A 72,089-nucleotide genomic window follows, 5' to 3' on the forward strand; every position below is an offset into this window, starting at 1 on the left:
ATAACAGACATACGATCATTGGATTACTTGAGACAAAGGTTAGTCATATATGTACTGTACATGACAAAACTGTCTTCTGCAGCTTCCTATATTGTTATGTTCTTAACAATATTAGATGTGCAAAAATCATTGGAGCAATCCGGGGATTTGAACGATTTTTGTATAATGTATTTCATGCCATTGTGATTTCTTAGTGTGTAATATTATATGTATTATTGTTAATGCCTCTTGATATGAATCCCAGTGTTCTTCTTTCTCTATTTAAAATATTAGACTCAAGATTACTACTAATTAAGATTCCTTGATATATTTTTAGATTTCAACATTAATCAGCTGATACTGCATCTCTATTAACATAACCCAATATTTCTCAGCATTACACTGCATCTGCCAGTCTTTCATCCTTTTAAAAGGCTATCTAAATAGTCTTGTACCAGTTTTCAGTCCTTTTATGCCCAATATTTGTCCCATCTGCAAATTTGCTAATGTTGCTGTTCATTGTGGAAGGAACGACCATTGGTAACGAGAGGTGCTGTCACCTGGTGTCTGTAGGCTGGGCTTGGTGACCAGTAGGGGGTGACCTTCTCCATTGGTCACTAGAGTGACCAATGGAGTGTGATTGTGTGACAATGGAGTGTGGTGGAGTATGACATCACACATGAGTGTGATGTCACTAGAAATCTGTAACTCATGAGTTGCTGAATACACCTTTGGACCTCTTTTTTTTATTCTTGGTGTTTGGACCTTTGCCTATATGGACACTTCTCAAAATGCTTGTTACGGACCCTGATCCAGCGTCCAATCTCGAAACAGTGACGGCCGCGCCATCTGTGGGTCAGCTCCCGAAACCCCCTCCAAACCGACGACGTGTACTAGCTACGAGGGCCAGTTTCCAGCCCCGTTCAGCGCTCAACACCGCCGCCGCTGACCTCTGGTGAGGTGGTGCTCAGACTACAACGCCATCTATGGAGTGGATATGTCGGGCGTTTGTGTCTGAGCCTGTAAGTGTGGTGTTTTAGTGTCCCTGTTATTGATGACGTGTCTGCTTACAGAGCCGACCTGGGACCACTGTGATGGAAGTGGAGTCAGTCTACCCGAGGCAGCCAGTCTCCATACTGTGAAGTTTGCTGCAGCTGTTGTGACGTCGTCCCCCCGGAAGAACACTGTGGTGTGTTAGCCTGCCAGTGGAGTGGCAGTGAAAGGATTTACCCGGGACCGACTGTTGGAGACGATCATCCACTGGGGTATTGAGGACAGGAGGGTGATTTGTGATATCACACGAGACTCCTGTCTAGGGCGTACCCCTTATATCGTTCGTGGAGTGGCCGTACCAGCCTTGGTGGCTCAGTACCTGCCAGCAGACCAGCTGGACGTGTGGTTGACGGCCTCCACGACGGTGCCCCCAGTGGACCTGTGTTGTGGCTGACCTGTGGCCAGGGTAGGCTCGGCATTCTCAGAGGACACTTCTTGAGGCCACGAAGAAAGCACCGCGGACTCAGCACCTAGCTTCTTGATCCAGTCTTCAGCAGAAGACTACATTGTGAATAATCCCCCAGTTTAGTGTTAATACCCCTCCCCCTTGTGCACTCATTAATTTTATATATTTAAACGGTGATGGTGTTAATTATAATATTAAGTTCTTAACTTTCTTTCCCTACTCCCTTTTAAGTTACTTGCGTCACGGATCTCATCCCTTGATAGCCACTACTGGCTTGGGAACGGATACATATATCTTCCTCTAACAACATCAGAGTGAGAACCCCGTTGCGTCCCGAGAGGGCCGTAACAATGCTACAAGTGATTAGTGGCTCTATATAATACCTGTTATGTAAAATTTGTAATCAGAACCTCGGTAATTAAAAATAATAATAATAACAATTACTATTAATAACTCTTGAACAGTGAACTGATATATGGTTCCTTGGTCGCAAGGCACCATACGTCATCTTGCTTGCCTGCAATCGTGAACCTTTTTGGTGCCCAGGATAGATACAACTTTGTTGATTGCAGATTTAGTAATTCAGAGAAGAGAGATCCAAATGCTTTTGGTTTCCCAGTCAGGGACAGGAAGCCTGTTAGGCTTATCCAGGTCCCCCCTAGGTCAACTGCTGATCTACTGATGACTTTCACCAGCATACAACCCACAACAGTTGCCTAAATCCCGGGTACCTATTTACTGCTACGTGAAAAATTGTAATGGGTGTAAGGTTCCCTGAGACCAACTACTGTATGCACCCCACAAGAGTTGCCTAGCTCCTGGGGTGCCTATTTACTGCTAGGTGAACAGAGGCTTGAGATGAAACCCAACGTGTTCCGCCATCTGTCAGATCCGGGGGATCAAATGCTGATCCTCAGTTGTATGCCACATGAGACATTATTACACCAGAACAAAACTTACTACCTAAAGTAAATAAAATAAAGATTTTTATATATAAGGTCAAATAAAAGAAGCCTCTGTACTGTAAATTGTTTGTGCTATTTATAATGGATTTAGAAAATAAATATATTACACGTGATAAAATGCTTTGTTATTTACATTACCAAGACAACAACAAAATTCCAATGCTTTTTAGAAATAGAAACCATATAGGTGGACCTGGATTTGCACAGGGTTCATGCTCCTGTAAAACTGTACAATAAAGAACAAAGCAAATCAAACTAAAAATATTTGTAAAACAAAATAATGTAATGTGTGTTGGAGCCTGACACTGCCCACAATGTGGTAAACCTGAAGATTAGCTTGTATTATTTGCACTAAACCTGCATAACATCAAGACTCGCTTGCATACTATGAAACTTGATGTGTGTGTTTACCAGACACACCACGGACCAGTGTTCCCCAGTTCTGTGCAAATTGAGGCCACCTATATTAAGTTAAATTATGGGATGAACATTACCAATGTTTATTCGCATGACCAAACCTGAAAATAGCTGGGTGGAATGTGCACCCACGTTCTCTCACACACACACATCTAAGGTCCTTCTTATCTATGCACAAATATTTACACATCATACATTGGAATCTTGTGTACCAATACTAAGTTTTATAATTTTCTATGGCTGTACACTTAGCATGTTTCTTTAATATCAAATCTGAAACATAACTCAATGAATTGCACATTTACTGTATGTCACATATAAGTATTATATATTTAAGACTATATTTATCTTGTGTTTACCAATGTGTTGCAACATTTCTCAGCATGACTATACCACTAGATCTGTATGCCACATCTCCAGTACCCTATAGCGATAAACATCTTATCCTCTCTATCCCCTTTACATCTGTGTAGAGTGTCAGTGATAAAGGTTTTAAATTCTTCATCATATGCTTGACTTTTTCTACACGTGACTCACAAAATAAGGAGTAGCAACAATTTATGTCTAAATATATAAGTTTGAGTTACACAGTTGTACACCTGTTCAGTTCTGTCACAATTTTAACGATTTGACTAAGTTGTTACAAATAAACCTTCTAATTCTCTCAACAACTTGGTAGAAAGTTTGCTAGAAGTGTGCCACTCAAGAAATTATTTGTACAAAATTTATGGAAGCCCCAAGTCTGCAGAAGTGGCAAATTGCCTTCCACAGCAAATGGTTCTAAAGCCACAGTATCGATCAACACATACACAGTGCACTGCTTCAGTCGATGGCATAAGATGTAACATTTTTAATATATAAAAGCAGAGAAATCCACCAATTAAATAATGCTGTTCTTTTCTTATCACAGCCAAATGCTAACTAGTTATTCCAATCATCTGATTTGTATTCCAATAGTATGCATTTCAAAAAGTATCACTCAAATAACATACTACACAATATTTGGAATATTAGGAAAATAATGGTATAAAAAAGCAGCATTGAATGTAATGAAATGCTTCATTCTGGAGAAGCCCCAGTGGCTCCTTAAAGCTATCTTACTGACATGGCTCCCAACTACTAAGTCACATTAGCTGTGGAGTTCTGTCTTAAGGCCAAAATAAGCAATCCTGGGCCTAACATAGTACAAATATGGAAAAGGGTAGAGCCAAGCCTAGGGTAAAGTAGGTATGGTTGCTGCCTTCTTTCCTCAGGTCCTCTACAAAATTAATAGTACAAAATGTGGACCTTTTTTGCACGCAACACTGCGTAGTTTGTACTTTCCATCCATATGTACTATTATTTTTGGAAGGCTGGTTACATTTAAACAATAATCAGAAATACATAAATTTCCTCCAAATTCTCCAAATTCTAGCACTGTACATAACACACAATATCGTATTGCCAAACCAACTGTACATTCAAGGATCATCAAGAGATTACTACAGTGAGGATTTTCAGGTGATTGTCAAACCAGTTATTTGTTTCATCAAGGTTAAACAGGATGTGCAAAGGGCAATACAGTACCTGAATACAGATGTCTTTCTCTCTCTTTCCATTGTCACAACCTAATATAAAAGACAAGAAGAGTTATTTCTTTCCTGAAAAGCTACTCTGCACTCTTATTTGTAGGCCTATAAGCTACCAACACAAACAGTATTCAAAATCAATTTGAAAAAATCAAAATAGTTATGGTGGAGGTCAAAAGAAGGACTACCCAAAGACCATCTTAATTCCATCTTGCAGCATTTAGTCAAAGCTTATAACAGGATAAAGTATATGCTTTCACTTTATTGTATTTTAACAAACACTTGTACTCAATTAATTTTTCAATACTGAATGGACAGACCAGAGCACACTCAAACATTTTTACCTGGCATTATCATACCTATGAACACTGAAATCAAGCTTTCGACGTTTCCATATACTGTTCCAGCATTGCCGAGTCCATGTCATCATCAAACATCGTAGAATCCATATCTGCGGGAGTGGTGTCGTCTTGGGTAGAACCTTGCGTGGACTGGGATGACATTTGTGTTGGCTGACTCAAAGACTGAGAAGAATACATGACAGAACGATTCATTCTCACCTGCGGTGTCTTCTTGGCTGTGGATAAAAACGTGAAATTAATACTCAACTTATGCTAACAAATACATTTATATATATTATACAGTTATTATGTGTGTATGTGTATATTATACACACACACACATACAGTATATATATATTTATTTATTTATTTATTTGGATGGCATCATGAGGAAGGTTAAGGTAGCAGTCAAGTCTGAGAGGGATGTAAACATATCATAAACTGTAGGCCTGAAACTGTTCGAGTAATTGGAACATGTCAAATTTGAAGTCAGCAGATGATATAGTTCTTTTATCAAAAAGAGTGAAGGCGAGCTATGTAGACTAGCTCAACATTTTTTGAGGTGTTTGAAAGAAAGTTGTTATTTAATGTAAGAAGTGACCAACACCACTCATTCTCTACTCCACGCATCTCATTAGATCATTATACAAAGAGCTTAATACTACAACATGCTTCCTCTTGCTTGTATCATTTCCTGAAGCATTTGCTGATTATCATTTAAATGATTAAAGAACACTAACAAAAAGGTAAACAGCGTATAGTGTGAATATTTACCTTGACTTGACTGGGAGAGTCCGTGTAAAACTTTGTAGCTCTCTTCAAAGTACTGGTTAGGATGATTAATTCCAGCCTCCATTTGAGAATTGTGAGTGGCTTCCCAGTACCGCTGACAAGCTATCTGATAATGGTTCTTGCTTACCAATTCCATAATTTCATTAATAGCTGCAATAAACATAAAATATATTCTGTAGTTGGAAATCTGCTACAACAGTTCACATACATAACCATTATCTCATTCCCATATTGAGGGAAAGTGAGGCATCAGGTCAGAGAAGAAAATAGTGCTTTGAATGTAAAGAAATGCCTTTCTGGTGGGCTCTTTGGTGACTCCCTGAAAGCTAGCCGCCTGGGTACCTCTAGCGTACTATATCATGCCCCACCAGGCCCATATAAATCATGAAAGCTTATCTCTGGCAAGAGCCACATTACTATTGACTCTTGATGTGGCTCAATAGAGACACACAATTATAAAACACTATCATACAAATCCTTGTAACTTTTTAATTAAACATTACAAATAAAATTTAAGACTTTCTATAACATACCAATAGCAACATTGTTAAATACCATAAATTTTGGTCATTTCCCTATCATTCTACTACCGAAGCAGTTGGTATTACCTTGTTGTGGGACTTGGAAGCTAGTGAGACGTTGCTTCAATATAGGAGCGTCCGTGTGTTTGAAGGGACAACCATGGGCATCACCGGATCCTATGCTGGTCATGATGATCTTCAAGCAGCTGTACGGAGTATAGTCTGTTCTCTTTCCTTCTTTTCCATAGTTGAAACGGATATTGTATGCGTACTGCTTCTCAAACTGAGGATAAAAATTGTGTAAGTGCACAAAATAGAACCAATTTTAAATTTTGGTATACAAAGGAACATAAAATACGATACAAAGAAAATGTAAAGGCCTATTAGCCCATTAGAGGCAGCTCCTCTTTGTATCCATCCAAACTTTATTCATATATCTGTCTAAACTTTGCATGAAAATCCAGTGATCCTGTCCTTACATTACCCTGTATAGTAATTTGATCTGTAGCAAGTATATTATGTCAGTAAAATATTTGCTCCATATTCTCATTAGCTTATGTGCAGCTAATGAGACGGGTCTGTTAATTCTACTTACTCCACAAATTACAATACCTCTTCCCAAGTGTACAGTTAATACCTTTTCCCAAACCTGCTAGAGGGAGGTCAGGTAAGGTGTGGACCGGTAATAAAAGCAGACGATAGTGAATCATCACCTCGGCACACAGTATACAAATAAAAAGAAACCTTTCACAAGAAAGGTTTCTAGTTCCCTGGTATTAACTTTGTCATGACTCCCAGATATTTTTTATGGTAACATATGGAAACTTCAACACTGTCCAGCCGATAACCAGGAACTGCTTGAATAATGATTTATTAAATATGCAAGACAAGGGCTCACTAAGCTTTTCTTTACGTTCTATAAGAATCTGGGCATACACTTCATCTGGCCCTGGGGACTGCTTGCGGTGCAGTTTTTATCAATTGGTTATTGATAAAAACTAATATGCATTTCCTCCCTGGTAGCAGTTCAACTAGTCAACGTGTCCTCTTCGTCACTGACATATTCGCAAAACAAATCAAGATAAATATCTCAAAAGACAATGGTTGAAGTAGTTATGTATAAAACTAAATGTTTACTGGTATCTGTACCAAAGGACATGATGGACTTTTGTGTGATGAAGCAAATATACATTTCCTGGTGAGGAATGAAACTGGTGAATGTGCTTGAGCCTGGTGATCTACTGCATGCTTCACATGGGTATATGACTGGTGTATATATGGTCTACTGCATGCTTTACATGGGTATATGACTGGTGCATACATGGTCTACTGCATGCTTTACATAGGTATATGACTGGAGCATACATGGTCTACTGCACGCTTTACATAACATCACCAAAAGATAAGCTCCCAACTAGGACATAAAGAAGCACCTCAGAACTTGACTAAGAGGGCAATTGATATAGAACATCTGCAAAATGAAAGAAGCAAACTTACAATGGAATAAAAGTTAGGAATGTGAAAACAAAAGTCTGAATGCTTAAATTTTTCAGTCAAACTAGATACTTTCTCAGGCATTTGTCTTAAAAAATCAATGATAATTACACATATTAATGCACTCAAATAAAACTTTACCTTATCTACGTCCATCGTCTTTGTAAAATGAGATCTCCAAAAGTACAGAGCATCTTCTAAGCTCAATCCTGCAGCCTTGAGGAACAACCCATATGAAAGACGCCCACCGTGGCGTAGATGGTGAGTCGTTCTTAGCGTGTCATTTAATTGACGCATGCACAATGGAAAAGACTTGCTGGCAAGCTGGTCAATCATATCTGGTGTTATGCGAAGATTTTCAGAATTTTTCTTCTGTGAGTAGTCATTACCAGTGTACCGCTTGTCAAAGTCCTGTAGGAGTTTCATCAAGCGTTCATCATCCTCTAGCTGCGGAAGCGCTCTATTTGTTGTCTGGAGAAGAACAATTTATTAGGCAAAAACATCATTGATGAACTACACTGACAGCAGACCCCATATTATAACCATTACCAATATTCCCAACAAATATAAACCATGTCATGTATTATGCCAACATACCCCCCAAAAATGTAATGCCTTAAAGAAAATGTACAAATGTACAAACCACCTACCGCCAGTGCATGAGAGAGATTACTTCTGAATGAAGCTGTAACTAGGGTAACCAGGTCAGTATCGGGAACATACGCATACCCACCGTTCAGGTAAATTTTTCTTTGTCTCACTAGCTCCAGGGCTTCTATAAATGGCACCTGAAATAACAAATGCAGTTGAGGTCATTTCTACCCAAGAGACAGTATGTGAACACACTGTAGGAGCATGATATAAACACAAATAACAGCATTGAATGTAATGAAATGCCATTTTCTGAGCTCAACCCACCTGAGGGACCGAGTCATTTCGACAACACCCAAGCGCTCCCACTCCAAGATGACCCGACGGAGCGCAGGAAAAGAAGCCTGCCCTGCCCGCCCCAAACCTCCCAAAGGAGGAGCCACCCAACGCCACCACAGGCCTGAGCATATGATCCGAAACGCCCATGAATCGTGAGACCAGATGTGAGCAAACAGCGCAAGCCTCCTGCCCATTGCCCCATCAATGGGGCAAACGACAAAAGGCCAACGCCCCATACGAGAAGCCGGCCAACGAGCAGAGCAATCATCACGTCGACCAGACGATGCCGGTTTCAAAGGAAACGCCGGCTCAGAAGCTAGCACCAATGGCCCATCCTGACCTACGTAACCCAGAGCCTTGGCACAACTCTTCTAAGAAAGCTGAGAACGGCTACCCAGGAGAACAAACAAGTCTGACAAAAGACGTCAACTAGACGAAGTTGCCTGCAGAAACTGTGTGACAGCAGTCTACGTAAACAGCAGCAGACAATACGGAGATGAAAACCTAAGAGTTAGGGCCCAAGCGGATTCCAAAGGGAGAGCGAGCACAGCTTGCCAGCACGCGGGGTGAGAAGCAAAGAACAGAGACACCACCTCATTGAGAATTGGAGCAAACAGCTTCAACAGTGCGACTGACTCCCTAGCCGCCAAAACCAGCACCCCCAGAAAAAGGCGTGGCACTCAACACCCCCCACATCCTCCTCAAGCCAGTCCAAGGACAGCTAGAGAAGGGAAAAGAAGTGCAAGCCCGAAGCCAAATGCCCACAGGAAGCCATGCCCAAGTGTCCCCAGCAACCAAAGACGCCGAAAGGGAGGGAATCTGCACGTGAAACTGCACAGGTGAACAAGCACACAGTAAGGCGCTCAAAGTCATCCCCCACTTAAACTTGTAGAACGGTAAAGGTTTCTTACAATTCGAGTGTGCAGGTCCGACAGAACCCATGCCACGCCCCCAACGAAAAAAATGGGCAGTCTGCCAGCCAGGAAAATTCCGGAACCTCTAAACGCACCCAATACGGGAAAGAAGAACTGAACTCAAAGGAGGACGGATCCATAACAGAGGTCTCCGGGTCTCGCAGGAGAGGGATCTTGCAAACCAGTGGTTTGTGGTTTGGTTCCCCCTCCCGGGGAAAGAGGAGCTGCCCAGACAGCGGCGCGGTGGATGTGGTGATGTCATGCTTGTTTGCTTGTTTTCTGATTGGGGCAGTTCTGCCTGCTCGTTCAGCTTTCGGTTTGCAATTTTTAACCAGCTGTAATTTGTTTTGGGATTTCTACCTTTCTGGGTGCCTGACACGGTGATGGCAGATATAGACTGCTTCCAACTACACGGGAGAGTCTACAGGCCACTGGTCCTTGTGCCTCTCTGAGGGAGCCAGGTTCTGGCACTGGTCCCCAGTAAGCCTAGAACTCCATCGATTGACTGTTGCCACGGTCTATTATATACACATCAACCCGGTATAGCTTCGGGGAGCCGAAGGGGCTCTCCACAGAAAAAATACATATACAATGAAAATGTGCATGTCAGAATCAAGTTTCATACTGATCAGGATTTCCATCATACGATGACCAGCATAAATTGGCTCCCAGAACTGAAGGACAAGAGCTACGAGGAGAGGTTAAGGGGATTAAATAGGACAAAACTAGAAGACAGAAGGAAAAGAGGTGATATGATTACTATGTACAAAATACTAACAAGAATTGATAAAATTGATAGGGAAGATTTCCTGAGACCTGGAACTTCAAGAACAAGAGGTCATAGATTTAAACTAACTAAACACAGATGCTGAAAAAAATATAGGAAAATTCACTTTCGCAAACAGAGTGGTAGATGGTTGGAACATGTCAGGCGAGAAGGTGGTGGAGGCTGAGACCGTCAGTAGTTTCAAAGTGTTATATGACAAAGAGTGCTGGGAAGACGGGACACTACAAGCGTAGCTCTCATCCTGTAACTACACTTAGGTAATTACACACACACACTCCATGTGGTGGATGGGAGTTAAGATCTTCTATTCGGATAACTTTCTCAAAATCTTGCATAAGTGATACAGGAAAATTATGTTAGGTATTGTTATGTATTATGAAGTTCTCAGCTATCAGGAACTTCATATGAAACATGGTGGATTAACTTAACAATGCTCAGGATACGACATGTTAATCCTTGGCCACAGGACAACAGGTTGATTTCCCTGTTCAAGCATGATCGTGAGAATGCTGGTACCTCCCAAGGTTCTTGCCCTGCACCCTGATTCATGGTAGTCCTCTGCAATTCAGGAAACACCGCAGGCCAATAAAAGCTCAGCAAGACAGGCCAAAGTTTGCTCTCTCTGGACCACTACTTTGAGAGTAAGGAGAAATTTGGGATAAAAAAATTACATTTAACCTTGAATTTTAGCTAAACTATTTTACACAGAAAATAAATGAGAAAATATAATGAAAATAAATGAAAATAATTAACTTACCTTGTAAAATATTCGGCCTTCCAGCATGTCACCGCTGCTTATGTTGTATGTTCCAGCTATCAAATTTTCCCTTTCGTTTTGTACTTCTTCTGAAGTAATCTGAGAGAGAGAGAGATTTATAGTTTGAAATCTAACAGAACTGATCAATGGCATTAACAGTGCTTAGGGCTAATTGCTCATGTATCAACACTAACGTCTCAGTCAAGTGATCTTCATTCAAAAAGATTAGTCTCCCTGCTGATCTATTCTACTTACTGTTACATTAACTCTAAAGAATTACTTAACACTTTCGCGCTATCTGGACGCGCCGGCGCGTCCTGTTTCGTCTAACGTAAACGCATAGTGGACATAAAGTTATGTCCTCTTAAAATATTTGTATAAAATTCAATTTTAATCCGATTTCATTGGGGTTTGTTTCAAACGACGCGCCATGAAGTTCTCTTTCTCACCACTAGGCCGCCTGGCGCGTTGGCCTACCCGGTCACGTGACGGGCCTATTGTTTTCGTGTCACGTGTCGTGAGTCGATCACGCTCCCCTCACGCGCCAAACTCGAGCATTTTTACCCGTTTCCGTGTGGATTATACCCAATTACTTCATCAAAAATGGATCCAGGTCAAGGCCCAAGCACTTCTACGCCCAAGGAAGCCTCCAGGTCATCGAGAGTGGACAAAATAACCCAAATTTTTAAGAAGTGGAGCGGAGTGAAGCTCACACCAACGAAAATTCCAGGCCTTGTGGAGGATTTATCAGAAGCTGAAAGTGATGTAGAGGTATTGGAGGAAGATTTTGGAACCCACAACGATTATAGTGTACCTAGAGCTAGAGGGAATGATACGGCAACGAGTGATGAGGAGACTGAGGCCCTCACCGAGGAAGAGGAGGCACCGCGACCCCCTCCTCCTCCTCCATCTCGGCGCACACGTGGTGCATCTAGGCTACCTAGAAAAGTAGCTACCAGACATGTTACTCGTCGTAGGAACACACGACAAATTGCGCCAAGTGATTCTGAAAGTATAAGTGATGAGGAAAGTGATGAGGATTCATTCGAGCCTGCTGAAAGGCGTACACGTACAGTACGTACTCGGCAGGCTGGGGCTGGTGAGGGCTAGAGTCGTAGCAATACTTCTCCAGTTGTTGATGATTTTACTGGAGATCCTGGACTGAAAATTCCCAAGCCTACTAGTGCACTGGCTTATATTCAATTGTTCATCACGCGTGCCCTCCTTGAGTTCTTTACCGTTGAAACAAATTTGTACGCCTCGCAGTTATTCCGGATGGCCAATGAAAATGTATCAGATATTTGGACCCCAGTGAAGGTGAGTGAAATGGCGCGATTCCTAGGACTGTTCATATTGATGGGCATAATTAGGCTCCCAGCTATGAGGATGTATTGGCAAACAGCAAAGCCATGGCATGCTCGTTTCTTCAGCTTGTTCATGCCGTCCAGACAATTCCAGCATATAAACCAGTTTTTCCACACATTCAATACCAATGCAGTGCCCGTGAACAATCGTGATAAGTTGATAAAAGTGAGACCAGTGATGGATTACTTGAAAGAGAGGTTTGCTCAAGTTTACATCCCCAAGAAAGAGTTGTGTTTGGATGAGGGTACAATGGCATGGCGAGGCCGACTATCCTTCAAAGTGTACAATCCAAACAAACCAGACAAGTATGGTGTGAAACTTTATATGCTTGCTGAATCTGTCTCTGGGTACATATATGACTTTGACGTATACTCAGGTATTGGTAAGACGATAGTGGATACAGTAACGGGGTTGATGCAGCCTTTAGTGAACCAGGGTTACCATTTGTACATGGATAATTACTACAACTCGGTTACCCTGACAGAAACATTGAGAGAACGTGGGGTGTACACATGTGGCACAATTAGAATGCTACGTGGTGCCCCAAAGGTATTGCAAGCTCTAGCCAAGGGTAAACTTCCACTGGATACCACAGTATACCGCCGCAAAGATAACACCTTCATTCTCCTGTGGAAAGACAAGCGAGTGGTTTCAATCATTACCAACATCCACAATGCAGACACTCAGCGAGTTCAGCGAAGGAAGCGAATTCGCAACCGAGACGGAACAAGTGGAATACAACAGGTAACAGTGAACAAACCGACTGCAATTTGCGAGTACAATAAGTTCATGAAAGGTGTGGACCACTTCGATCAAATGGTTAAATATTACCATTTTACCAGGAAAACTCACAAGTGGACCAAAAAGATTACCTTTTATTTCCTGCAAATGGCATTGCATAATGCCTATGTTTTGTACAAATACAACACAACTGATCGAAAAAAGCTAACATTGCTACAGTTCCACGAAGTGGCAATCTGGGCCCTATTGCACTGGGACACAGAGGAGTGGCCTAAAACAACATCATCATCTCAACACTTGCGGCACGCTCCAGACATAAATGATGACACAGCTCCTGCCAATGCTGACGCCATGCCAACTCCCGGACCATCTGGTGTGAGGCGGCCTTTGTTCACTACACCACCTCAAGATGAAACAGACAACGAATCTGAACCCGACATGTCTGCCACACTGCCAGTTGACGAAACTGTTTTGTCAGATGAATCTGACTCTCCTGCAACTCCTGTTACACCTCCAGCGAGAAGACCTGGCCCTATTGTTGATTCAGAAAATCGCATGAACTACAAACTGAAACATGAAATTTACAGACTGCCAAAACGTCTCAAGTGTCATGCATGCGCACGGTCTGGTAAAAGGAAGGACACGAACTATGGATGCAAGACCTGTGGTGTTGCACTCTGTGTTGTTCCCTGCTACACCAATTACCACCGGAAAAAGGTGTATTGGGTGGTGAAGAAGTAACCACCCGCAACAGCTTCACTCCACCTACAAACCATCTGTTGAGCAACTTCAGGAATGAAGAACCTGAAGAAGGTGGAGTGAAGAACAAATGCTCAACTTACTGTTCCACAACCAGCCTTCCCTTGGTAAGTACACCTATTTGGTCCAAGTTTGTGTAGTATAATTTAGCTCATAGAACATTCTATTGCAAAAACATTGCCACAAAAATGAATGACATACATACAATAATAATATCAGAACAGTGAAATAAGTATAAACTTTCAAAGCAACGTTTCGCGCGTGTGTCGTCCGGTCACCATTACCGGGTAACAGTGTGCCCACTTCCCACACTCTTGCGGGTGGGCCGGGACCATTATTCTACGATTATATTCATATCACCGTGTTGGGAATTTTATTGGGAGTCCATTGATACCAAAATTAAGGCTGTAGGACAATTGTAGAGGTGATAATAATCCCAAGAGTAAAAACATTTTGTTGCTGTTGAGCGCTCACGGCGACTCATCTTCGTAGTTATTTATTTCATGCTGGTATCTCTATAGCTTTCGTGACTTTTTTTACTGATGTTCTTCTAGATAATTTTATTGCGAACACGTTGGTATCAAAATGAAATACGTAGCATGAAAACTAAGGTCAGAAAAGTAAAAAGAGTATACACATTTTTGTTTTTACGCTTAAGCGATAAAAACGCCGCGCGCACATACGGTTGGCTGAGTGACCTTCGCCGAGAGCGCGAAAGTGTTAATCTACTAAGTTTGCTCTCATTTCAGTTAAGCTATCCTTGAACTATAACATGATCATTATACATTTAACAATAATCAAAATACCATTCATATAAAAATAATAGAAAATACAGAATGTATATTTAACACTTTCACATCCCCGGCGGGCGGGCCGCTGTGCACCCCGAGGTAGCCCGAGCGATGTTTATTCTCTTTTCAGCTTTCTTACCTCAATTTACATGCTACGTTGTTCAATTTGGTATCAAATTATTCACAATAGAATGCTCTAAAGGAATATTTACACATAAGAACAAATATAAGAACAACATTACCAATACCGTAAGATAAAGTACAGTACATAAAGTAAAGAGTGGCAGCTTTGCAACTGATGGTCCAGGTGTTGCAACACTGCCATTAGTAGTGAGAAGTAGAACTGCTGTCATCATCTTGTTCATCACCAGCGTGTATGATGGTGACGAACATGTTGACATTTTTGAGAGGCCAATCCTTATACTTAAAGTACACTAGTGACCAAATGACTAATTCATGGAACTGGAGGAATATGAGTTTCTTAGCTTGTATAACACAAAAGCATTATGTATAGCCATATATAGCCACAGAGAATGGGAAGACGTTGGCGTGCATCTTAAAACAAATCGCATAATAATCGGACAATAAATGTAATTTTTACAAATATTTTAATTTTGGACAGCACTGCTGTCCACCAGATAACTAAGAGTATTGATTTTAGGACGTCAATATCGTTATCCGGATGCGATAGTGTTAATATTTGCTCAACATTTTTATGTTTTTTTTTGGCTGCCTTTAGTACCAAATACAAATTTGAAAAAAAGTTTTTTTGGTTGTAATGTTTTATTTACTGAAATCCATATTCAAGGATTTTCACCCATTTTTCTTTTTATATTTTGTTATTTTCTAATGAACTGTTGTAAAGCAGTAGGAGTAATCAGGCAAAACACAGTAAGGTGAAGGGCAGGTATCCAAACATGGAAAAATCACTAAATTAATAGAGAAAGTGAGCAGGCTGGCAGAAGAGTGTGGTACAGTACTGTACTGGCATTTGCACCAAAGTGTTTATATTCAAGAGTTTTACACTGTATATATGTATAAAAGCCATGAGGTTAATACATAGAATGACTGGAAAAGTCACATTGATGAAGATTTTGCCCTTGCATTGTGAGAGAGGGCATCACAGGCCCGAAGAGAAGACGGAAGCAGAACAGGAAAACATGGTTCAAGACACTTCAACAAAACCATCTGTCCATTCACTGTACAGCATCATGGAGAACCAGTACCACCAGGTTGCAACCCACAACAGCTGCCTAACCCACTCATACGTATTTAATGTTAGGTGAACAGGTCATCAGCTGAATGGAAACATTACTTTAACACTTCTAGTCTGTCACGGTAATTGAACTTGGGGCCTTTTGGCCGAGACTCAACTGCACTGATCCCTGAAGCATTGGACATTTCATCATCAACTCTAATTATTCTCCTAACACCATACATACTTTCAGATTACCCATAATCTGAAATCTGATTATCCATAACTACTGCTCTGATTCCTTTTCATACCATACGTCTCACAATGATAACAAGGAAAGGTGTTATCATCATGCTAGTGATGCATTAATACCCTACGTTGGTCAGCACAAGCCATAATAAAGGTACTGGCAATACTGTACATGTATATTAAACAGTAATATGACTGAAGAAATTGTACTTAATACTTTGTACTTAATATATATGTATAAACAGAGAGAGAGAGAGAGAGAGAGAGAGAGAGAGAGAAAGAGAGAGAGAGAGAGAGAGAGATCGGTGAAACAAAATCTGGCAAAACAGCTAAGTTATATAATGGAAGACATTTAAATTGAGTTAAAAATATAGAATTAATGTAGACAAATATGTAACAAATAAAACTTCATTAATTACTTACTGGTGTAAAATGAAGATTATTACTCATCATGAAGTTTTTAATATCGGTTCCATTCTTGGAACAATGGATAAAGCGAGCACGAAATAAGTCTGTTTCGTGAGCGATGAACCAACGTCGAAGATCTTCTGTGCGGCAGTAAGCCAGACGCAGCACGAAGTGGGACACATGGTCACGTCGTCTTGCTGCCTCAACCTCATCTCTTTTATTACTTGATATCTTTTCCTGTTGAAAAACTTTTGATTAATATAGTTCGTTTGTACTGCAGTATCGTACTTCTGCAATAGATTCCCAGAAACCTTATGTTCATTATTTTTTAACTAAATAGAAATCAGGCCCCCTGATGCATTTCGTGACCTACCAGGAGTACAGGATCAGAATTGGGCTCTATTTAAGAGGTCAGGGGAGCAAAGTATCATTGATCAATCGACATCAAAGGTACACTACACCAAAAGTCAAAGGCATCAAGATGTAAACCAACACCCCAAAAGAAAATAACAAACAATTTGAAAACACAGAAACCGATAGTTGGCAATAAATAAACAACTCGGTTATTAGGGCTGTATAGATACCGAAATACCATCTCAAGCAGGGATGGCGGTTACCAAACCAACTATCTATTTTCACAGCTGAATTATATACCTTATACCAAGCTCTCCAAATAATTACAACATTACCAGTTGGGATATATACAATCTGTAGAGACTCCAAGAGTGCGATTCAAGCAATTACGTACTCTTCAACAACTTGCAAAGAGTTTGTTTACCCATGCCTTCAACTTCTCCGTGAACATCGATTGAATGGTTATGACACCTCTATCCAATGGGTCCCAGTGCATTGTGGTATTCTCCATAATGAACTTGTAGATCAATTAGCCAAAGCGGTGCACAACACACCTCACATTACCCGTCATCCAATTCCCCATGTTGCACATAAAGGAGATACCATCAAAGATACCATCACCCAAGATTTTGTAATGAAATGGAAAATGTCATGCTCATCTTTGTACCATGGGTCCATAAAAAAGAAATGGGAAACTTGGAAACATGTCAGATATAAAAGTAGAGAGATTGATGTAATGATGACCAGATTAAGGCTGGAACACACCAAACTAGCAGCACACAACTCTAAGTACAGAACAGACATTAACGAACTCTGATCCACCGTCAGGTGCCTGAAATAATCGAACACTATCTCCTTCACTGTTTCCGACATCATAGTGCAAGTGTAAATTTCAAACAAGTATTTATCACACTTAAAATACCCTTTACCATCGGGCATATATTAGGAGGAGGTGACCACTCGTTACAGGAAAAATATCAAATAGTCAAAGCACTGTCTAAATATCTCCAGTCGACCAACAAATTGGGTCACATCTGACCTGTGCCACATTTATACCTGGCGCCACCAACAGCTAAACACAGAAAACAACTGTCTCGTCACAGCACCAATGATCAGCTGACGCCATAAACACACTATACCGCCCTATGGTGCGGCAAGTCTCTCTCTAACATACTGTGCACCCCTGTTTTAGTCGCCACTCCTCTATCTACAGCACAAGGCAACAAGCACCTTTGAAGCTCTTATCATTCTCAACATAAACGAGCCTCCCTACATTTGTACTGGTGCAGTCATCGGGAGGACAAACCCTTCATGCAAACTGCACCTACTATTAAGAAGAAGAAGAAAGCCAAATAGCCAATGACTCCTCTATTGAGTGTGACAGACAAAATGATGATAGCATAATACATAAATATTCTGTGGATTTTTGTTTACTGATTGGGACCTACTGACTTTCTGTGCAGATTAAAATAATAAAAGGGTCGCCTTAACCACTGCACTGCGCCAAACGACAAACGCTGTTTTGAGAGTTGCCTGTTTTTTTTTTAATTAGGCTATATTTTAATGTTTTTAATGTTTTATCACTCTTTGTGTTTTGAAATGAAAATAGTTGAGTTTGGAAACATTTTGACATTAACTTTACCTGAACATTTATAAAAACAACAAAAATATGTCCTTAACAATTGCACTAAAAAGTTTTTGCCAAAAACAAGTGCGCAGTGCAGGGGTTAAGGAGTTATCACAAGTCGAGCCTGGCCCGGGGATTGGAAGAACTCCCAGAACCCTCTCCAGGTATGCTTCAGGTAGGTTGTCAGAGGTCTGATGCACTGGAAGAAATCTTTCATGTACAGTTTGTTCGAGTGAGGTCACGGGTACAGTAATTCGTTCAACTCGGTTTTTAATCTAAGTAATTGAAAAATGTTTTCACCATTCAGGTTCTTCTCCTCAGAATACAAAAGATGTAGTGTGACAAGGATTAGATTTGCCTCAAATTTATATGACTGAGATGGTCCAAAGTTCAATTCTCACAAGACATGATGTTTGCGCACATTTCTTTACACCTGGTGCCTCTGTTCACCTAGCAGTAAATAGGTACCTGGGAGTTAGTCAACTGTTGTGGGTTGTATCCTGGGGAGGTTCAGCTGTTGGCTAGGACACTGATAAGCCTAACAGGCATCCTGTTCCTGACAATGAGAAACTATGCAATAGTGAAGTAGGTTCTCGTCCTCCTCCATAGAATACAAATGTTTAACATAATTATGGGTTACTTCAATAGGGATACAAAATAGATTTGATAAACAAAAATCACCCAATTTTTAGTACAGAGCAAATAAAGCTTTAAATTTTGTTCCCTATCAATACTTTTATTTCTAAACATGTAACTGCAAGGAAATTAAGTCAGCTTGATAAATAAGTTTTATAAGGAAATGATAAGCACCATACCACAACAATTCCTACATTTGTTATTTACAAAACAAGAAGCATTTTCATTCACATTACTTACAGCAGTATGAATAAAATATTTGTGCTTTGCAAATTCATCATACAGCTTATTCATCCAGTCATCGGAGTTCTTGATATGGCCACTGAGGTTCAAACGCTCAACACATCTCAAAACTGAAAAAATACAAGTACTGTATTTAGTTTTATAATGTAAAACAATCCAAAATACAGTAAATTTCACTTACAGTATTACAATTCCATGTAATATTGTACCTTAAGCCAAAAGTAATATGTATACACAAGATTTTCTAAGAAATTTTACTTTAAAAGGTGATTCTCTTTTACTGTAATGAGAAAAAATCAAGCTTTAAATGTAATGAAATTACCTTATATGTTGGAGTCTTTGGTAGCTTCCTGAGCTGTGTTGGTTCAGTCAAGCCTTAGGGAGATTAGCACTCATACATTCTCAATTTCTATGATATGAACAATGATATCTATTCTTCTTTTAGCCCTTATAACTTTCATCTATGACTGACCTCACGACTAACCCCCTCAAACCTGTCCGTACCATTGACGTTCATTACTCTGACTTAACTATGCCTAACACTATTTCTATTAATAAGTTACTTTCAACCTTCCTTTCTCTTTCCCACCTCATTTATAATATTAACTTTAAAGAACCACACTGACAATGCTTTGTCCAACCCCTCCTGCAGTCATCTCTACCACTGTTTATCCTCCTACCCCCTCCATGTCAAAATGAGGTGCTGGCTGATAGCAACCAAGACACAGTCCGCACAGTGGAGTCTGGTTCCCTTATTCCCAGGCAGATAAAATTATCTGGAACCCAGAAAAATCAGCCAACATGTTGAAGAAAAGGTTTTATTCTTGATTGCAAGAAAAAATCCTATGCACACACAAAAGACTATACAACTAGAAATTCCTAAAACATGGATAAAACTAAAGCAAAAAATACCTGGAAATATCAATGTACAGTACATTACTGCTTCCCATTGACTTTAATTTCACCACAAGTAATGTATAATGCTATATTAATGAGGCTAACACAAGGTGAGGTGAAACCTGGATACCTTTACTGAACATGGTAGCCAGCACAGTTGCTAAAGATATTATGACAAAAACTTTCTACAAAATGCGCATTATTAGCTTTGCAAAAAGCAACCTTATCAGGTTGCAATTGTTAAACCGTTAATATTCATACTGCGTCACAGTCTCGGAGCTATTAATAAAGCACAGCACTAGCACACCTTCAAGTAGACCTGTGTGTGCATATCTTCCTATCTTATTTCTAACCAGTCATTTTTTTTAACTGGTTAGAAAAACTTTCCTTCTGACTCACAATACTGTACTTTCAACTTTATTTGCATAACTTAATCTTTTACCAATCACTTATCCCAGATATAAGACCACTTTTAACCCTTCATATTCACATTTATGTCAAACATAATCTCCTTTCTTGCCACCATTAAAACCTTACTTCCATCCACATTCACTCATTTTTTTGTAAGCATGGCATATTAATTTACTCTTATTCTGGAATAAGATATCACACAGGATTTAACTTACTCTTCAATCTCTCAACTGCCATCTCATCAAATTCAGCCAGTGAAACATTTCCTGACGGCGGCGAGGAATAGAACTGGAGGGTAGATGGATATGACAGCTCAATTTCTATTCGCCGATTCTTGCGAATTCTTCGGCCTCCGAATTCCATCTTGAAGTTTTAATTTGAACTGCAAATATAAATAATTACTTACAATTCTGATGAAATTTAACAGTAGCAAAGGTTCAGGCAATACCTAATTAATCTATAGTACAGAGCATACACATATTATTTAATTCACACTGCCTCTAATTCATGTTATGTCCAACCTAGTGTATTACTTCTACAGCCTATATTAATGTACAGCCTGAACAACTATATATTAATAACATGTATCAAGTTGCATTCATGCTGGTATAGTCAACGGTCTTCCATACTCTATAAGAGCAAGTCTTTCATATTTTCCACAATGTGCCAAACTAAGCTTTATGTATACAATATACCCTCAGTATGTCTGATTCTAACAGTCTGAGCATGTCAGAACAATTCTGGATTATGCAGCATCAGTGTGGAGTCAGTATCTTGTAAAACCCAAAAGGATGCAGGAGAAAGTCCTGAGGTGTGCCATTAGATTAGTCGCAGAGCTGAGAAGTATTATGAGAAAAGATTAAAAGTATTTAAATTTCAAGTCAGTGGAAGATATAAGAAACAGGAGATATGATAATCACCTCCACAATTCTGAAGATAATTGAGAGGGGGAAGACAAATAAAGACTATTTAGCATAGGAGGTGCACAAATAAGATAACACAGGCGGAAACAAAATACCCAAATGAGCCACAGAATAATAGAAACAATTTATATCAGTTAGTAGTATAATGAACAAATGAATGCACTAAGAAAAAAGTGATGGAGAAATATTTCATATATAAATTCAAATGCACATCACAACTATCTTATCAACACCATCACCACCATGCAACAGACTGATGAAGAAATGGATCTAGAAGTTAGGATCTACCAGTTATTGAATGTTGCACAGCAAGTGGGAGCCTCAGTAAAAAAAAATAGCAAACTATACCTTAGTAATAGTTACACAAACATTTGACTTCAAGGAAAAGATAGTGGTTATTCAACTGCGCACCCCATTTAGACTACTATATCCAAGCATGACACAGATATATCCACCTTCAGAAGGACATATCTGCTTCGGAGAAAGTTCAACACAGAGCTACAAAAATCTTCCCATAACTAATTGAAATCTCAAACTAGGACCAGTGAGGGCCACAGGACTAACAACAGTAAAACTATACATAACACAGCTGATATTGAAACTTTTTTAAATACTGAACAAGTTGGAGATTATTAAACTAGAGCACTCCTTTATAAGATCAAATAAAACACATAAAAGGGTCAACAGCTTCAAGCTCAACAAGCCACAATGTAGGATAAAATACAGATGCTTTTTCACTCATAAGGTTATAAACCTACAGAACTGTGTACATGCTGAAGTCATAAATACAATGGTGTAATACAAAATACTGATAAAAAAAAATCCTCAGGAACATTGGGGGACCTTGATAAACTGCCGTACTGTATTCTTGTCTGCATCGACAGATAGTGGCCCTCATGTTACTGTAGATATAACCGAGCCCAACAAGGCTAAAGAACCTGTACACCAAACATTTAAAAGGTCGAAAGTGAAGGAAATACTGTACTATATATAAATCATCCCATGTTGTCCAGGATTTGAATAAGGGTCTTCTCTTTTGAAAAATGCATGCTAACCACACCAAATATACCCTCTAAAATGTGTTTTTGGTGAGGGTTAGAAGGTTGATGATGATTTAGAGGTCACGATAGCACAGGGCAGCATAAGACATTTGAATTATCCTAGTAGTCCAGTGTAGGGTTTTGAAAATGCAACCTAAAGAATAGATGAGTGTTTGTAGTACCTGTGTGATAAGCATGCTTAAGGATTTTAATAATAGCTCTGCATACAGTATTTTCATGTCTGGACTGACTCTCTGCAGATATATACAGCTTAACAATCAATAACTGAACAATCTGTAGGCCTACTTTGCATCGAAGTTAAGAACCATATTGTGAACGACAGAGGAACGAGTGCTTGAACGGCCGGACAAAATACCCGAAAAGGCCGCACACAAAATACACATCAGTATGTACAAAATACGTACAAGAGAGTGACAAAATAGTGTGTTATACCCCAACACAAGACGCCATAAATACCTGCCAGAGAGAACAGTTGGCGCCAAATCTGGTGTTTACAAATATTCAGCGTCAGACGCCGCCGTTGCCGCACATCCTCACTCACGCCCTCCCTCCTCACATTACTCCTAACAATCTACCCAGATCTCAACCCATCTCAACCCGGAGATCGTATTAAATACTACCGCATTCAGCGCAATAAAACGTTTTAACCGAATTAGAGGTGATATAGAAGGTAACGAGGCAGGTCTGTAGGAGGGTCCCGTGTCCCTCAGCCCTTGACAATGGCGGCGTCCAGGTCGGAAGATATTCTTGGCCAAAAATGGGACCGCTGCGTCGCTGATACCCTCATTAAAATTGGTGAGAGGATGAGTGCGTGTGTGTGGCTGCTGGTGCCCCGTGTTGGGCACCGTGTGGGCGTGTACTGGAAGTGTGGTTGGCTGCAGGTCAGCTGTGTCACCCCGGCTGTATAATTGGGGATAAATGGAGGTATTTTTACGGTGACACTTGTTCTAGGACACGCTAAAGGCGACACTTTCTTATGCCATACGTGACAGTTAGCCAGGATGGTTGTGTGTTGCGTGTAAATGCCTCTTTTGTTGTCTTGACCTACAGCTACTTGACCTACTTGACCTATTTTAATGTTTTAATATTTTCACCACTGTGTTTTGAAATTAAAATGGTTGAGTTTGGAAACATTTTGACATTAAGTCGACACAATCGACTTGAGAATGGTCCAGGACGGACCGAAACGTCGTCGTCCCTTCACCTTCAAAGTGTGGTCTGGTCAACATACTTCAGCCACGTTATTGTGACTCATCGCCTGCATTTTGACATTAACTTTACCTGAACATTAATAAAAACGAAAATATGTCCTTGACAATTGCACTATGAAGTTTTTGCCAAAACCAGGTGTGCAGTGCAGGGGTTAAATAAAAATATTTATAAATATAAATACATTATTCCAAATAATATTTATAAATTAAAAAAGTTAGAAAATGGTATGATTTTATGAAAATTAAATAATTTACTGCATTCCTCTCTAAATTTCAGAGGGAAATGTGTTTGGTGGATTTGATATGTTAAGAGGGATCCATAACTGTATATAGAAGTTGGGATGTTGGCGTTTGCAGTGTACTGTATATGTTTAGATTAGGTTGGGTCAGGTTATATTTTGTTAGGTTTTAAAATATTTGTCAAACTGTAATATGGAAAAGTTATCTATATCCATACTACCTTTTGAAACGTCCTCATCAATAGCTTCTAAAGACAGATGGTCAAGAAGTTAATATTTCTTTCTTGTACACAGGTGGAGGTCTCACCCTAGGAGTTGTATTTTCTGCAATCGTCTTCAAAAGTAAGTGTTAAAAATAGCTATGTATTTGAAATTTGTTTTCCTGAGCAGGCTGTTCTGCCACTCCTTAAGGTATAATATCCATTGTCAATGGAAATTGATAATGCACAATCACTGAAAGGTCATAGGAGATCTTTGACAAGTTGTCGGCCACTTTGTGAGCAATAAAAGGGCAGCCAAAACTGCCCTTTTATTGCTCACACTTATAAGAGATTATTGTTTAAATATTATCTGGCAAATATTTGTTAATATTGAAAAATTGGGGCTTAACAATGCACATCACAACTACCAAATCAATGACATCACCTTGCAGCAGATTAATGATGAAAAGAACCTTAGTCAGAATCCACCAATCATTAAAAGTTGAACAGGTGGAAGCTGCAGTAAAAAAAGAAAGTCAACCAAAACTTTCAAGGGTCAAGTGAAATTTTTACTTCAAGGAAAAGATGGTAGTTATTCAATTTTACAAAAATATCTGGTGCACCCCCATTTGGACTACTGTATCCAAGCATGGAGACGACATCGTCAGGAGGACATATCTGCATTAGAAAAAGGTTAACACGATGGAAAACCAGACAAAAATCATCTCGGCTCTAATGCTAGAAACGGTTGAGGGCCACAGGATTAACATCACTGCAAACCAGATACAATGCGGCTATCGCATCGAAACTTTTAAAATACATACTAATTTGATGGATATTGATCCAGGACACTTCTTTAAAAGATTAGGTAAATGTAACACATACAAGGAGCAATGGCTTCAAGCTCAGCAAGCCACAATGTAGTACGGAAAACAGGAGATGCTTTTTCTCCCATAGGGTTATAAACTTGACACTGCCTACCTGCCAAAGCTGTAAATACCAAAACATTGTTGCAGTTAAAAAAAAATTCCAGGTGGATAAAATTATTGGGACAAATGGAGGAACCTTTGACAAGCCACCAGCTTCCAGTCCTCGTCAAGACCACAAGCGAGATGATGGCCCTTGGTTAAATAATTAAGAGGCTTCAAATTCTGTAGTACTGAAATTAAGTAGGTTATTGTGATTTATGGTATTGAAAGCTTTCCTTTTTTTCTTTTTCTTTTTTTTTAATATATACAAGAAGGTACATTGGGTTTGTGAGAGTACATAACATTGGTGATTTTTTTACATTATTGCAAAGCTACTAACACGCTTAGCATTTTGAGCAGGTCCTTAATCTAACAGATAATTATAAGTAGGTACATTGTAGTAAAATTTGAAGAATATTAATAGGTACATTGTAGCATAATTTGAAGATTATTAATAGGTTTTAATCATTTATTTGCTTTCAGTCTAGCAAAATTTGCATTCAACATAACTATGATATAAGATGATGGCAGTGAATACAATGATAAAGCTGCATGTCTTAGGCACTAATATTGAGGGAGTGGGTAGCACAAGATGCTGTGCAAGTTTGAAGCACAAGGTAGGAAACTATGAGGATGAAGTTGGGTACATTTTGGTTTTACTTTTGATTAAACCAAATAAACCTTTATTTGCATAGTGTTTGCAAAGATTTAGTTTGACTCTGGGGATATCAAAGAGATACTTATTTCTGCTGTGGCACTCATGGGTACTGTTACATCTGTCAAGGAAGAGTTTCAGAACAGGATTAGCATTTAAGATTAGCATTGTACATGTAAAGAGCACAAGAGAAGTGTAAAGTGTGTGTTTAGCATGTTTAGGGATTTAAACAGAAGTGACTGTTTAAATTATAAGTCAATGAAGGGAGTACAGTAAAGTTGTACTGTGCATTTACTATGCATTGTCGTGGCATCATTGGTACTCTTTTCGAGATATGAAATTAAATTAGCTTAAATTTAGTACAGTATGTTAAATTTTACAAGAAAGAGTACAATTGCTTGTATATATAGTGATCATTAAAATATCTGTAGATTTAATATGAATCTGAAATTGTTTGTCACTTTGATGATATTCTTGGTATAGAATCTGTATATGTATTTATAAGATTAATGGTAGAATATGTTAACCTATTTGATTTTTTATTATTTTACTATGCATTGTATGATTGTAGGGCGACCGTGGCCCCTCGTCTTCGGTCTAGGCTTTGGTGCGGGTATGGGGTATGCCAATTGTCAACATGAATTCAACGAACCATTCCTAGTGAAAGCAGATAAAGTTATTGTAAGTAGCTTCTGTATTATTTAATTCACTAAATTTTGCTTCTATTTGACATGTTTCTTGTTAGTACTGTAGGCTAGCTATGCCACTCGTACATAAGCTTTCATAGGTGACTTCTTGTTTCAGGTTTTAATTTAAAACTTTTTGTAAAACAAATTGTCTGCTCATCCCACTAAATGTTTTGTGAAATAAGTCATCTTAATCTCCCATTAGCTTTTAACTAAAGAAATAAAGGTCTGGATGTTTTATGTATATTTATGTAGGCCTCGGTGATAGATTTTAGAGCAATATTTAAATTGTTAAATTATACAATTTAAGGTGTAAAGAGATGTAGATACATAAATATAACAAAAATACGGATAGAGCGGGGTTGGTTTAGTAAGAAACGGATGGAACAGGGTGAGTTTAGTAAGATATGGATGGGACGGGGTGGGTTAAGTAAGATACGGATGAAATGGGATGGGTTTAGTAAGATACGGATGGAACAGGTGAGTTTAGGAACGGGCGGGGCTTTACAAATCAGATTGTATCCATGAGAATGGGTCTTGGAAGATTTTTAGCAAAGGGGAGAAAGTTCTATAGATTTAGGAAAAAGCATGTACTGTACTGTAATTGGATTAATCCTGAAGCATTGTGGGTGGGTATAAAGGGCTATGCAGTAGGAGGGAGTTTATTAACAGCAGTAAAATCCATAGCAGGGCATGTTTGAGAGCAGGGCAAAAATTTGCAGACGATTTTAATGTTGAGGTGGGTGCAAGACACGGTTTCTTACCTTACTACTTCAAGTCTTCTTACCAAGACTTAATGTTTCTTTGGCTCTTAAATGTAGATATACCAGTACAGTATATGGATGTTAGTTACTAGTTTAGGAGCTAACGTCCAGGATGCCTGGAGCAGGAATGGACAATGATTTTAATTAGTTTCCATTGTCAAAGATATGAAACCTGTTAGTCTTATTGAGGTCTCAATAGGCTAACTAATGATCCTTTTTGGGTTAAAAAAATAAACAAAACATAATATATTATATAATATTATTATTATTAGTATTTAATAAATATATATATATAAATATATATAAAATAATATTATATATAATATTATTTAATTTTGTGAACTTTATTGTTTTGTAATTAATTTTTGTAACTTTTGTAATTTTTCTTGGAGGAATCCCAGGACAGTTTTTAAATTATACAATAATTTCTTTCTTTCCTGTGCTACACAATAGTCATCCTGGCCTAGTGCCATATTTGGATAATTACTTACATCTTTCTTTCTTGGAAACTTGCAGACCACCACTTTAAGTATTAATAGCCTTTGGGGGGACAACTAAGGGTAATGGCTCAGAAAATGGTGTTAAGTAAATTTGAAATGCAGCTGTGTGAGCAGTCATACAGTTGCCTCCTGCTTTTTTTTTCTCCTTCCCCCTTTTTTTTTCTGCTTGCAGCATGTGAGAAGCTGAAGAGGTCTGATGCCCATGTGGAAACATTGGTGCCATTTAGTGGTGATTTTGAATACTAGGTTGCTGGGTGGGTTGTAGACAGTTATGAAGAAGACCCTCATTTAGTACAGTAGTCACATTTGAATGCGAGGGAGAACTTGAATAATTTCAGCGTCCATGGAATACAGCTGTTAGTCATTCTGTACCAGATAGAGCTTGCGTCCAATGACCCCCACTAGTGCCTTCAACAACCCTGCAGGGACAGCTTGAAAATATCCGTGCAGCACTGGTGCAAAAAATAATGTCACTTGCCAGACTGCCGTGATCCTTGTCCAGAGAAGACAGCGGATTGTACCTTCGGGGGCATCATTGCTCGGAAAGGTGCACGTTTTGTTTACTTGACACTATTTTTACCTCTATAGTTTCTTAAAGTATGCTGTTGTATCTTTTCAGGTTAAACCTAAAGCTGGTGCTGTGCCCGAGGCTCCTACAGAAGCCCAGTAGTGCAATAATGTAACAGTTTCTTGTACATTTTATCTTAAGTCACTTTTGTATATTGAGGAAGTCTATCCTGTAATTGGAGTAAATGCATATGCATTTTTTTTTTTTTTTTTTTATGTTTACTTTTACTCGAAAGTCGATGTTACTTCTGTAACGGCTTGTACTGATGCATTATGTAAAACTTACCTTTTGTAAATAACATTGTCATGGATAACTAATCTTTAATTTTCCTCCCGTCATGTGTAAAACGATATTGAATAAATTGTAATGAAACAATTGAATAAACAACAATTTTCACACTTGAAACAATTTTCAAGTGTAAATTGAATAAAACATTTTTTCACATCACTGAATAATTTTCACACAGATAATTTTAAAGATTTGAAAAAAAGATGGAATGGGCACAAATTTGACAATGTGGATTAAGAATAATGTATTACTATATTCATAAAATTACTTTGTTAATTCTTCTTAATGGGAAGAAGCTAAGTTTATTTAAATATACAAAAAGCAATTTAATGAAGCATAACTATATTGAGAAAATATTTGTATATTTACCAGCAGCACAATCAAAGTAGCAGATTAATTTTTAAATTGCAGAGTGTAGCATTCATGTGAGGAAAAGACAAGTGTCTGCAGGCTACCAGTTGTTACGGGACAATAAGGTAAACACTGAACTAGTGTGTGTTAGGTGTAAACAATTATACCTGACCCGGGTTGTGGGTACATAATGTGAAGTTGTATTCTATTGTTCTTTCCTGTTGGGAAAGACTAGCTACAGTGGAATGTTGAGTAAAGGGTTCCATAGTTATATGTTGCATTTTTATTTTTGTATACCTGAATTACATAATTGCCTATGATTTTAACAAAAGTATTTGTCTCCTGAGTGTAGTGGCAAAAATGTACAAAACCTAAAAGGTTTGGATTAATATAACAAAATTTACATATCCCCAAACTTTAGTGAAACTGCAAAAAAAAAAAAAAACTTTTAGAAATACTTACCAAAACACAAATACTGTACAAAGCTAAACAAGAGGGCAGGTGATCAAGATAGGTGAGACGAAGCCTATATATCTTCAACAAACTGAGGTATGTATCGTGTGTTATATAATGTGTTATAAGTATTGTATTGCGTGTTATAAATATCATGTACGTTGTAAGTATTATGTGTGTTGTAATGTGCGCTTTGTAAGAAATTGTGTTGCAAGTATCATGTACTATAAGTATATTTTGTGAGTACGTATTTATGGCAAAGTAGAAATTGAAAATTATATTGAGGCCTTACAAAAAGATCTACACAAGCTCCACGAATGGTCAGAGGAATGGCAAATGCTTTTTTTTAATACAGAAAAATGCAAGATCCTGCATGTGAACCATTGTAATGCACATTCCCCCCCCCCCCCCCCCAGGGAAGCAGCCCGTGACAGCAGACTAACTCCCAGATACTTATTTACTGCTAGGTAACAGGGGCATCAGTGTAAAAGAAACTACCCATTGTTTCTTGCCGGCGCTAGGAATCGAACCTGGGGCCACAGGATCATGCACATAGCTTCATTATTTTACATTTACCGTACTATACTAGAGTTAAACTAGTAGCCATTTGTTGGACCATTCTTTCAGTTTGTCCAGGTCATCTTGTAGCCTCTTTCTATCTTCTTCCATCTTAATCGTCATAACTTTCTCATCATCAGCAGACATTGTGTTTTAAGTGATGTGTGTGTTGTATCATATGTAATAGAAATTGTAAGTTCCCCATTGTCTGGGACAAGAAGTCTGTTTGGCTTATATAGGGGACAAGGGTGCAAAACTTATTTGCAATCGCATCCGACATTGTAATTGCTAAAACTGTGTTGGGATATCATTACATATGGCTGCAAGAATGAATTTCCCAACAGTAGGCACTCCATATGTACTCTGAAATATTATTAGAACACTCAACATTGTGAATGCCATTGTCAATGCTTTTAGACCAAATAGCATGAGATACCTGTAAATTTATAACAATTCATATAATTTATAAAGCAAAATTATACACTGGTTATATTGGTACATTGTGAATTATCAGAGTTAGTCTGGCTTAGCTTTCCTCAGAGATGAAGAAAGGTAGACCCTTAATTGATATTCCTTATCTTTTCTTTCTAGACAAGCCTCTTATCTGTAAGGTTGTAGTTGTTCGTATAGCAAACTATGGTTTTAATGACATGGAATGCTTGGCAGTCACAACACTGCCTCATTCAACTATCAAATAGTTTGTGTAAAAGTTTGCAAATTTTGGAACACTTGTTTTAGCATTTATTTAGGTGGTCTCATCTACATTGGGACAATATGAAAAGCATTGGGGGTGGCAAACGGTACCCATCGTGAGGTCACAGGTTCAAGATATAGGTTATCAGTTTCATGTGAGGACAATAGTTTTAATGTTAACTCAGATTTAACACTATTATTACTGTTCTTAACAATATAAAATTTGTTTAAATCGACATTTTAACAAATCTTAGTAAACATAAACTTCTATATTAAAATAATTCATTAAAAGTCTTTGGATCATAATGAAAACAGTTTGGTTTGTAACTTGAAAATAATATAAGCCTAAGGTAGTTTGTTTTCAGTCCAAATTATTATTAGACTGACAGTGACAAACTAAGGACACTCATCAGTGAGCCGCTTTTAAAATAACAATTTGTTCAAGATGCGACTGCTACACTTCTTCAGGTTATCTTCAGATGATTTTGGGTGCTTTAGTGTCCCCACGGCCCAGTCCTCGACCAGACCTCCACCCCCAGGAAGCAGCTCGTGACAGCTGACTAACACCCAGGTACCTATTTTACTGCTAGGTAACAAGGGCATAGGGTGAAAGAAACTCTGCCCATTGTTTCCCGCCGGCGCCCGGGATCGAACCCCGGATGACAAGTCCAGCGTGCTGTCCGCTCGGCCGACCGCCTCCCCACTTGTATCAAATTGTGGAATTATAATTGAATACAAGATTGTTGGAAATATTTATTTGTACTTAGGTCTAATAACTCACTTAAAAAAGTATTTTATAAACAAGTTATATACATTCCTTATAACTTTAGAACAGGTATCACAAACAGAGGCGAGTACAGTATAGTACATCCCTGAACAATGGTCAGAATAATCTGAGACTGACATATTTAGATGAAAACATGGCACATTTTTGTTGATAGTAAATACTGTGTTACTATATACATATCAGATCAGATTTACTATTACAAAACGGCAATTCATAAACACTGTAGTGCTGAACAGAATAAATAATTCATATAAACTTTCACATTTTCTTCCAAATCCTATTAACAGCTGACAGGAGTCAAAATATCAAACTTATGAGAATTTATTAACTTTTATACATATTACTGTGTATATATATATACATACTGTACAGAACAGCCCAGGAAGATACGAGAGAAACCTCACGAGAGACATTTATCTGTCAGATGAACAGTCTCTACAACACTATCAAGGTTTCCAACATTGGAGAGAAGGCCTTCACCATTCTCTGCATAGCCATCATCACCACATGCTTCATCAATTGCCTGTTTTTTTATTTCTTTTGTTTTCTCTTGTAATTTTACTATTTCCTTCCCTTCAGGGCTCAAATGTCCTTTCTCAGTGTCTATATTTCCTTTTACTGGCCTACCTACCCAGGTCTCTTCCATTTTTACTACTGCATTCAGGTTGTCCACTTTAGCCTTTGAACTCATTTCTGCATCACAATTCTTTATAGCTTTCAGTTTCAATTTTGTTTCCTTGTCCTTTTTCAAAATTAATTTCTTCATTTTAGTAGCATCTTTATTGACAGTTTTTCCTTTTAAAGAGGTCATTTTCTGTCCAGAATCTACCCTCTCCTTTTTCACTGTATGATGAGGCTTGCTTTTCTCTTCAATACCTTCTTTATGTGCCAAGTTATTCATATATAAAGTGGACTGCTTTGTCTCCACATTTCGGTCAACACATTTCTCATTTTCACAGCTTGAAAATACAGATATATTTCCCTTGGACAAAGAGGATTTGTTTTTAAGATACTTACTCTCAAACTGTCCAGGTTGACTGCTGTCATTTGCCACTCTTTCAAGAGTTTCATGAGGTATTTTATCAACATTTTCACTGTCTGCTGATGTGTTTCCTGCATTCGTACCAGTCCAAATGTCACTGTCTGTAATCACCATAACTTCAGCAAGATTATCCAAATTAGTATCAAGATCTTCTAAGCTCTCTTCACAATTATCTTTACACATTGGTTTAATGTCCCTGTATTTGCCATTGCGTCCTGGTAACCACTTGTAAAGGTTCCTCTCTTTGACTAACTTGTATGCATGCTCTGTCTCCATATGTTCTACCAGAGCATCACTTACTCTAAATTTAACCTCACAAACATGGCATCTATATGGAGTCTCTTCTGTGTGTTCCCATACATGTTCTCTTAATTGTTTATATTTTGGCACCTTAAATTGGCACAATTTGCACCTATAAAAGCCCTTCTTGGGCCCATGATGTACACTGCTGTGTGCAAGAACTGCTTCAGGTGATTTGAAACTTTCGTGGCATCTGCGACACTTTGTACTTTTCCTGTTGGCTCCTCCCCTGCCCTGCCTCTTGGTTATTTGCTCTGCTACTGGCACCCGTTTTATAGTAACAACTACAGGAGGCTCACTCAGTTCCTTACTACTACCCCTTTTTTCACTGTTTAATTCTAAGGGGAGTATAGATAGAGATTCTGATTCTTGGCTCCCTGGCAGGGAAACTTGCAGGGAAACATATCTTGCAATATGCTCAGGCATTTCAACTTTTTTGTACACTGCCTTACAAAGTTGCAGGGCTTCACTTGCTTCATTACCTTTCTGAGGCACACTGCAAATACGAGATCCACTGTTCAGAAACTCTTTTTCCATATCTGGTATCTTGATACAGCGCTCTTTCATATGCTTAAGAATAGCAGATTCTCTGAAGTACCATAAACCACAGTATGAACATACCAAGGGCTCTTTGGACTTCGAAAATTGTAATCCTGGCAAAGGAAACGGGAACATTTGACTAGGTGCACGGTTGGCAGGTGGAGAATCTATTGTAATTATCTGTGACACAACTAAGGAACTAGAAATATTTTTCTTTGCAGTGGTTAATGGGTTGTCATTTACAGTGGTTGATGGGACATTACACAGAGTGGGAGGTGGATTATAATCTTCACTGTGTGATGAGTTGGCTTTTTCAGTGGGTGATGGGTTATAAATTTCATTTCGTGATGGGCAGTCATTTTCAAGGAGTGATGTGCAATTATTTTCAGCGGATGATGGGTTATGACTTTCATTTCGTGATGGGCAATCATTTTCAAGGAGTGACATGCAATTATTTTCAACGGGTGATGTGCAGTTATTTTCAGTGGGTGATAGGTAGTTATTTTCAGTGGGTGATGTGCAGTTATTTTCCGTGGGTGATGAATTATTAGATGCGAGCAAATCTTCCGATAACTCAGGTTTATCACTGCCATACAAAAATCCAAGCTCTTCTAATGTTGCACCTAATTTGAATTTTTTGACAACATCCCTTGGTATTTTTACACAATATTTCCATATGTGCCGTTTCATTTCTGCTTCCCTCCTTGTCACCATAAGACAATATTTACAGGTTATGGGTCCTTTGTAAGTTACTGTGCTGGAGGTTTTTGAAGGAGATGGGTCACACACAGGAGTATCATCAGGATTTCTTTTAATTATCCGATAGAGGGGTCCATTTCCCATAGATTCTAATTGAGAAAGAGTTACACCCAAGGATATTTTAGCCTTTAGATGTTTAGGGATTTTAACACAATCATGCTTAAGATGCCTTCGTAGCTCTCGTTCCCTTCGATACAATTTCTCACAGAATGCACACTGGAAAACTTCAGTGCGCTGAACTGGCATATTTACATCATGCAATACATCTGTGTCAAATCCCTTGTGAGCCTGTGTTCTGTGCCTATTTAAATCTGTGACAGATGCAAAGTGTCCCTTGCACATTGGGCACTTGAACCTTTCAAATCCCCCTACATTAATGGTTGCAACTTCAGTACTTTGAAGTTCTTCTACCTTCAGCCGTTTTAATACTTCTTGTCTCTCTTGGTCTGCTGTGCCAAGTGCACGTCTCTTTTCTCCTCTGCGACTCCGTGATTTGAGTCTATGAAAGAACATGTGTTCGCTCAATTCTGCCTTAGAAAGGAAACTTGCATCACACATTTCACACATGTAATAAAAATCTGTGTCCTTATAGATGTAATTGCTTGATAATTTATTAGGTCTTCTACGACTAACTGGCCTTTTACCTCTGTAAGCGCCCAAAGGTTCATCATCAATACTAAGCAGATCTTCTGAAAAAGTATCCACAGGCTCCTCCTTCACATCAATCAAGTCATTATGCATAATTACCTCTGTTACATCTTTAGAACTGTCCAAGAATATTGTGTCTTGCTTTGGGCTGTCATGTTCTTTGGGTTCTCCATGAGACTTGGAATGTTTTACATCAAATTCTTTAGGAGGAGACATTTCTTGTAAGTTGTTTCGTATTTGCAATTTCTGGATGCGAGGACCACTAGGGTTTCCTTGGGTGGCATTTGATTTCTTCTTTCCACTTCTTATGTTCCCTAAGCTGCCCATAGGTTGAACAAGTTTTTTATAATCTGCTAAAGTAACAACCAAATGATCATTGGAACCAGAATTTGGTTTGCTAATGAAAGTTTTCTTGGACCGTCTTGCTTTTTGAGGCCTTGAATATCCTTTGGGTATTTCCTTTGGCCTACAATATATTGGCTCATAACATTCACACATAAGGCTATGGCAAGTTTTACAAGAAAACTGACAATAGTACTTTTCATCTTCATAAGCTGCAGTGAGATGATCATGTATATGGAGCTTGAGCATGGGTTCTGATGGAAATGGTTGCTCGCATATGTCACATATATACTTGAAGTGGATGGTGCAATGTTTTATCATTAGCCACTCGGTTTGAAAAATTTTACTGCAAGTTGGGCACTGATAGCCAATTACTACAGTCTCATCTGAAGCATTCCTGATATTCTGGTGAGATTTTAATAAGACTGAGGTCATAAAAGGTGCTTGCAAGTAGTGGGTATTTTTAGTGTTTATGTGCTGGGACTCTATATAACTACCAGTGCCCTCAGTGGTTCTGCATCTTTTTCTTGAAATGCACAATTCAGCATTTAAACTTGTACTTCCTGATGCCTGATTTGTAACTGGGTTAACATTTACATTTGAAGTGGAACTAATACCATGAGTAACATTTATATTGGGGATGGAAGGTGCATTGGTCTTGGCCTCCTTAATTACCTTAATGGCAAACTTTTCACATTTCTTCTCTCGTTTTTGTAGGGTATTTACTTTACTATTTGTGTCATTGCTCAGATTATTGCCAACTTCTTCAAATCTAGAATATTTGTCACCTTTTCTTTGTACTAATGGACCTGGTTGCAAAGTTGAAACTTGAGCCATCTCATTATCTTGCATCTGTTTTCCTATTCTTTGCACTGATTTATTTTTATAGGCTGAAATATTGATGGAAACATCACTAATTGTTATGACCTCTGGTTTAGAGACACTGGGGACCTGTAGTTGCTTAACACTATCACTGTTATTTGAGCACAGCTCTGCAGGACCAACAACAATAGGATGCTTCACACTTGTAGGTAACGAAGCACCGGTGTCACCAGTCGGCAAGGTTTCTGTTTCCACTGTCTCTGTGCTGGATTTGTTGTCACTGCCAATAGTGTTTTGCACGATTCCTTCTTCTCCAGCTTCCATTTTAATAAAAGTTAAACATTCTTCCTTTTCTTGTACCCTATTACCACCACTGCCACTTTGAAATCCAAAAGATTTATTACTTAAGCTTGTGCCTGAAGCATTTTTCTGTAAAGATTGTTCCCTTATGCTTTGAAGCAGCACAGAATCTGTCCATCGTTTTTGAAGCTTCTTTGATTCAATTTCATCTGCTTCACTTAACTCCTCAACTGCTTCATCTGTGTGAGTAACTTTATCTGGCTCAGTATTATCATCCACAATCTCAGAATAGCCAACGGCCAACACTCGACCGCCAGAGTTCTTACTGACGGCTTTCACACTGCTTGGTAGCTTCTTCCACCTGATAGGCTTTGAGCCAATTCCTGAAACAAAATTAAAATTGATTGAAAATATTATCTTTCATATTTGCAAATTTTGTTGGATGATACAAACATAAAATATGTATTTTCTTATCTTTAAACAGTTTATGGTAGATACAGTACATAAAATAAAAGCAGTCAGTGAAGAGGTGTACAAATCTTATTAGTTTATTAATGAACGAGTCTACTTGAGAGAAGGCATAGATTCAAGTCTGCTGACATATACAGGATACATATATACACTGTACATGCATAAATAACTTATCTGTTGTTAAATACACAGATGAGTATCTAACACAGTTGACCAAAAACAAAACAAAATTAGTGCTTCATAAAAATCAGCGTTGAATGTAATGAAATGCCTCTCTCGGGTAGAGCGTCGATGGCTCCCTGAAGCTATCTCACTGAGATGGCATCCCCCTACTGAGTCACATCAGCCATAGGAGTCCTGTGTGGCCTACCAGGAAACAGCTCAACTGAGGCCCCTCACAGAAGTATGGGGGGCTCGGGACTTTATACGATCACCAATAACAAAAAAAGTGTCCAGAAAGTAAGTGAAGCAATACAGACAGCCGCAAAGTTCATAGAAAATGTAACACTGAAACAGCCAAATGAATCGACACATTATTCACTCAAACCTAAATGATTCTCTCGAAACTATCTCGAACCGTCTAGTGTGAGTGGCTGCCAACAGGTGGCAAGACCACGGGAGCTCCAGGCTTCATTGTCATCTTTGTCTCAGTCCATAACTGATAGAATGAGAACAGAAAAACCTGGTAGAGAGGGAAGGAATCAATCATGGAGCCACCGAGGTCCTACCAGAAAGAGCCATTTCACTACATGCAATGCTGGTTTTCTGGAGGATCCTCTTTATGGCGTTTCAATTTCAATTTCAGGCCTGAAGCTAATTAACAAAGATGGAAGACATGCAACTTACCTAGGAGGATTATTGTTGCAACAAGATTCACAAAGACAAGATGCCAGGATGGGAAACCCAAGAGAGGGTAACACAAGTCCAACTGGGACCAGGAAGATTGATCAGTTAATGAGCCACCAGGACTCTGTTAAACATCCAAAACCCTCAAGCCCAAATATCAGCTTATGACATGTTAAATGAACACAGCAACTAAAGTCATGAACTTGCAAACATAATGGACCCGAGGGTATACCACAGGCTGGCTAGATTTAATGACACTGCGGACAACCTGGGAAAAAAACAGGGAACCAAGGAAACAGAATCAACAAACAGTATGTACACCAAAGCACTGCAAGTAGTGACAAACCACCACAAGAGGACAACAAATAGTGTACCACTGACTGGACAAATCAAGCATCAATTCCCAAAGGATCTCTACAGAAACCAATCATCTCATTCTTTGCCAAAAAAGGGGAAGGGTACAAACAAAACCACCCACCAGGGCTGAAGGGACAGAGCAGAAGCCTCCAGAGGAAAGCATGAAGGTTCCCAACTTGACAACCAGATGCGAGAGCTCACAAAAATCTGCATTGAATGTAATGAAACGCCAATTTCTGGGTGAGCCCCAGTAGCTCCCTGAAGCTGTATGCAGACATGGTTATCATCTATTGGGTGAATGAAGCCAAAATGAAGCCCCCCCCCCCAAAAAAAAAGGAAGTAATTATGTCTGTGTAAACTAACTATTCATTGAAACTGACCAACCTTGCTTAATCAACTTTCATTATTGACTAATATAAACTTAGCACATTTATTAACAGGTAGATAAAAGAGACAAGTTCAGCTAAATAATGTAGACAATTGATAAGACTCACTTACCACCATTAAATTCTGCCCCAAGAACCTTCCTGACATGAAGTATTGAGAAGAGATGGTTCTTCTGTTCTACTTCAGTGTCCAGTGTGATATCGCAATAAGGACATTGTACAAGTACTTTGTCTCGTGGGAATATACCTGCCTTCTTATTTTCCACACGGCAATCGGTAAACCAGTTTCTTATTTGTGACTGAAAAGAACAAAATTTACTTAAATACACAAAATAAAAACAACAATTTGATGAAACATATGTATATTAAGAGCAAGAGGTAGCCAATCACTTCTTCAAAATTTAAACTACAGTATAATCCCTCGACACTCGTAATTTCTTCAATTAAATATCTTTTTCACATTTCTTGAAGCTCCTATCGAAAATTGTCAAAAATTAAGTACCTGTCTCCTGCCTTCATCATATAAAATAATATTGTTTATGAAATCAAATAAATATATTTCAAATGCCTCTAAGAGATGAGATAATCCACACAGATCAGAACACTAATAGTACACTATACAAAGCATATGCTAGGCCATTACTATACCCGAGTACACAGTCCAGTATGGAACCCCACACCTGTTAAAACATGATATAAAAATTTAGATACAGTACTGTAGAGATATGGCACGAGGCAAGTACCAGTGATGAGAGGAATCAACTACGAAGACAAGATAATCCAATCTGATATGAGGAGTGAAGGATAAGAGGTAATATGATCACAATGTACGAGATACCAAAAGAATAGAGAACATCAAGAAAAATTGCAGTAAACCCATTCAATTTTTCCATGTGTTTGATTTGTTATTCAGTTAAGCTTGTTAAGCATAATTTCCTTCCATGATCTCATGATTCCTTGTTATGAATACCGTTTTCTCCAGATATTTTAATATTCTATACACGAATATTTTCTTGCCAGTCTTCTTTCTGAAACACTGGTATCATGTTTGCCATTTTCCACAATTCTGGAATCTCTCCAATCTCTTTAGAGTAGTCGTACACTCTCGTCAGTGACTTCCACAGTACTACTTTTGCTATCTCTGGTAATCAGGGAGATATTTAACTTGCACCATGAGACTTTTGATATATATACAGGCCTACTTGGTGTTTCTTATTTCTTTCTCTGACACCATACTATCATTATTCACTTGACTGCCTGAAATGTTTTGCATAATAGCATAATAGTACATGAATGGTATGACCAATTGCTTTTTAACCACAAGATTCTTCCCATAATGTAATCTTGTGAATAATTTACTCCCTGCCATTTTATCTTCTGAAAACTCCATTGAGAACAGAACAGCAAGGCTGCCCCCCCCCCCCCTTCCCTATGCTTTGTCTCTCTTACTACTGCACCAGACAAGTGCTCGGAGATGCAACACCGTTTAGCTTACTATGACTTAGTTTGATCTCAACGATCCCTATAGATTGTGCGTACGATACAGTGACAAGTGCATTAGAAGGTAATGCAATACAGTATACATCAGAGGATATCACACAGGTTACAGCACTGCTAATTTATATTTACCTGTGTGTTCAATGAGAGAAGGGTCTTGCTGTATGTGATATTCTGATAAGTCCTTTTCCATATTTAATGCAAGATGTCCATAAAATTTCCATTAGTTAAATTTTTTTAATATCTCTAAAGCTAGCACTTTTAAGAGTAGCATACGAGAGAATTGTGCTCGGGGGCAAACTTTTGAAAGAAGAAAAATAAAAATAATGACTACACATGACAGCATCTGTGTGCAGCAAATTAAAAGAAAACCTACCCTCTAAGTTGAAAAAGGTGCTGAAGTTGATAATGATGGCACTCACCCATTGCACGCCCATCATTTTGGCCAGGCGTGCCATGTGGACAGATGTTGGGAAGTGTTCATGTGCGAAGGTAAACTTCAGGAGCTCCCGCATTCTGGGTGACAGCTTAAGTCTGGATGTTGCAGTGGATTTACCCTTGCTTGCCACTGCCTCTCTCTTACCTACAGAATTTTTGACAAATTAAAAAAGAGGTGTCTGTCTGTAAAGTAAGTTAATTTGCACCTTTTTTCGTCACTCGCAAGAAGCTGTACTGTATTACCCGAGGAGCTAGTTTTTGGTACTTGGCATTATCAAAATTAGAGCACTGAGAATGGCATCTACAAATATCATGAGCCATGAACAATTCCCCACACCTCCAGGATATGCTAATGTTGAAAAATCAATGTAAGTATTAAGCTTTTAAAACTGTCCTTAACAAGAAAAACAAACAAAATGCTGTACGGCATATGGGCACCACCTTCCCAGATCCATTCTTAAACATCTCTTCAATTTGTTGCTGCATTAAAACTTACTTTGGAGTAACATCTAATTATATTTTCAGCTTCTTCTAATTTATCTGGAGTCATGTACACTAAAACCAGGCCCGTACATGTTGCTAGTACTGTACTGGTAGTTGTAATAAGATTTTATTATTGTAATAATTATCCCTTGTTCTTTAAAGATATTACAGTGCTAAAATATAAAGAAACTTGAATGATGCCTAATATTTCAGAGATAAAATTAAATGTGTTACATTCCAGTAATGTTTAACACAGCAGCCGTAAAGTTACACATAACCTTAACGTCTTGTATAGTCATACTACACATTAGTACTGTGCAACATTACAGTATAGCATTGTCCAACACTACAGTATGGTTAGTACTGTACTATATTATTTAGGGTCCCGGTAGTACAGTCGGGTTCGTTCTCGACTCACTATCAAGAACTCTGGGTATGAATCATGGGCGGGACAGAAATGGTTGGGCGCATTTCCTATAACCTAATGCCCCTGTCCACTTAGCAGCAAATAGATACACAGGAGTTAGTCAGCTTGTTGTGGGGAAGGATCCTGGGAAGGGTCAGTAATTCAACCCAGAAGGGGGGGGGGGGGGGGTAACCCCTCGATATAAGCCTAACACATACCGTTTGTATATACTATAAACGACGTTTGCCTGAAACTGGTTAACGTTTGCCGAAACGTTTCGGGGGTTTATCCAAAACGCTATGCGTATTAGTGGCTTTAGGTATTGTATGTACTAGCTCTGTCTATAAATCCAACATTATGTTTGTAACTCAACTATGTACTGAGTATGTACTTTTCCAGAATAAAAAATTTAATTTAACACTTTCGCGCTCTCCGCAAAGGTCACTCAGCCAACCGAATGTGCGCGCTGCGTTTTTATCGCTTAAGCGTAAAAACAAAAATGTGTATACTCTTTTTACTCTTCTGACCTTAGTTCTCATGCTACGTATTTCATTTTGGTACCAACGTGTTCGCAATAAAATTCTCTAGAAGAACATCAGTAAAAAAAGTCACGAAACGTATAGGGATACCAGCACCAAATAAATAACTACGAAGATGACTCGCCATGAGCGCCCATCAGCAACAAAATGTTTTTACTCTTGGGATTGTAATCACCTCCACACTTGTTCTACAGCGTTAATTTTGGTATCAATGGATTCGCAATGAAATTCCCAACACGGTGATATGAATATAAGCGTAGAATAATGATTGCGGCCCGCCCGCAAGAGTGTGGGAACTGGTGAAATTGTTACCCGGTATCGGTGACGGGACGACGCACGGCGCTTTGAAAGTTTATACTTATTTCACTCTCATGACATTAATTTTCTATGTACGTCATTCATTTTTGCGTCAATGTGTTCGCAATAGAATGTTCTATGTGCCCATAGGTAAAAAATATCAACAAAGCGTAAGTTAGAATAGCGCCAAATATAAAACAACGCTGGAACATATCAGTGAGCGTCAAACACACACGAAATGTTTTTACTTTTGTTATGTTTGTCAAGTTTATACTTGATGCACACAGTTATTTTTGGTTGTATATTGATCGGAATAAAATTCCCTAAACAGACATATGCATATAATACATGATATGGGGGAAGCATTACCAGTATAAACGGCTAAAGTCACCCACCTGCAACCCGTTTGGGACAAAATACCATTTGATCGAAGTTATCCACACCTTTCATGAACTTATTGTACCATGCAGCCTAGTGGTGAGAAAGAGAGCCTCATAGCGCGCAGTTTAAAACAAACCCAAAGTAAATCGGATAAAAATTGAATTTTATACAAATATTTTAAAAGTTGACATAACTTTATGTCCACTATGCGTTTACGTTAGACGAAACCGGACGCGCCGGCGCGTTCAGATAGCGCGAAAGTGTTAATTTAATACTGACTGCCTGTCCCCCAACACAATGAATTATTATCAATTATTCTTACCCTTGATATAAAGCTCATATTATAGTTATTACAGGATCAGTACCATGTACTGTACTCTACACTAATGGCTAATATAAATTTACTGTACTGTATCTTGCCACTACAGGAATTAAACAGGCTTTATCCCCCCATTCCTGTTCCTTTTGGTTTTATAATTAGGAAATGAACAATAAACATTACTGTTTGTAAAACATGCAATTGGCTCTATTCACTCCCACTACCCCACCAAAAATACTACATGAAGATGTATAAGTATTTATAGATGCATACATGTACCATGACACTTGTTGATAAAGAAACGGACTGCAAGTGTTCGTGCTACTTTACTATCTTCATTATGTCTTTATGTTTAGTGATGCTCTTTCATGATCACCCAAGTCCCTTGGCAGTCAGCAAGGCTCCTCCATGGTCACCCAAGTCCCTCCATCGTCACCCGAGTCCCTCCGTCGTCACCCGAGTCCCTCCGTCGTCACCCGAGTCCCTCCGTCGTCACCCGAGTCCCTCCGTCGTCACCCGAGTCCCTCCGTCGTCACCCAAGTCCCTCCGTCGTCACCAGAGTCCCTCTCTCATTTCCAGAGTTCCTCCCATCATCGCCCGAGTCACCCCATCATCACCCAGTGGTCACCCGAGTCACTCCGTGGTCACCAGGTCACTCCATGGTCACCCGAGTCACTCCGGGGTCACCCGAGTCACTCTGGGGTCACCCGAGTCACTCCGGGGTCACCCAAGTCACTCCGGGGTCACCCGAGTCACTCCGGGGTCACCAGAGTCACTCCGGGGTCACAACCCACCCTCCTGTTTAGATAGTATTTTTTGTAACTATGTGCACCATAGTAGTATAAACATTGACATACTAAGCAATTAGCTGAATTTTGTACTATTCACTTTATAGTCCAAAAAAATGAAGCTAAAAAACAAACTTAAATATTCCTAGGTCTAGCATACACACATGTACTATGTGTGCTATTAGGCCTCAGTGTGTGTATTAGGCCTAGGAAGGTTAGGTTAGTTTAGTTTGTCTCTGCAACATATGTAGAAAATCGTTTTCCGGTTTGTCCAAATTCAATAGATTTCTATTTTCTAATTCTGTTGTACGTCGGTATATGTACTATGGTCTTTATTGTTATATAAGTACAGTACTACCACAACAGCAGGATGGGCTGGTGATCAACAAGGTCCCTCCATATTCACCCAAGTCCATGATCAACCATCCCTTTCTGGTCACCCAAGTCCATGATCAACCATCCCTTTCTGGTCACCCAAGTCCATGATCAACCATCCCTTTCTGGTCACCCAAGTCCATGATCAACCATGCCTTTCTGGTCACCCAAGTCCATGATCAACCATCCCTTTCTGGTCACCCAAGTCCATGATCAACCATCCCTTTCTGGTCACGCAAGTAAGTCCCTATGTGGAAACAAAGTCTCTTTGTGGTCACCTAAGCTCAGCGTTCCCTTGCATGAATCCAACACTAGGTTGCGTGAATCCAGTGTTCCCACGCGTGAATCCAGTGTTCCCTCACATGAATCCAGTGTTCCCTCATGTTCCACAGGGCTCCCTCATTTCCCTTAAAAGTTCCTCTGAGTTCCCCCCTAGTTCCTTGATGTTCCCCAAAACATGCTTTTGTTCCTCAGGGCTCTAAGTTCCCCAGTGCTTCCTTATGCTCCCCAGGGCTCCCTTATGTTCCCTGGGGCTCCCTTATACTCCCCAGGGTTCCCCTTATGTTCCCCAGGGTTCCCCTTATGTTCCCCAGGGCTCCCTTATGTTCCCCAGGGCTCGCTTATGTTCCCCAGGGCTCGCTTATGTTCCCCAGGGCTCGATTATGTTCCCCAGGGCTGCCATATGTTCCCCAGGGCTGCCATATGTTCCCCAGGGCTGCCATATGTTCCCCAGGGCTGCCATATGTTCCCCAGGGCTGCCATATGTTCCCCAGGGCTGCCATATGTTCCCCAGGGCTGCCATATGTTCCCCAGGGCTGCCATATGTTCCCCAGGGCTGCCATATGTTCCCCAGGGCTGCCATATGTTCCCCAGGGCTGCCATATGTTCCCCAGGGCTGCCATATGTTCCCCAGGGCTGCCATATGTTCCCCAGGGCTGCCATATGTTCCCCAGGGCTGCCATATGTTCCCCAGGGCTGCCATATGTTCCCCAGGCACCATTATGTTCCCCAGGGCTCCCTTATGTTCCCCAGGGCTCCCTTATGTTCCCCAGGGTTCCCTTATGTTCCCCAGGGCTGCCATATGTTCTCCGGGGCTCCAGGGTTCCCTTATGTTCCCCAGGGCTCCATTATGTTCCCCAGGGCTCCATTATGTTCCCCAGGACTCCCTTATGTTCCCTAGGGCTCCCTTATGTTCCCCAGGGCTCCCTTGTGTTCCCCAGGGCTCCCTTATGTTCCCCAGGGCTCCCTTATGTTCTCCAGGGCTTCCTTATGTTCCCCAGGGCTCCCTTATGTTCCCCAGGGCTCCCTTGTGTTCCCCAGGGCTCCCTTATGTTCCCCAGGGCTCCCTTGTGTTCCCCAGGGCTCCCTTATGTTCCCCAGGGCTCCCTTATGTTCTCCAGGGCTCCCTTATGTTCCCCAGGGCTCCCTTATGTTCCCCAGGGCTCCCTTATGTTCCCCAAGGCTCCCTTATGTTCCCCAGGGCTCCCTTATGTTCCCCAGGGCTCGCTTATGTTCCCCAGGGCTCCCTTATGTTCCCCAGGGCTCCCTTATGTTCCCCAGGGCTCCTTTATGTTCCCCAGGGCTCCTTTATGTTCCCCAGGGATCCTTTATGTTCCCCAGGGCTCCCTTATGTTCCCCAGGGCTGCCTTATGTTCCCAGGGCTGCCATATGTTCCCCAGGGCTGCCATATGTTCCCCAGGGCTGCCATATGTTCCCCAGGGCTGCCATATGTTCCCCAGGGCTGCCATATGTTCCCCAGGGCTGCCATATGTTCCCCTGGGCTCCCTTATAATCCCCAGGGCTCCATTAGGTTTCCCAGGGCTCCCTTATGTTCCCCAGGGCTCCCTTATGTTCCCCAGGGCTCCCTTATGTTCCCCATGGCTGCCATATGTTCCCCTGGGCTCCCTTATAATCCCCAGGGCTCCATTAGGTTTCCCAGGGCTCCCTTATGTTCCCCAGGGCTGCCATATGTTCCCCAGGGCTGCCATATGTTCCCCAGGGCTGCCTTATGTTCTGCAGGGCTGCCATATGTTCCCCAGGGCTGCCTTATGTTCCCCAGGGCTCCCTTATGTTCCCCAGGGCTCCCTTATGTTCCCCAGGGCTCCCTTATGTTCCCCAGGGCTCCCTTATGTTCCCCAGGGCTCCCTTATGTTCCCCAGGGCTCCCTCATGTTCCCCAGGGCTCCCTCATGTTCCCCAGGGCTCCCTTATGTTCCCCAGGGCTCCCTTATGTTCCCCAGGGCTCCCTTATGTTCCCCTGGGTTCCCTTGTGTTTCCCAGGGCTGCCTTATGTTCCGCAGGGCTTCCTTATGTTCCCCAGACTCCCTTATGTTCCCCAGGGCTCCCTTATGTTCCCCAGGGCTCCCTTATGTTCCCCATGGCTGCCATATGTTCCCCAGGGCTGCCATATGTTCCCCAGGGCTGCCATATGGTCCCCAGGGCTGTCTTATGTTCCCCAGGGCTGCCTTATGTTCCTCAGGGCTCCCATATGTTCCTCAGGGCTCCCCTATGTTCCCCAGGGCTCCCCTATGTTCCCCAGGGCTCCCCTATGTTCCCCAGGGCTCCATTATGTTCCCCAGGGCTGCCATATGTTCCCCAGGGTTCCCTTATGTTCCCCAGGGCTCCCTTATGTTCCTCAGGGCTCCCTTGTGTTCCCCAGGGCTCCCTTATGTTCCCCAGGGCTCCCTTATGTTCCCCAGGGCTCCCTTATGTTCCCCAGGGCTGCCATATGTTCCCCAGGGCTCCCTTAAGTTCCCCAGGGCTCCCTTAGATTCACCAGCTCTCCTTCACATTCCCCTGCATTCCCCAGAGCTCCCCCACATTCCCCAGAGCTCCCTCGCATTCCCCAGAGCTCCCCCACATTCCCCAGAGCTTCCTTACATTCCCCAGAGCTCCTTCACATTCCTCAGGTCTCCCACTTGCTCCCTAGAGAATTTAGGTGACTTAATAAATTTCCCTAGAGTGCATTACACTGAATGAATAACCTTAAAAGGATTAGTGCTACAACTTTTGTCAAATATTATGGATGTTTATCTTAATATATTTAGACACCAGTGTGTGTGTGTGTGTGGTTGAAGCAAATGACACCTGTTTATTGCATGTCTAACCATGTGACACACACACCTGTTACTGCTTGTGGTCTAACCATATAGCAGTAAAATAGGTACCTGGGTGTTAGTCAGCTGTCACGGGCTGCTTCCTGGGGGTGGAGGCCTGGTCGAGGACCGGGCCGCGGGGACACTAAAGCCCCGAAATCATCTCAAGATAACCATATGACAAACCTGTTATACCACTGTACACTTGTTCCGGCGTTGCTGTTGTGTTGATGCTTCCACTTGCCCCATCTCTCTCTTCTAGATTATTAGTCTTGCATTTCTTTACCATCTTATTACCATTTACCATTTCTTACCTTCTCTGCCTCTTTTTAAAACAATATCTGAATATTTTTTTAATCCTTCAAAGTAAGTTGCAATACATTTATAAACAAAATTTTTAATTTAGATCAGTAACTGCTGATATTATCAGGTTAACAAAATCGTCAGTACACACTTCAATATATGCTGGTTAGCACCGTAAATTTGTGGCCACGTCTGTGGTAGAAAATAATAATAATAAAAAAAAAAAACTTCAATCATCCTACCTTGCATGCATGAGCCTTCCAAGTTAACGTGCTGGTCATTATGAGAATCTTCAAGTAACGAGGCTGGTTCACTTTGGACTGGTATTTCGGAGGCATTTCTTACATTTTCTTTCTCCCCATCTGTAATTTTGGTGTCTATGCTAGTTTCCCCAGTAAGACTTGTCTCCTCCCCTATTTCAATCTTAATTTTCCCTTCATGTTTTGGCCCAACTGAAGCAGAACTGCCCACGGGAAGTGGTTGTGTTGCAGGATCTGTTAGGATGCTTCCACCCACATTCTCTGCTTCACGTGCTTCCTTTAAAATGATGGAAATACTTTGTCTTGCATTCTCTGCTTTTTCTAGAGCTTCGCCTATTGTGATTCGAGAACTTGATATGGCTCGTGATGATTTCCTAATCTTTTTTTGAGAGTTGGTTCTTTTAGAGGGAAAGGTCAGAAGGGAGAGCCCTTTCTTCATACTCTCACTTAACTGAAAGGGAAACCTTGATGGCTCACTGCCAACCTTCGATGCAGCAGCTTTCTTTGTGTCATATTTGGCTTCAGTAATTTTACTGCTGTTCTCTGCATTATTGGTTGATGTGGGAACCTGCTCGCTACACACACTAAAGATAAGGTTATCAAGAAGAGTTTCGGATGTCTCTAAGCGGTTGTCATCATCATCCTCCACCTTTAAGTTGAGGGAATTACAAACCATTCCAGCCTCTGCATTTACCAAAACATCTTCACTTGATATTTGAGAGTTTTGCTCAAGGAAATTTAAGATAGTTTCTGAGTCACTAAACTCCATTATTTATTTCTCCACGGTGAACTCAACCAAAACCTGAAAGATATGAATGAAGTAACCTATAATGACTGCATTGTATCACCAGCAATATGGGTGGCCCTCTTTAAATAAAAATAAGCAAAATCATAGATTCCAGTAATATAACAGGAAACAAATAATTAAATTATCAAGCAATAGATATAGTATACTGTACAGCATATTCCATGAGAAACTAACAAGCACAAAATTTACATTTAAATAAAAGAGCAGGCCAGCAATGAATTTACTGTAAAAACAAAAAAAAACATGCATACTATGAAACATCATCTCATACCATGCAAGGCTTTCCTGCCTTCATAGAAAAGAACATATGCTGAATCTTGATAAATTATTTCAGCTGCTATGACCATCCTCAAACCTTCATGCCTGGAAATCAACAATATGATATGACACGTATACTGTATTGAATATATATGCATCTTGGTATGTTATCACTTACTAAAGGAGCTAATTATGATTTACTTGCAATATGAAACCACAGAGTAAAAAGAATGCATGTAACAATAAGGTAACATTATAAAATGCCACGGTATATTTTGGAATGTAGTATAACATCTTGAAATAGGGATGCAGAAAGTGGGGGGGAAAACACTGAAGTAAAACACTAAGGAAGCTACTGATGCTCACTTCTTTAACACCAACCACTCTATTCTCTGAAAAAAACAAAATATTATAGTGTCCATAAATACTGAAATAACAGAAAGACACTTATGATAACTAAAGGAAAACTCCAAGGCAAATAATAATAAATGCATGCACCATCAAGAGACAGAAGTGGCTCACAACACGTTACATGGAGAATTACATGCACCATTTTGCCCTCTTGAGGCTGAAGCAGCAAGTCTCCTTCCATGTATTCTCATCCTTCATGTTGAAGAAGTATTTTTACTGCACTTAGGTAAAAGGTATTCCTTTGTTTTTCTTGGAGAGGAAAACAAGGAAAACACACACCTGTTACTGCTTGTGGTCTAACCATATGACAAACCTGTTATGCCACTGTACACTTGTTCCAGCGTTGCTGTTGTTCCATATGACAAAGGGCCGTGACAGGGGTTCGAATCTACGTCCGAGAGGATCCCAGATGCTGCACAGATAATTGCAAAAGAATTGCAACTGGGAAATCATCCTGATTTACCAATCGCTGTTAGTCGATTAAGGCAGCGCCAGGGATCCTCTCGGACGTAGGTTCGAACCCTCGTCACGGCCCTTGTGGATTTATTCACTATATTAGGCATATTATGCTTTTCGGTGAACATGCCAAATTCTCAGCTCTTTCCATTGCAGATCTGACATGGCTGGTGTTCATCTGGGACTCCAATATGAATTAAATTTCCATACTGCAGGAAACATTATTGGCTTCACTTGCTTTTAATCTCCATATCGTTCTTGTTAAGTACCACTTCTCATGGTGATCTTGAGCAACTCCTAGGCCATCTCCACTTTGCTTGCATTGTGCTCCCTCTGAACCTGGTCTGGCTGAACATGCCGACTCGAATCTTTGACGGTGACCTGTTTCCTATCTTTCAGGCATTAGTCCTCTTATCCAGTTCAGTTTCTTTCCTGTAATCCATCTTTCTCTATACAGTATCTTATACTAGCCTCTTGCGAAGAACTTTCTGACAGCCACGTTTCTGAACACTGAATACTGTGCTTCCATTCACCTAGCAGTAAATATGTATCCACAAATTAGGTGACAGTTGTAAGTTGCGTCATGGTGAAAGTCAGTCACTGGCCTAAGGGGTGTTTGACAAGTCTAACAAGCTTCGTATCTCCAAAAATGGGAAACCATAATGAGATGTTTACAGAATGCAGATTATGAAGGGTTGGAGCTCAAATAGCTTACTGAAGGAAAAATCCACTTTCTTTGATAAAGTATACAGTAATATATTATACAGTATAACCATAACGGATAATGTAACCCTTCCCCCCAAAGGATTTTTTTCTTTTTTTTTTTTTTTACATTTGTCAATATGTAAATACAGTGATGTTATTTTCATAGAAAAAATATTAGATTATAGTGATTACTAATATTAGAGAAGAAATTTTAGTGAAAATACACAGCACAATAATTCCTCTGGAAGCAATGAGTGTTCATTGTGCCACTAACCCGTCCTCTCAACTAGCATGTCTCATTTAGTATGTACACTGGAGACTATGCTTATAGTCTCCAGTGTACAAATTACAAAGTACAGTACAGAAGTACTATGGTGGCTCGCAAATATCTGCATTTTCTAAGCATCGGAAGGTTAGGTTAGGTGGGATGCTTGGGTTCGTTCATTTCTGGTTAGGTTAGCACTTTGTACTTTGTATGTTGTGTCAAATCAAGGTTGATGTTACAGTGTATACACATTTTCACCAGAGTGGTAATTTAATTTCCGAGCATGAATATAAATGAGCAACGCTATGATAAACGACAATATTTTAACATTCTCCCCGTTTGTTTAGTTTTAACTCTCGGCACTTGTAAAGCAATTTTTTGCCATTTACAAGGGTAAACTATAAATTCTTGAGTAAGGATTAACTACTGTTTTCCTTATGTGGTGGTGATTGTTGCATTGCATGTAGTTATAACAGCAGTATATAGTTACAGTGGTTTTGTGTGATATGTCACAGGTGAATGTGGCAGCTATAATTTTTTTTTTCTTTTTTTTTTTTTTTGAGTAAAGAGGAAGGAGAGGCATAGGTGAAGGGAAGTATAGAAGTGGGAAATACAGTGAGAGGTATGAAAGCAGGCGGGCTGTCCGCCTTGCTGACACAGCTATAATAAAGTTGCCCATATTCTGACAGTTGCATTATAAGCCCTCCATTTCCTTCATCGTTATAAATGGCATTCAAAACTCACAGGATCATCTACATACACTATATTATTACAATGACATGTAATATTCAAAAATTTTATATTTTGAGAAAATATTTATGATCAATATTTCCAACAACCCGGTTCAAACAGAAAAATTTATGTTCATAAACAACAAAAATGTTTAAAATTTGGAAAAAAGTTGTTTATTCTTTTCAGGCAGGTATGATCCCAAAGTTTAGGTTAACAAATCAGTAGATACCTACAAAGGTTAATACTAGGTGCGCTAAGCCCCGGAAGCACCTCAAGGTAACCTCAAGGTAACCTCAAGGTATGGTCCTATTAAGGAATATGTAGTCTCTACACATAACCAGATCACCAGAGACATCCTAACAAACACCAAAATAATCAACAAATACAGTGGCAACAGAATACTGGTCATTGGTGAGACATTATATATCAACCAAACCAAGCCATGTATCAACAGCCACTGTCTGTACATATGCAGCACGTGTCTGTAAGTGTGCAGTACGTGTCTGTACGTGTGCAGTACGTGTCTGTACGTGTGCAGTACGTGTGCAGTATGTGTCCAGTACGTGTCCAGTACGTGTGCAGTACGTGTCCAGTACGTGTCTGTACGTGTGCAGTACGTGTCTGTACGTGTGCAGTACGTGTCTGTACGTGTGCAGTACGTGTCTGTACGTGTGCAGTACGTGTCTGTACGTGTGCAGTACGTGTCTGTACGTGTGCAGTATGTGTCTGTATGTGTGCAGTACGTGTCTGTACGTGTGCAGTACGTGTCTGTATGTATGCAGTACGTGTGCAGTACGCATCTGTACATGTGCAGTACGTGTCTGTACATAAGAACATAGGTAACTGCAGAAGGCCTATTGGCCCATACAAGGCATGTGCAGTATGTTTCTGTACATGTGCACTATGTGTCTGTACATATGCAGTACGTGTCTGTACATGTGCAGTACGTGTCTGTACATGTGCAGTAGTAGTAGGCATCCATCAGTCGCAGGAGACTATGGAGTTGCACTCTGTCGGTCTGAAGTGGCCTCTCCAGGGCACAAAGCCAGGGTAGGTTGATGCAGGGGAGAAGCTGTCTCCCATGCAGCAGGTTCCCCCCTCTCCATGGAGCCAAAAGTCTCCAATGGAAAAGCAAATGCCAATACAATTGGTTCCAGTGCCGCCGCAGCTACTGTCAGAATGAGGTCGAAGGCAACAATGAACTGTAATTAATTTATACATATTATATAGTTGTTTAATACGGATGACATCAAAATATATTTATATAAACATACACTAAGATACCAGGTCAAACTAAATGTATGATCCAACAAGTGGCTACAAGTGTTTAACTCAAGCAAGTGCAAGGAAATGAAGCTTGGTGCTGGAAACAGGAAGCCAGACATAAGGAACCAACTGGAAGAGAAAAGCCTTGAAAAATCAGGCAGAGTGAAAGACAACAGGATTTATATATCAAGCTTGTCTTTTGAAGCACACATCAAACTGGTGACATATGGTAGCATAGCCAACATAGGAACTGACTAGCAATCTGAATAAGTAATCATTCCAAAACTTATATACAACACATGAAACTTGAGAAATTCCAGGGGATGTCATTCAACTAACTCCAGAACCAAAAAGCAAGATTTAAGTATTGTGATTATGGGAATTAAGCCTCAGGTCACTGGAAGACAGTAAGGTGGTTAGGGGGAGACAATTACTACCTGTACATACAAAATTCTAAGGGGAAGCGACAAATTTTGACAGGGGACGGAAAGTACACAATGAGCCACAGAGGCAGTTCCAAGTATACAAATGATAACCCAGTAGACCAGAAACCTGTACCACCAGTTGATTGAAGTCTGAAAGGCAGACCCAAAAGCTGAAATTCAACCATCGCAAGCATAATTAGGTCAGCACAAGACACTCATTATGACGACTTTGTGATAATGAAAAAAAAGTGTTTTCTGGAAAAGCCGGTAGATGAAAGACGTTTCCATAACTTGAGGTCTGACTGATATTGAAGCCTACGTATACGGTAAACCACTTCCCGTCGTGTGAAAGCCTAAACTACGATAAAGTTGCTAACATACATCACGGACATTAACCTAAAAGACGTGCACTGTCAATTATATACAACAAAATTCATCAAAGATGCTTCCAGACCCAACTAACCCCCTCCCCTCCATCCCACACGTGACAAGCTAACTAAACCCGGGCAGACAATTTAAGCAATATTTACCAACAATGGTTCCAAAACGTCGAAGGATGGTTGACTGGCGTCTTCCACCACAGCCTAACCACGTTCCATCGATTCGCGTCGAGCCATGATCAACGTTCTGTTTGGTCTCCCCAGGTCGGGGCCAGGAAACCTGCCAGGCTTATCAAGGACTCCCCCTAGCCAATGACTAGCCATACCCCACAGGATACAAACCATAACAGTTCAACAAGAACATACTGGGTGTTCACCCAGCGGCACTTGGGTTTAAAGCAACGTACTCAAACGTCTCGCTTTGTCCTAGAATCAAACCCAGAAACAATCGCCTGTGAAAAGAATATTGGGTTTCAGTTCCTGAACTCATTACTGTATATGATCCTGCAATGCCATTCGATTGGAGCTGGTTCACTATTTGCCGATAGGTGACCTATAACAAAATTGCCGTTGGAATAGTGGAGGCTTTCAATAGAAAACTGGACAAGATACTTCTGAAGTTAGCAGATCAACCTGGCTGTTGGTAGCTATGGCAACAAGCTACTAAGACTATTACTTGTCTTCGGGCTACTAAGACAAACAGCCTCGCATATAATTAATTTTGTCAGGGGCAGACTTTTATCGAGATTAGCTCAAGGTCGAACTAATGACCCTCAACCCGATGCAGCCCCACAAACTGACTAACTCCTGGTATCTATTGACCGTTATGTGAACAGAGGCACTGGGGTCATAGGAAATGTGCCCAACAATTTTTGTCCCGCCCTGCATTCAAACTCTGAATTCCAGATTGTGAATCGAGAACGGAACCAACTGAACTACCGAGACTCCCTTAAAAAAGGCTGGCCACGGGCCAGGCTGCTAGAGCAGAACAACTCTCCAAATCGCTAACAGGTATCGTTTGAATTGACTATGATAAAAAAAGACAAATGTTTCACGTTGGGTCCAATTACACAGCGCGAACAAATATGGCTGAAATCAGCCTAGGTCTAACACGAGGCTCTGAGCTGCGCCACGCTCCCTCCTGAGCACGCATGCGCTCACTACCCTCTACACAAAGGGGCGAACACTCGAGACAAATACACTGGGTTTTTTTTTTTTTTTTTTTTTTTTTTTTTTAGATATATACAAGAGTTGTTACATTCTTGTACAGTCACTAGTACGCGTAGCGTTTCGGGCAGGTCCCTGGAATACGTTCCCCGCCGCGAAGAATCGTTTTTTCAACCAAGTACACATTTTACTGTTGAGTTAAACAGAGGCTACAGTTAAGGATTTTCGCCCAGTAAATCCTCCACGGCCAGGATACGAACCCATGACATAGCGCTCGCGGAACGCTAGGTGAGTATCTTACCACTACACCACGGAGACTGGTAAAGACTTAATAACACGCACAAGAATATTCACAAAAATCACGTGATACGGTTATGCGTAAGTATCCATGTAGGAAAAACGAAAATTCCCAATGTTTTCGTGTTTCAACACATTATCAATGAATACAGAGAGAACACATGGGTTTGGGATTATATACCCCACTACACCTGAGTAAATAAGTTTCATAAACAAATATCGAATATCGATCTTTATCTACTCAGGTGTAGTGGGGTATATAATCTTAAACTCATCTGTCTATACCTTACTTGCTATTCATGCCCGTGCCACCTTTTGGGTGGCTTAATCTTTATCAATCAATCACCTGCCTTGACTTTACGGGCTATTCATGCCCGTGTCACCTCTTAGGTGGCTTAATCTTTATTAACCAATTTGTCTTGTTAATGTGTTGAAACACAGAAACGTTCGGAATTTTAGTTTCATTTTCCTACTTGAATATTTACGCAGTTAACACGTACGGACAATAATACTAAACACTGCTCTCTCTCTCTCACACACTCACTGTTAACACAACAATCTATATAGTCTTTGTTACATCAATAATGGAATGTGCAGAGCCGGCCTGGAATCTGCACCTTGTGAAGCATGAAACCACAATGTAAATGGTACAAAGGTTTGCAACAAGATTACTGCCAGAGCTACGATTAAGTTGTGAGGCTAGATTAATGGAACTAGATCCCATAACTCTGGAGGACAAGAGAAACAAAGGGGAAAAGACAAGGTAGAAAAGAACAACCTCTTTGAATTGAAACAGTGGAACGAGAGGCTTGGAAGCTTGAATCGCAAATGTGCTAAAGAAATTGCGTAACTCGCCTCCATCCACAACTTTAAGGCCAGATTAGACAATGAACTTCGAACGTCCGAATAGTTATAACGCAATAGTTATAATGCAACAGATCAGAAGCCTGATGGGATGGGGGGGGGGGAAGAGTTCAATGTAACGAGGCTCGGTCGTGGGACAATTACCACTTATACTTCATCCCCAGAAAAGTATAAGATAGCGTAATGTTGATAGTATGTGGAGAAAAAAGACTAGGAACAGTCTACACTATAGGAATAAGGCAGTAAGAACAAAAGAGACTGCGGGAGGGGATATAATTTCGGCAATCCGCCGTGTTCACTCAAATCATACAAAGGTGCTTCCACGAAGCCCGTTTTTCTAACAGTTTAAAACTTTAAATGATTAGGCTTGGTTGAGGTCTGTTAGGTAGGTTTGAAAATTCGTTTAGTTTGAAAATTCGTTTAATAGAAAGCAAGCTGTATCTAGGGATAGTGGCATCGGCCACACATGTGAAACTGGCAAAACATGACCGGCGTTTACAAAATTAGAAAACCCCTTTTCAAGACAATCTCCACAGCCTATGTAAGGCCACTACCAGAATGCACGACATGTATTAAATCCGTACCTCGTAAAGCCCCAACCAAATCTAAAGTGAAGTGGTTTTAAAATAGGCACACGGGAACTGAAAATCACAATTAGAAGACGAGGATATTACTTATTATCAATATATATATATATATATATATATATATATATATATATATATATATATATATATATATATATATATATATATATATATATATATATATATATATATATATATATACAAAATATCGTGGGGACCTGAATTGAGAGAAACTGGGACAAAAGGCCATAGGTGGAAGCTGTAAACGCAAATTATTTTTAAGAAATGTAGGCACCCAAATTTTCTTTCAAGGGAGTCGAGTCCTGAACCCATTATGTAACTTACCATTATGTAACTGTAATAGGGTCACCGCTCGCAGGATTCGTAAAAGGGTCCAAAATAAATCATTTAAACTAAGACTATAAGGATGGTCAGTAGGGGGAATGTATTGATAGAGGAAGAAAAGAAGCCACCCCCATCAACAATTTCAATAGAGCAGTTCCGACAAAGAACTTGAAACACAGGAGGGCTTGCAAAATAGGCACCAGGAACAAAAAAACATGTAGTTGGTGTATAAACAACAAGATTCTCCGTTGTCAATAGGCACACAAATACACCAGAGAAACTCACACACAAATACACCAGACTCACACACACAAATACACTAGACACTCGCACAAATACACTACTCACAAATACACTAGACTCACACAAATACACTGTAGACATACAAATTCATCGGGAACTCACACACACAAATTCACTAAGGACTCGCATACACGGTGTGTATATAATACACCGGGGACTCGCACACACCCAAATACATCGGGGACTCGCACACACGCAAATACACTGGGGGACTCACACACGCAAATACACCGGGGACTCGCACACACGCAAATACACCGGGGACTCGCGCACACGCAAATACACCGGGGACTCGCGCACACGCAAATACACCGGGGACTCGCGCACACGCAAATACACTGGGGACCCACACACAAATACACTGGAACCCCACACATAAATACACTGGAACCCCACACACACAAATACACTAGGGACCCCACAGACAAATACACTAGGGACCCCACGCACGCAAATACAATAGGGACCCCATACAAATACACGGACCCCACACACTAATACACTAGGGGACCCCACACACAAATACACTAGGAACCCCACACACGCAAATACAATAGGGACCCTACACACAAATACGCTAGGGACTCCACACATATACACTGGGGACCCCACACACAAATACACTAGGGACCCCACACACAAATACACTGGGGACCACACACACAAATACACTTAGAGACCCCCCACACACACAAATACACTGGGGACCACACACATACAAATACACTGGGGACCACACACATACAAATACACTGGGGACCACACACATACAAATACACTGGGGACCACACACATACAAATACACTGGGGACCACACATACAAATACACTGGGGACCACACACATACAAATACACTGGGGACCACACACATACAAATACACTGGGGACCACACAAATACACTGGGGACCCCACACACAAATACACTGGGGACCCCACACACACAAATACACTAGGGACCCCACACCCACAAATACAATAGGGACCCAACACAAATACAATAGGGACCCCACATATACAAATACTCTGGAGATTCAAACAAAAACAGTACACTGAAGTTCCCCCCCCCCCTTATACACTATAAACGTTACGAGAAATGACTGTGACATGGAGTATATATGTGATTGGAACAAGAGGGGACACGATCACAACGTCAACGATACTCAAGAGATATGAAGTGTTGATACGTTATATCAAAAGAGGCCAAGACCACGTGACAAATGGAAGCGAATCAACGTTTCATGCCAAGGTTTTCTGAAACGGAACTTCATACAAAGTTGATATGACTGAATTCGCCTAGATTACGGCCAATAACTAGAGCTCAACATCTAGCCAACGTGGCTTGGTGAGTACACACACACACACACACATACCCTGGAATAATGCACGAATACAAATATCAGTAATACACACGAATATACTAGAGTACTGTATAAATATAGTTGAGTATACTTACGTTAATGGCAGAAGTGATCCACTCAGACACAATGTTACCTGCACATACAGGATTGGGGAGACAAGAGCCGTAATACATTAAAATACAAAGATATTCTCAGCCACATTAGAGAGAGCCATCACCACTGCCCACACACGCACACACACACACACACACTAAGAAGACTCACCTGTGTGTAGAGTGTTAAACAAGTGTTCTACGGGAGCAAGATAGAAGCAGCAGTCCACCTGGCTAACAATACCAGCCCCGGAGTTAAGACTCCCACCACTGGCCAACCATCGAGGCTCCAGGTTCCTGTCCACTGTGTGTCCCCAGAGTGTAGGGGGGAGCTGGTCAGGTCACGAGGGAGGGGTGAAGACAACAGGTGGAGGAGGAGAGAGAGAGAGAGAGAGTAGAGGTGGATGGGGAATTGAGAGGAACGGAAATGTTGGGGGGGGTAGAGCGAGGATAGATGTACCGTCCGTCCCCGAAGTAAGGCGAGCGTTGACTGGCTGTCCCCCCCCCACACCACACACACACACACACACAGCAACTTGTGTGTGTGTGTGTAGGGGGGTGTCCCTATACATTGTTACTAACTACAAAACTGCCGCCGTCCACCCATCACCACCCCCTACCCCCCCTACACAAGACAAGTGAGACCGTATCAACATATGACATACTATAAACAGTTGAACACAGATAAGAACACCAGGCCAGATTGCTGGGGCGCACCACACACACACACACACAAACACACCAGCACACGCGCGCACACACACACACACACACACAAACTCTCCGGCTACACTACTTTTGTCAATATTCCCGACACCCGGGACTACACTCTCCATTTTTTCCTCCATTTTAAGACCCCAGACTACAAGAGCACTTACCTTGACTACTCATGTGGGCTCCTCAGAGAGTGGGAGTGGTAAATCACACACGTGTGTGTGGTGAGGCTGGGAGAGTGTGTCCGGGGCTGGGAGCTCCGCCTGCGTGTTCTCCATTGGTACCACGTGACCATGACGTCACCACGTGGGTCGCCCCGGCTGCCACCAACCGTCACAACTCCCATACTAACTCTCCACTAATGCCACATAGCCGGAGGAGAGTCGTTTTTTATAGCAATTGCGGCGATGGAGAGGGTCAGTGCGAGGTGTGGGCTGAGAATGGCGTACAGGAGTGCGATATAAGTATGTGCAGACACTTAGCATAAATTTCATCATCTAACATCGTTTTTTGATGTTCCTGTCATGCTATGCTTTTAGTGCTAAAGTTCCTCTTGGAAGTTCCCTGTGTATAGCAGAGTGAAAGAAGCGTGCAGAGGGTCCCATCCTCCGTCATAGAACATTTCTGGTGTGAGTATGCCTCACTAATTTGGGAAATAAGAGGAGAAAATGCCCGTGAGTGTGGCTAGCTTCATGAGGGCGCACCCAGGGTAGTCTCTGCAGGGACGACTACGCTAAAACCCTCTCCCACCGACACAACTCAATATATATTACTTCTCTCACTCTTATTTACAGACACATGACACAAAATATAATATATTTTAGGCTTGAGCAAAACACGCAGAGAAAGGGTGTCACGTATGGATTTTCGGGGCAATTTTATATTCGTGATATCTGTCATGGATATTATTATGGTGTTTTATTTCACTAAAAAGGTGCCTGTCAGGCTTCCTAGGCACATAGCACCCATGCTAGAGTGCCTCTAGCAATCACCACCAACACATATCACTGTCTCAATTAGACAGAAAAGAGTGTATAGGAGCGAGAGAGACACTGAGCACCACCTCGCTGTCCGCTCAGCTCGGCCACACAACTCGTAATTGCAAACGAGACAACAACGAAATCCAGCGCCACTACGAAGATAAAACACAAGATGTGTGTGTGTGTGTGTGTGATGTGCACCTGAAGTGAAGCTGAAAACAGTAGAGAGTGTGCCATATGGTTTAGTTAAGAGGTAGTGGAGGTGCCGATATAGCCGGTTGGCGTTGTGTGCGCATGCGTCAGCTGCTGTGTTTAAGAGGTGGGGGGGGGGCAGTGGCGACCTCTCTCACTGTCTCCACCACCATTTTGACGCCTTTCTCATCAACCCATCCCGATAACCCCACCTCTAATACTCAATTTAGACAGATGATCATTATACAATGTGGAGTGGCGGGTGTGGAGTGTGTGTGTGGTAGGGCGGGCCAGCCCGCGCTAGGCTGCTGAACCTCCACAATTCTCACCTCATATAAGAGCTGTTAACTCCTTGGGCCGCCATCTCTCATCTCCCAAGTTCGGTCACTTCCTTCCCCCCTCCTACTGCCTCTTGGTCCCTCACTGGGAATTAAGAGTAGCGAGGGTGTTCCCTACGTTACTTTATTGTACTCTTTCCTTCTTGGACCTCCTTACCACTCCTCTTCTCACTCTCACACGTCCTTAACTTCCCACTCCCCATGTCTCCACACTCCCCATGTCTCCACACTCCCCGTGTCTCCACACTCCCCGTGTCTCCACACTCCCCATGTCTTCCCACTCCCCATGTCTCCACACTCCCCATGTCTTCCCACTCCCCCGTGTCTCCACACTCCCCGTCTCTCCACACTCCCCATGTCTTCCCACTCCCCCGTGTCTCCACACTCCCCGTGTCTCCACACTCCCCATGTCTCCACACTCCCCGTGTCTCCCCACTCCCCATGTCTCCACACTCCCCGTGTCTCCCCACTCCCCATGTCTCCACACTCCCCGTGTCTCCACACTCCCCATGTCTTCCCACTCCCCATGTCTCCACACTCCCCATGTCTCCACACTCCCCGTGTCTCCCCACTCCCCATGTCTCCACACTCCCCATGTCTCCACACTCCCCGTGTCTCCACACTCCCCGTGTCTCCACACTCCCCATGTCTTCCCACTCCCTATGTCTCCACACTCCCCATGTCTCCACACTCCCCATGTCTCCACACTCCCCATGTCTCCACACTCCCCATGTCTCCACACTCCCCATGTCTCCACACTCCCCATGTCTCCACACTCCCCATGTCTTCCCACTCCCCGTGTCTCCACACTCCCCATGTCTCCACACTCCCCATGTCTCCACACTCCCCATGTCTTCCCACTTCCCATGTCTCCACACTCCCCATGTCTCCACACTCCCCGTGTCTCCACACTCCCCATGTATCCACACTCCCCATGTCTTCCCACTCCCCGTGTCTCCACACTCCCCATGTCTTCCCACTTCCCATGTCTCCACACTCCCCATGTCTCCACACTCCCCGTGTCTCCACACTCCCCATGTATCCACACTCCCCATGTCTTCCCACTCCCCGTGTCTCCACACTCCCCATGTCTCCACACTCCCCATGTCTCCACACTCCCCATGTCTCCACACTCCCCGTGTCTCCACACTCCCCATGTCTCCACACTCCCCATGTCTCCACACTCCCCGTGTCTCCACACTCCCCATGTCTCCACACTCCCCATGTCTCCACACTCCCCATGTCTCCACACTCCCCGTGTCTTCCCACTCCCCATGTCTCCACACTCCCCCGTGTCTCCACACTCCCCATGTCTTCCCACTCCCCATGTCTCCACACTCCCCATGTCTCCACACTCCCCATGTCTCCACACTCCCCATGTCTCCACACTCCCCATGTCTTCCCACTCCCCGTGTCTCCACACTCCCCATGTCTTCCCACTCCCCATGTCTCCACACTCCCCATGTCTCCACACTCCCCATGTCTCCACACTCCCCATGTCTCCACACTCCCCATGTCTTCCCACTCCCCGTGTCTCCACACTCCCCATGTCTCCACACTCCCCGTGTCTCCACACTCCCCATGTCTCCACACTCCCCATGTCTCCACACTCCCCATGTCTTCCCACTCCCCATGTCTTCCCACTCCCCGTGTCTCCACACTCCCCATGTCTCCACACTCCCCATGTCTCCACACTCCCCATGTCTCCACACTCCCCATGTCTCCACACTCCCCATGTCTTCCCACTCCCCATGTCTCCACACTCCCCATGTCTTCCCACTCCCCGTGTCTCCACACTCCCCGTGTCTCCACACTCCCCGTGTCTCCACACTCCCCATGTCTCCACACTCCCCATGTCTCCACACTCCCCATGTCTTCTCACTCCCCATGTCTTCCCACTCCCCATGTCTCCACACTCCCCATGTCTTCCCACTCCCCATGTCTTCCCACTCCCCATGTCTCCACACTCCCCATGTCTTCCCACTCCCCATGTCTCCACACTCCCCATGTCTTCCCACTCCCCATGTCTCCACACTCCCCATGTCTCCACACTCCCCGTGTCTCCACACTCCCCATGTCTCCACACTCCCCGTGTCTCCACACTCCCCATGTCTTCCCACTCCCCATGTCTTCCCACTCCCCATGTCTTCCCACTCCCCATGTCTCCACACTCCCCATGTCTTCCCACTCCCCATGTCTTCCCACTCCCCATGTCTTCCCACTCCCCCGTGTCTCCACACTCCCCGTGTCTCCACACTCCCCGTGTCTCCCCACTCCCCATGTCTTCCCACTCCCCATGTCTTCCCACTCCCCCGTGTCTCCACACTCCCCGTGTCTCCACACTCCCCATGTCTCCACACTCCCCATGTCTCCACACTCCCCATGTCTCCCCACTCCCCATGTCTCCACACTCCCCGTGTATCCACACTCCCCGTGTCTTCCCACTCCCCGTGTCTTCCCACTCCCCATGTCTCCACACTCCCCATGTCTCCCCACTCCCCATGTCTCCACACTCCCCATGTCTCCACACTCCCCATGTCTCCACACTCCCCATGTCTCCACACTCCCCATGTCTCCACACTCCCCATGTCTCCCCACTCCCCATGTCTCCACACTCCCCATGTTTCCACACTCCCCATGTCTCCCCACTCCCCATGTCTCCACACTCCCCATGTCTCCACACTCCCCATGTCTTCCCACTCCCCATGTATCCACACTCCCCATGTATCCACACTCCCCATGTATCCACACTCCCCGTGTCTTCCCACTCCCCATGTCTCCACACTCCCCGTGTCTCCACACTCCCCATGTCTTCCCACTCCCCATGTATCCACACTCCCCATGTATCCACACTCCCCGTGTCTCCACACTCCCCATGTATCCACACTCCCCATGTCTCCACACTCCCCATGTCTCCACACTCCCCATGTATCCACACTCCCCGTGTCTCCACACTCCCCATGTCTCCACACTCCCCGTGTCTCCACACTCCCCATGTCTTCCCACTCCCCATGTATCCACACTCCCCGTGTCTCCACACTCCCCATGTATCCACACTCCCCATGTCTCCACACTCCCCATGTCTCCACACTCCCCATGTATCCACACTCCCCATGTCTTCCCACTCCCCATGTCTCCACACTCCCCATGTTTTCCCACTCCCCATGTCTTCCCACTCCTCCATGTTTTCCCACTCCCCACACGAGAGAGAGAGAGAGAGACAGACAGATGGGGGAAGGATTCATGCGATTCGAACATAATAAAAGATGGAAGCACTATTCGAGATGTGTTCGAGTGCCATCAGTTGGGAAAATATTTTCATTCATAATCAGGGGATATTTGGCCATTACTTATGTGGACGAGTTTATTTGTAGCCCGTCCTCGTCAGCAAATGTCAAATGCTCGTTAATTCAGCCACTAAACCTCCTGTTTATGAGTGGTAACACGCGGCTCACGTTCGATGGTGTTCGAACATTTTTTCGGATAGTGCTTCACTGACTACACCTGTTGAATCGCAACTCTGTAACCCAGCCTGTCCTCCAAACAAAGACCCAAAAGTGATTCCATGCACCCGCCAAACCCCCTGTTTATGAATGAAAAGCGGTTTACACACGACTCACAACTGCTGACGTTCGAACATTTCCGGAACAAGTGCTTCACTGACGAATTTTGTTCGAATCACAACGCTATAAATGCTTCACCCACGTACTACAAATACAAATAATCGCCAACAGAACCTAAACACCTAACCTATCCTATGCCTATATATACACAATATGTTAATATATTATAATATTAATTTATACTTGAGAAAATTCCCGTTTTGAATGAACAGCATGTTAAAATTTATGAATGCGTCTGTGGGGTCGACCGCTGGATGTAATGGACTTGAGTCGAGGACGGGTTGACCGTCAAACGGTCAACCCATCCTCGACTCAAGTCCATTACATCCAGCGGTCGACCCCACAGACGCATTCATAAATTTTTACATGCTGTTCAATCAAAATGGGATTTTTTTCAAATCAAGACTAATATTATAATATATTAGCATAGTGTGCATATATAGGCATAGGTTAGGCTAGGTGTATAGTTTTTGTTGACGAAAATTTGTATTTGTAGTACATGGGTGAAGCATTTATAGCGTTGTGATTCGAACAAAATTCGTCAGTGAAACACTTGTTCCGGATATGTTCGAACGTCAGCAGTTGTGAGTCGTGTGTAAACCGCTTTTCATTCATAAACAGGGGGTTTGGCGGGTGCATGGAATCACTTTTGGATCTTTGTTTGGAGGACGGGCTGACGTCTGTGGGGTTGACCGCTGGATGTAATGGACTTGAGTCGAGGACGGGTTGCTTTCAACGATCATAGCGGCTTTGTTTACATTTATTAAACAGTTTACGTGCTTCGAAACTTCACATTCAAGTTTATTATTGCTGTAACAACCTTGTAATGCTTCGGAGTGCATAAACTGTTACAAAGCCGCCATGACTGAATTAATGATGCATAGGTTTCGTAACTGCTTGTGTAAATGGTTAATGAATTCTGTGGAGAGTTGAGCAGGCTGCTGGACGTCAGGTGTTGGCAGAGGTTACCGAGGAGAGGCGCTGCCAAAACGTTACCCTGTGGTCAGGGAGTTCGTCAGTGTGGGAGGTATGTCAGCCGCCATCCAACAGCCTGGTTGATCAGTCCGGCAACCAGGAGGCCTGGTCGACGACCGGGCCGCGGGGACGATAAGCCCCGGGAGCACCTCAAGGTAAGGTATCTTTAGCTTTCAAGCTCAAGTTTATTGAAATAATACATTGTAAAAGGTTATAGTAGCTTAGGCTATTAATTGACCGGGTGGTTATCTTGAGATGATTTCGGGGCTTTAGTGTCCCCGCGGCCCGGTCCTCGACCAGGCCTCCACCCCCAGGAAGCAGCCCGTGACAGCTGACTAGCACCCAGATACCTATTTTACTGCTAGGTAATAGGGGCATAGGGTGAAAGAAACTCTGCCCATTGTTTCTCGCCGGCACCTGGGATCGAACCCGGGACCACAGGATCAGAAGTCCAGCGTGCTGTCCGCTCGGCCGACCGGCTCCCCGGCTCCGGGCGTAAGTCATGATTTGATGGACCCGTCAATGAGCTAAGTAGCGGGAAGGATCAACAAATTTCCTGAGTCAGTAATTGTCATCAGAAGGTGCCAAGTCCGGAAGATTACTTATCACCATCTGTGCCACATAATATTACACAAATATCGTAGCTATCATTCAGTATACCCATACTGAAGCTTAGCGTGCAAGATTGGAAGATGAAGAATTCGCACCCGGAAGACAATTACACTTCAGTTCAAGCCAATGTCAAATCAAGAGAGCTCAGCAGCTAGAAAAAAAGCGGGACAAGAGGTGATATTCCAATTAGCATATAACGTCTCTTTCCGGCGATAACAGTTATTCGAACCAGCGCGCTAATTGTGGATGGGTAACGATGACTCTTTGAAGTATCTCTGATATTGACTTCAATTGGCGCAAACATCAGTAAGCTAGTTCAAGTTCAAGTATGTTTATTGAGGCAAGAAAAAAATACATCTCAAAGGGATAAAGTAGCTAAGGCTATTCTATGGGGAGCCGGTCGGCCGAGCGGACAGCACACTGTACTTGTGATCCTGTCGTCCCGGGTTCGATCCCGGGCGCCGGCGAGAAACAATGGGCAGAGTTTCTTTCACCCTATGTCCCTGTTACCTAGCAGTAAAATAGGTACCTGGGTGTTAGTCAGCTGTCACGGGCTGCGTCCTGGGGGTTGAGGCCTGGTCGAGGACCGGGCCGCGGGGACACTAAAGCCCCGAAATCATCTCAAGAAGAAGATACCCCCCTCCCCCAAGTAGGCTACTTGATCTCATCTTATTTACCACAGAGAACTTAAGTAATTAATATGCACTAAATAAATTGTGGTTTTGGATTGTGATGTGATGTGATAATTATTGTAACTAGTTAGGCTATAGTTTGGTGATCATAGGAAATTTTGCTGAAGAACTTTGATGGGGTATTATTGGCAAGGCTGATGTTATTTGAAAATACTAAATCATGTTGATTTTGTGGCCAATTACATGTTAATGCCCCATCGTGGACGAGTAGTTGTGGTAGTTATATTGACAAATTTACCATAATCTGACAGTTTGACAGCTAGTCTGATGTGCCTTGACACATTGTGGTGATTGGACGTGTTTAGAAATCTCGGTGATTTGAAACTGATTTAAATTATATATATATATATATATATATATATATATATATATATATATATATATATATATATATATATATATATATATATATATATATATATATATATATATTATTAATATATAATATGATAATAATATATGTATATATATAATATATACAATTATATATTTATATATTATATATAATTATATGTATATTATAATTTATATATAATATATACCAATGATTTTTATTTAAAGTATTTTGTTTTTGATATTGAAGCACTCGGGTAAAGAAATAATAGGTAAACCGAAGCTTTGCGTACTTAATTTCCTGTCTCATTATTAATTGTTGTTTGATGGACTAGTTTGTATGTGTGTATTTGCTCATTCTGTGTTTGCATTTGAATATTTTATAAGAACACATCAGATTCCCGGGCTAAAATGTGTACTGATCTGTTTCACACTTACGGCATAAGCTGTTACGGGCTCGCCATAGCCCGTGCTACTTGGAACTTTATTCCAAGTTGCGAATCTTTAACAATTAACACACTTACATTTCTGCAAGTTGTTGGTTCCGGGTCTAAGAGCTGAGAAATCTTGAATCACCGTTATCTTGAGATGATTGATGATTTGATTTGTCAATCGTCATTGTCATTGACCTGTTGCTAAAGATTCGCTACCTGGAACGAAAAGTTCCCAGTAACACGGGCAATGGTGAGCCCGTAAGTCATTGACCGTCGTCAATGTTGCTCTATAAACATAACCTAACGAAAATAAGAGATAAAATTTTGTGTTTTTATATATATGTTGTGCTCAAGGTGTGTGACATCAATATAATGTATATAATGTTATAATGGCGGTTTTAGAACCTACTGAGGTTCTGCGTGACTTAGGATTTGAGGTAAGCAATTATAATATTCATTAGGACAGCCTAGCATTTGAAATTTGAATAGGCTCTAAGTCGTATTATCAGTTAAAAGTATTGAAGGCAACTCTTCACAAATATACGCTACATAAAAATTAACATATCAGTATACGAGAGACGCACACACATCTGTGCCAGGTAAGTCCACTACGGGCTCACCATATCCCGTGCTGCTTGCAAAATTTTGTTCCCAGTAGCTGAATCTAAATCAACAACGTATACGTAAGCTTGATAAGTGTTATGTGAGGATGACAATACCCGCCATATTGGCCCTGTGTGTGTGTGTGTGTGTGTGTGTGTGTGTGTGTGTGTGTGTGTGTGTGTGTGTGTGTGTGTGTGTGTGTGTGTGTGTGTGTGTGTGGTTTTGAAGAACATCCAGAGGTTCTTCAACACGCACCTCTCACTTAAGAACATAAGAACAAATGCAACTGCAGAAGGCCTATTGGCCCGTACGAGCAGTCATATATTTTGCACTTTGTTACTGTTACTGTGTGAGGATAGGCAGGCAGGAGGGTTACTGTGTGTGTGTGGATAGGCAGACAGGAGGGTTACTGTGTGTGGGGATAGGCAGGCAGGAGGGTTACTGTGTGTGAGGATAGGCAGGCAGGAGGGTTACTGTGTGTGGGGATAGGCAGGCAGGAGGGTTACTGTGTGTGTGGATAGGCAGGCAGGAGGGTTACTGTGTGAGGATAGGCAGGCAGGAGGGTTACTGTGTGTGTCGATAGGCAGGCAGGAGGGTTACTGTGTGTGAGGATAGGCAGGCAGGAGGGTTACTGTGTGTGGGGATAGGCAGGCAGGAGGGTTACTGTGTGTGAGGATAGGCAGGCAGGAGGGTTACTGTGTGTGGGGATAGGCAGGCAGGAGGGTTACTGTGTGTGAGGATAGGCAGGCAGGAGGGTTACTGTGTGTGAGGATAGGCAGGCAGGAGGGTTACTGTGTGTGAGGATAGGCAGGCAGGAGGGTTACTGTGTGTGAGGATAGGCAGGCATGAGGGTTACTGTGTGTGAGGATAGGCAGGCAGGAGGGTTACTATGTGTGAGGATAGGCAGGCAGGAGGGTTACTGTGTGTGAGGATAGGCAGGCAGGAGGGTTACTGTGTGTGAGGATAGGCAGGCAGGAGGGTTACTGTGTGTGAGGATAGGCAGGCAGGAGGGTTACTGTGTGTGAGGATAGGCAGGCAGGAGGGTTACTATGTGTGAGGATAGGCAGGCATGAAGGTTACTCAGTAGACCAAATATTGAAGGTCTTGCAAGACAGGATCAAGTATAACATTTGGGGTTTATAGCTCATGTTCGGTGATGATATGGAAAATTGGTTTACTGAGAATTATATAAAATGTATATAAATGTAATAATTTCACCTGTAAATTAATTTAAATATAATCTCCAATTTTTGTAAATCATTTAAAGAAAGATAAGTATAACATTCAGGGGTGTTAAAGATCATCTTCTGTGACATTGAAACACTTGTTCACTGAAGTTCAAGTTCAAGTTCAAGTATGTTTATTGAGACAAGAAAAAATACATCTCAAAGGGATAGAGTAGCTTAGGCTATTTCTACCCCCCCTCTACTTCAAGTCCCTCAAGGGGCGCACAAATTCAGTGAGTACAGATACATGAAAATTATAATGTAGTATTGCCTTGTAAAACTTATGTATATATGATTATATTCTATTTTCTTAAATATAAAAAAAGTTCTCAAGTTAGTATCATGTTCATGGAAAAATGTCATTTAAATTATCGATCATAAGAGCGTTTGAACACACGTAGCATTTCTTGAGGATTTACCTCACTTATTTCTTATCAGTGAATGACCCCACCTGTAAATATCGGAGGTTAAATTAGTAGTTTATGTAGTGAATGATAGATTTTTGTGCTATTTAAAATATTCATATGAACATTATTTCAACAGGCGTATGCAGTGTATGTTAAATTACAATGTGATCATTATTATTATTACCAAAAATTTGAGACAAATCGATAATTCTACCTTTGCTCATGGCGGGTTTCTTAGTAGGTGAGTGTGGTGGTGTGGTGGTGATGGTGGTAGAACCACAGGTGGTGTTGGAGAGGTTGTCCTGATAGTGAAGGTTGATCGGGGTGATATTGATGGTGCAGGGGGGGGGGCAATGGTGGTGATGTTGGCTGTGGTGAAGAAATTGCAGAAATTGAATTGGTGGTGGGGTTAGGACCCTCAGGCGAAAACGCTTAGCCTAGTGGCTTAGCCACTATGACTATATAGATCACAGAAGTTGTTGATCACAGATATAGGGTAAGCTGCATCCCTCTATGTCCGTCTTTCTCTCAATTTGGGAATAGGCTGTTCTTGTCCAGCTGGTTGATTTCCCCTCAGTATTTTGTATGTAGTGATCATAGCAGTGATGATAGTAATCATTGTGATGGTGGAGGATAGAGTTGGTGGTAGTTGTAATGGTGGTGGTTGTGGTGGGCTTGTTGGCGTTCTGTCATGTGGTGGTGATGGTGGTTATTTAAAAGTGACGGTCTTGTTAGTAATTGTTAGTGGTGGTGTTATTGTTAGTGGAGGTGGTAGTGTTGGTAGTTGTGGTGTTGTTAAAACTAGTCTCCGTGGCGAAGTGGTAACACACTCGCCTGGCGTTTCGCAAGCGCTTTGGCCTGGGTTCGTATCCTGGCCGGGGAGGATTGAATGCGTGCCATTCCTTAACTGTAGCCTCTGTTCACCCAGCAGTGATTGGCTACCTGGTTGTTAATCGATTTGGCGGGTCGTATTCCTGGGAAAATTAGGATTAAGGACCTGCCGGAAACGCTAGGCGTGTACAAGAATGTAACAACTCTTGTATATATAAATACATAACAAATAAAAAGATGTTGTTGTTAGTGGTGGGGATTGTGTTAGGAATCTTAATGGTGTTGTCAGCAGTAGTGGTAGTGTTTGTGATAGTGTTATTACTGGTGTTACCGTTAGCCATAATGACACTTGTCTCTGTGTCCATTGTGTAATTATAAGACCAAATTCGACAAAGAATCCGAAGGTCAGAAAAGTTCATCGGGTACAAGACCAGTAGGCGGGGTATAATGAGCATGGACCCCCCCCTAGTGACTGATAGTTAAGCATTATTAGGTAAGCCACATCAGGGAATGAGGACGCTTAACCCTAACAGTTGTTACCTAATAGTGACTACAGGGAACTGAGGTCTAGCTCTTCATGTCCCACAAAGGATAGACAAATAAAGGAAAAACACTAACATCAATGCAGTTTCTTTGACACATTTGGATGTGCAGTTCCTGAGCCTTATAATTGAATGTAACCTCTGCCAACTAGCTTGTATACGATGTCCATATAACATTCTGATAATATTGGCTAGTATGTTGTGTGTTTGGCTATCCTTGTAGGAGTCTCGAAGGGCTAGGCACCTAAGATGGGTGTATGTGAGGGGCGGGGGAAGACATTGGAGGTTGTGTGGATATAGAGACATGAATTAGCTCCGCGGAACATATAGATACATGAGCTCCCTCGGTCGGCAACGCTCAAGAGGGATGCCAATGGTGTAATATAGCAAGTCAATAGTGTCGGCTGTTACGGGAGTGACGTCACGGAATATAACGCCTTCTGCTGCCCACCACAATACTTCCAGCAGGATCGTTACGTCACGCCGTCATACGAATTGGCGTGAGTTCGTAACTTTGGGGTAAAAGGCAGGGCTATGGGGAGTGGTGAGAGGTGCGGGCGGGCAGCCGAGGCACCAACAGGTGTCTGAGAGGCAGTGCTGGCAGTCGGTGAAAGGTGAGATGGTATAGCTTAGGTGTAAGACCTTGTGCCAGCGATACCAGTCACTTCTCACCTAAGACGCTTCGCCAATGAGGTAGAAATGGTTGGGCACGCTTCTTACCACATGCCTCTTCATCTAGTAATATGTAACCAATTGTTGTAGAGTTGCATCCTGGGAGGGGGGTGTAGTTTGACCTTGGGGGGGGGAGGGTTTCCATACTAGCCTTATATATATACACACACGCACACAGACTCCCTGTACCACCTATACAATAAATTATATACGCGTTTAACAATTAGCATATGTCGAAACGCTTGGGTATATATGATTTAACCGCAGGTCTTAACCTTCTGAACCCTATTGACACGTCTCCATTTCCCGTGAAGGTCACATTATTGACCTCGTCCTGCAGTTGGCTAGCAATAGCACTCAACATCCACACAGAAGACCACAAGAGCAGCCCTAAAACAACGTTAAATGGCCAGCCGCCATTATTCATCGCCATCTCTGCTCACAATGTCGAATCCTTGCAGTTGAGCCCAAATATCAGGCGCTGGGGGTGACGGATCAACAACTCACGGAGAGTTACTCAAGGATTGACTGATCTCGCAGCATGATCTTGACGCTGGATGCTGCAAATGGTAATTAAACGCAGACCCGCGGACAATTTTGTACGGCGCTGGGTGAGGCGGACATGTAGCGACGCCACCGCCATCTGTTGGGTCAAGGCGCACTTACTGGCCCGCTTCCTATCACACTCTCCATAACT

General features: G+C 41.7%; 3 protein-coding genes across 5 annotated transcripts; 1 reads left to right on the forward strand and 2 right to left on the reverse strand.

Annotated features, from left to right (window-relative positions):
- Positions 1-2,455: 2,455 nt before the first annotated feature.
- Positions 2,456-23,177, reverse strand: LOC123775087 (DNA primase large subunit-like). 2 transcript variants are annotated; one of them, XM_069319306.1, is made up of 11 exons: positions 23,041-23,177; positions 20,816-20,982; positions 19,290-19,402; positions 16,448-16,669; positions 10,925-11,023; positions 8,187-8,324; positions 7,678-8,007; positions 6,130-6,325; positions 5,504-5,671; positions 4,748-4,965; positions 2,456-4,427 (listed from the first exon to the last, which is right to left on the reverse strand). In XM_069319306.1, the coding sequence occupies exons 2-10, from the start codon at positions 20,961-20,963 to the stop codon at positions 4,763-4,765; spliced, it is 1,617 nt and encodes a 538-aa protein (XP_069175407.1). In that variant the 5' UTR covers positions 20,964-20,982; positions 23,041-23,177; the 3' UTR covers positions 2,456-4,427; positions 4,748-4,762. The 2 variants fall into 2 exon arrangements, with proteins under 2 accessions (XP_069175407.1, XP_069175406.1); XM_069319305.1 differs by having other exon boundaries at positions 2,456-4,965.
- A 58-nt stretch (positions 23,178-23,235) lies between these two features.
- Positions 23,236-29,285, forward strand: LOC123775086 (MICOS complex subunit Mic10). The gene is made up of 4 exons (XM_045769936.2): positions 23,236-23,379; positions 24,329-24,376; positions 26,429-26,538; positions 28,427-29,285. The coding sequence occupies exons 1-4, from the start codon at positions 23,304-23,306 to the stop codon at positions 28,475-28,477; spliced, it is 285 nt and encodes a 94-aa protein (XP_045625892.1). The 5' UTR covers positions 23,236-23,303; the 3' UTR covers positions 28,478-29,285.
- A 2,173-nt stretch (positions 29,286-31,458) lies between these two features.
- LOC123775085 (uncharacterized) lies at positions 31,459-59,230 on the reverse strand. Of its 2 annotated transcripts, none has more exons than XM_045769934.2 (6): positions 59,097-59,230; positions 48,578-48,669; positions 47,481-48,300; positions 40,238-40,398; positions 38,431-38,617; positions 31,459-36,641 (listed from the first exon to the last, which is right to left on the reverse strand). In XM_045769934.2, exons 3-6 carry the CDS (start codon positions 48,265-48,267, stop codon positions 31,906-31,908), a joined length of 5,871 nt encoding a protein of 1,956 aa, XP_045625890.1. In that variant the 5' UTR covers positions 48,268-48,300; positions 48,578-48,669; positions 59,097-59,230; the 3' UTR covers positions 31,459-31,905. The 2 variants fall into 2 exon arrangements, with proteins under 2 accessions (XP_045625890.1, XP_045625891.1); XM_045769935.2 differs by lacking the exon at positions 59,097-59,230 and adding an exon at positions 58,391-58,710.
- Between the last annotated feature and the right edge of the window lie 12,859 nt (positions 59,231-72,089).

This window comes from Procambarus clarkii, chromosome 92 (genome assembly GCF_040958095.1).
Source record: "Procambarus clarkii isolate CNS0578487 chromosome 92, FALCON_Pclarkii_2.0, whole genome shotgun sequence".
NCBI lineage: Eukaryota > Metazoa > Arthropoda > Malacostraca > Decapoda > Cambaridae > Procambarus > Procambarus clarkii.

Coding starts and splice junctions, on each gene's coding strand:
- LOC123775087 (XM_069319306.1), bottom strand. CDS start 20,963: ATGGAATTCGGAGGCCGAAGAATTCGCAAGAATCGGCGAATAGAAATT. Junction 16,670..19,289: donor AATATTTTATTCATACTGCT/GTAAGTAATGTG, acceptor GTTTTTCAACAG/GAAAAGATATCAAGTAATAA. Junction 8,008..8,186: donor ATCTCTCTCATGCACTGGCG/GTAGGTGGTTTG, acceptor GTTCTTCTCCAG/ACAACAAATAGAGCGCTTCC.
- LOC123775086 (XM_045769936.2), top strand. CDS start 23,304: ATGGCGGCGTCCAGGTCGGAAGATATTCTTGGCCAAAAATGGGACCGC. Junction 23,380..24,328: donor TGATACCCTCATTAAAATTG/GTGAGAGGATGA, acceptor TCTTGTACACAG/GTGGAGGTCTCACCCTAGGA. Junction 26,539..28,426: donor TGAAAGCAGATAAAGTTATT/GTAAGTAGCTTC, acceptor GTATCTTTTCAG/GTTAAACCTAAAGCTGGTGC.
- LOC123775085 (XM_045769934.2), bottom strand. CDS start 48,267: ATGGAGTTTAGTGACTCAGAAACTATCTTAAATTTCCTTGAGCAAAAC. Junction 40,399..47,480: donor GGAAGGCTCATGCATGCAAG/GTAGGATGATTG, acceptor AAAATTCTGTAG/GTAAGAGAGAGGCAGTGGCA. Junction 36,642..38,430: donor TGGGGCAGAATTTAATGGTG/GTAAGTGAGTCT, acceptor ATTTTGTTTCAG/GAATTGGCTCAAAGCCTATC.